Source organism: Rhinatrema bivittatum, chromosome 19, assembly GCF_901001135.1.
Source record: "Rhinatrema bivittatum chromosome 19, aRhiBiv1.1, whole genome shotgun sequence".
Classification (NCBI taxonomy): Eukaryota; Metazoa; Chordata; class Amphibia; order Gymnophiona; family Rhinatrematidae; genus Rhinatrema; species Rhinatrema bivittatum.
In genome coordinates this window covers 15,229,224-15,301,312 of record NC_042633.1, presented here as the reverse complement: position 1 = coordinate 15,301,312, position 72,089 = coordinate 15,229,224, and the positions used below count along the sequence as shown (strand labels likewise).

At 46.2% G+C, this 72,089-nt stretch overlaps 1 protein-coding gene across 1 annotated transcript; it reads right to left on the bottom strand.

Moving 5' to 3' along the window:
* Window positions 1–22,407: 22,407 nt before the first annotated feature.
* Window positions 22,408–63,397, bottom strand: LOC115080963 (extracellular calcium-sensing receptor-like). Its single transcript, XM_029585448.1, has 5 exons — window positions 63,144–63,397; window positions 52,473–53,312; window positions 47,495–47,722; window positions 29,269–29,392; window positions 22,408–23,439 (listed from the first exon to the last, which is right to left on the bottom strand). Exons 1-5 carry the CDS (start codon window positions 63,150–63,152, stop codon window positions 22,517–22,519), a joined length of 2,124 nt encoding a protein of 707 aa, XP_029441308.1. The 5' UTR covers window positions 63,153–63,397; the 3' UTR covers window positions 22,408–22,516.
* Between the last annotated feature and the right edge of the window lie 8,692 nt (window positions 63,398–72,089).

Genomic DNA, 72,089 nt, shown 5'->3' with positions numbered 1-72,089 from the left:
AAACCGGGGTGATATGTATTTTATACAGGAACCTCCGGTATATAAACCCTAAAAATAAATAAATAAATATTTTCTTTGATATATGTGCACTATTGTAAACCATTATGATGGTAAATAACTTAATGACGGTATATAAAAACTTTGAAATAAATAAATAAAATAAAATATCTTTCCATCATCAAATTAGAATGGTTATAAAAAATGTCTTTTTCAAGCTCTGGGTCTTTTGTGTCCTAAAGAATTTACTAGAAACTGATTGGTAGTACAGGTATCCATGTCACCTAGAATAAACTAACGCAATGCCAATTATGTAGGATTGCCCAGCCTTATCACCGAGACCACTACAGTTGCTTTTGAACTCTACAGCCCGTCTAAACTGTGGAAAAAAACGCACTGACTACGTTACATCGACGCTGTTGCAGCTTCATTGCTGCCGATCCAGTTTCAGATACAGTTTAAAGTACTACTTTTAACTCACAAACTGCTCAGTCCTAGTTCCTTCCCATGGATAAATGTTTTGCTACGAATTTACCAACCAACACAAACCCTTTGATCTCAGTAAAGAGGCCTCCTCGAGGTACCCTCAGCGACAACAGCACGATTGTACGTGACAAGAGACCGTGCATTCTCTCTGACTGTGCCTTCCATTTGGAATACAATACCTGAAGCTTTAAGACATATGGAGTACACAAAAACCATTAAAGCACTCCTGAAATCTTTTTTTGCAGGGACTGGCTTTTTTGCTTGATTATGTGTGGTTAGAACACTTCTGAACTTGCAGATCATTTGATTATGATCTTGGTGATGGTTGCTTTCGCTTTAAATTTAAACTTATCTTATTTCTTTGTTTAAGACTGTCTTTAATTTGAATTTTTGTATGTTATGTATGTTATTGATTATATTGCATAGGGCCTAGCATAATCGATTAATAAATATTAATAAATACAAATATAAATACAAATGTAAACCTTGTTTCACAAGGAGCCACATTCCAAATGCAGAGCAATCTCCAACTCATTGCATCTGCGGAAAATGAATTCTGTTGTAGGCACAGACTAACCTGTTCAATCCAAGGGGACCTATCTATTTATGTATTCTTAGGCTTTTATCCTGCCTTTTTTCCTAGAGAATTCAAAGCAGCATACAAAATTTCAGTACCATTTACAATTAAAAAATACAATAACACAGTAACTCCAAAAAGGTAGTCACACAAGGAGTTGTGTTCCAAACCCAGAAAGTAAAATTTTTTAAGGTAGCTGTGCAGTGTTCCTTCCTTCCACCTTTCTTAATGCGTGGAATACATATGGACTGGGCCTCTATGATTGTATTTTTAAACAATGTCCAAGCCTGTTGAACACTTTTAACCTTTGCAGCTGCACCTTTCAGTTTTTTTCTAACTATTTTCCTCATTTTATCAAAGTTTCCCTTTTGAAAGTTTAGTGTTAGAGCTGCAGATTTACTTATTGTCCCCCTTCCAGTTATTAGTTTAAATTTGATCATGTTATGATCACTATTGCCAAGTGGCCCCACCACCGTTACCTCTCTCACCAAATCCTGCATTCCACTAAGAATTAAATCTAAAATAGCTCCCTCTCTTGTTGGTTCCTGAACCAATTGCTCCATGAAGCAGTCATTTATTACATCCAGGAACTTTATGTCTCTAACAAGTCCTGATGTTATATTTACACACACACAACCCCCCATTACAGACAGCTTTCCATTCATATACATACACACATTCGCACTCACACACACACAATCACAGGCAGCCTCCCATTCACACAACACACTTGCCCCAGGCAGCCTTCCATACACACACACACACCCCATCAGAGGCAGCCTCCCATTAACTCACACATACATGCAGACCAGGCAGTAGGGAGTCCATGAGTCATACCTCCTCCACTGCTGCTGCACCCAGCCTGTACCTTCTTCTTTGGGAAAGCAGCCATTCTACAGGTCCTTCTGCATACAGGCCTTGCAGTAATTCAACACTCGCGATGCTAGCACTTCCTGTTTTTTTTATCTCCTACATTGTGAGATTACAATACAGGAAGTGCTAGCACAGTGAGAGTTGCACTACCGTGGGGCCAGCACATAAGGATGAGCTGAAGGATGGGCTTCATCTTCTTCTCTGGCCTCCTGCTTCTTCTGCCACCAGTGGGATGGAGTCCACCGGCGGTCGCATAGGCCTCCTGCTTCTTCCACTGCCGGTAGGATCAGATCCACCAGCGGCAGCACGCGCCTCTTCCTGCTCCCGACGCTGCCCTCCCGGGTGTGCTGCCCTGTGCAATTGCACGGTTTCCACACCTGGTGGCGCCAGGCCTGATGACCAGATTTGTTTTTGGGCAAAAAAAAAAAAAAAAAAAAAATTTCCTGCCTGCACCTGAGTTTGCTGTGTGCTGCTTCTGCTCCCTGGTCCTTGTTGCTTCTGTAAGGGCATAGAAAAATGTTTTTGTAAACAAAACCCAGAAGCTCGAAATTCAAAATGGCACTTAACTGGCTAAGTTGCGTTGCTGAATATTCAGCTATGGTCAGTGGGCAGGCACCACTTAGCCAGATAAGTGGCTTAACTGGCAACGACAGGGGCAAGGAATGGGCAGATTGGGGAGGAGTCGAGTTAGGCAGATAAATTAACTGGCGAACTTGATATACAGTTTTCTGGTCTCTGTTACCTTTCAGCTTAGTGACAGGAACACAAACATTTCCTCATTTTAAAAGCATCGCACTTCCATCTGTCATCCTTCAAAAGTGAAGCTGGAGCTCACATGCGGGGTCTGATGCTTATAACTTTTCACTTACTCCCCTATCACAAGGACCAATTTGCATGATGGAATAATTACTAATTGTTTTGTGATTTTCACAAAGCCACGGGGAGAAGATGTGACAGTTAAACAAAGGAATGAGTAGACTAAATGAAAATGACTTTTTATGACTCTACAAATAGGACAGATGGTAAACGGGAGACCTGCCTTCTCCTCATGCAGGTGTCAGCATGTTCACTGCAGAAAGGAGACTTGACCCTTCCATAGTATGGAACAGAATGAAAGCAACAGCGATGCTGGGCTTAAGTGATAAGGAGGAGGCACTGTGGGTTAATCTGCAAAGCAGGACAATACATTTTTAGATATATTAGAGATAGAAGGAAGTACAAAAATGGGATTGTGAGACGCAAAGGTGAAGGGGAGGAATATGTAGAGGCTGATGAGGGAAAAGCAAAATTGCTTAACAAATATTTCTGTTCCGTGTTCACCATGGAAGGGCCTGGAGCAGGATCACATAAAAACCTCAATCGATTTTCAGAACAGTTTGTTCATGAGGAGCTAACTAAACTTAAGGTGATGGGGCCGGATGGGATACGTCCGAGGGTACAAAGGGAACGTAGAGATGTCCTGGCAGCTCCCCTGCCTGACTTCTCAATGCTTCTTTAGTGTCTGGAATAGTTCCTTAGGACTGGAAAAGAGTGAATGCGGTACTTATTTATAAAAGTGGAACTAAGGAGCAGGTTGGGAACTACAGGACAGTTAGTCTGACCTCTGTGGTGAGCAAACTAATGGAACTGCTGCTAAAACAGAGGAGAGTGCACTTTTTGGAAACCAATGGATTGCAAGATCAAAGGCAGCAGGGTTTTACCAGAGGTAAATCTCATCAGACGAATCTGATCAATTTCTTTGACTGGGTGACCAGAGAGGTGCATCAAGGGAGATCGCTAGACATAGTGAACATAAGAACATAAGATATGTCATACTGGGTCAGATCAAGGGTCCATCAAGCCCTGTATCCTGTGTCCAACAGTGGCCAACTAAGTCACAAGTACCTGGCAAGTACCCAAACTTTAAATGAATACATCGCAAGGTAGTAATCCTTAATGATTAATAGCAGTTTATGGACTTCTGCTCTAGGAACTTATCCAAAGCTTTTTTTAAATCCAGGTACACTAACTGCCGTAACCACATCCTCTGGCAATGAATTCCAGAGCTTAACCATGCATTGATTTGCTTTAAATGAGCTAACTTCATGGAGTGCACCCTAGTCTTTGTATTATCTGAAAGAGTAAATGATCAATTCATATTTACCTATTCAAGTCCTTTCATGATTTTGTAAACCTCTATCATATCCCACCTCAGCCTTCTCTTTTTCAAGCTGAACAGCCCTAACCTCTTTAGCCCTTTCTCATAGGGCAGCCGTTCCATCCCCTTTGTCTTTTTGGTTGCCCTTCTCTGAACTTTCTCCAGTGCAGCTATATCATTTTTGAGATGCGGCAACCAGAACTGCACACAGTATTGAAGATGTGGTCTCATCACTGAGTGAAACAAAGGCATTATGATATCCATCATTTATATTTTCCATTCCCTTCTTAATAATTCCTAACATTCTGTTTGCTTTTTGATTGCTATATCACACTGGGCCAACGATTTCAATGTATTATCCACTATGATGCCTAGATCTCTTTCCTGGATGGTAACTCCTAAGATAGAACCTAATATTTTGCAACTATAGGAAGGGTTATTTTTAGGGATGTGAATCGTATTTCGGATGATTGAAAATATCGTACGATATTTTCAAAATCGTCAGAAATCGGATGCTCCCCAAAACCGATAGGAATACCCCATGATATTGTTCGTGGGGTTCTCTTATCGTTTTGGGGGAGGGCGGGAAAAACGGCACACAAAAATAATCCCTAAACCCACCCCGACCCTTTGAAACTAATCCCTCTGCGAGCAAAATTTGTACTGCCTGCCATGTGTTTAGGGCTGCTTCTGTCCTCTTGCCACTTCAATCCACCCTGCCCACCCCGTGACCTCTTTCTGGTATGATAATCTGGATGTCCATCTGCCTGCGTGACGAATACCGGGGCTGGATCTTCATTCTTGTTCCGTTCCCCATGGACTCTGTGATGGTTATTCTGTCCTGAAAACTTTTTTTTTTTTTTTTAAAGTAGTAACTACCATTCTAACTCATTTCGCTACCCCATTACCTGCTAAGAAGTTGTCTACTAACGTATGGAGTTATCAGCCCTGAAACATTGGACCCATGTCTGATGCCGAAAAGCGATGAACCCTACCATGCTACCGAGATACCCGGTGGACCCTAGGAAATTCTACCGCTCTGCAGCAACTCATCTCCTCGGCACCTTTCCGGATTAAAGTCCATGCTACATCTACTTTCTCACCCCAACTCGTTCCTTACAAGAGCATGAAATTAAACAGTCCTTCAAATTCATTGTATCACGTACACACTGATGTTGTGATGTGAATGTCGCTGCCTGGCATCTCCACCCCTATTTGGCGACTCCCTCTTTGCTTGTTGGAAGATTGGCTGCCGCGGCGTAATTCTGCCGACCTCCTCTGGCGTCCCCGGACCGACTAGACGCTGCAGTCCGCCATGTTTCCCAGAAGCCTAACGGCGCGCGCGCGGTGCAGCCCCGACTCAAATGCCAGCAGTGGTGCGAACCTCCGGGGCGTCCCCTTGAGATGACGTCATCAGCACCGGATATTTAAGATCTCTGAATTCTCTAACTAATCGAGTTAGCAAGGACTTGGAAAGGGTTTCACTACCTCCAAGTATCGCAGCGGATGGGATTCGCTCTCCGCATACCTAGCTACTCTGCCTCCTCGGACTTTACCATGAGTACCTGCTCCTAAGGGGCCTCGCTCTCTCTTTTGCTTTTCAGGGAGCAGTCTGGAACCGGTAATCGCTCCTCGAGGGCCCACGTTCGCGGACTTGCTACTGAATACCACTTCTGCCAGGGAGTCATCGCTGCCTGCAACATCAGTGAGGTACCATCTGTCTCTCAGAGCTTTCCCTGGAACCCAGTACTCGCTCCTCGTTGGCCTAATTATTTCCAGCTCCTGGGCTGCTTCTAAGAGACTATTGTGTGAGTGTTACCATCAAGGTTCTGTTCCTGAACGGCATACCCTGCCTACTCATTATATTCAGTTTCTCTATAGCTCAGCCTCCAGGGATTGCTGTTCCAGTATCTGAGGGACTACAGCCCAGCTGGGCGCTTCCAGCTCGCTACTGCCATCTCTGGTGGTTCAGTATACTGTTTAATAAACGAACTAGTGTGTGTTTGTCTACAAACTCTGAGCCTGACTGGTGGTCCCTCTCGGGATCTTCCCTTGGGGGCGTGGTCATCTGCCACCGACCCAAGGATCCACTCACTACTATCCCAAACAATAACAGATTGCTAACTCCATGGATCCGGCACAACTCAATGCCATACCGGACCTGGCCCTGCACATTGCGGAGATCCCTTGGAAGCATGCCCCAGTCCGGGAGCCAGCCTTCCGGGGTATCCTTAGCCACTGAAGTATCTGAGAGACAGTGGGCACACGCAGCGGTGAAGGAACCGCTCTCCCCCTGCCGCTGTAGAATATCCAGGAACTCGCTTGTAAACATAAGAACATAAGAAATTGCAATGCTGGGTCAGACCAAGGGTCCATCAAGCCCAGCATCCTGTTTTCAACAGAGGCCAAAACCAGGCCACAAGAACCTGGCAATTACCCAAACACTAAGAAGACCCCATGCTACTGATGCAATTAATAGCAGTGGCTATTCCCTAAGTATAATTTATTAATAGCCATTAATGGACTTCTCCTCCAAGAACTTATCCAAACCTTTTTTGAACCCAGCTACACTAACTGCACTAACCACATCCTCTGGCAACAAATTCCAGAGTTTTATTGTGCGTTGAGTGAAAAAACATTTTCTCTGATTAGTCTTAAATGTGCTACTTGCTAACTTCATGGACTGTCCCCTAGTCCTTCTATTATTCGAAAGTGTAAATAATCGAGTCACATCTACTCGTTCAAGACCTCTCATGATCTTAAAGACCTCTATCATATCCCCCCTCAGCCACCTCTTCTCCAAGCTGAACAGCCCTAACCTCTTCAGCCTTTCCTCATAGGGAAGCTGTTCCATCCCCTTTATCATTTTGGTTGCCCTTCTCTGTACCTTCTCCATCGCAACTATATCTTTTTTGAGATGCAGTGACCAGAATTGTACATAGTATTCAAGGTGCGGTCTCACCATGGAGCGATACAGAGGCATTATGACATTTTCCGTTCTATTAACCATTCCCTTCCTAATAATTCCTAACATTCTATTTGCTTTTTTGACTGCTGCAACACACTGAGCCGACGATTTTAAAGTATTATCCACTATGATGCCTAGATCTTTTTCCTGGGTGGTAGCTCCTAATATGGAACCTAACATCGTGTATCTACAGCAAGGGTTATTTTTCCCTATATGCAACACCTTGCACTTGTCCACATTAAATTTCATCTGCCATTTGGATGCCCAATCTTCCAGTCTTGCAAGGTCCTCCTGTAATGTATCACAGTCTGCTTGTGATTTAACTACTCTGAATAATTTTGTATCATCCGCAAATTTGATAACCTCACTCGTTGTATTCCTTTCCAGATCATTTATATATATATTGAAAAGCACCAGTCCAAGAACAGATCCCTGAGGCACTCCACTGTTTACCCTCTTCCACTGAGAAAATTGACCATTTAATCCTACTCTCTGTTTCCTGTCTTTTAACCAGTTTGTAATCCACGAAAGGACATCGCCTCCTATCCCATGACTTTTTAGTTTTTGTAGAAGCCTCTCATGAGGGACTTTGTCAAACACCTTCTGAAAATCCAAATACACTACATCTACAGGTTCAGCTTTATCCACATGTTTATTAACCCCTTCAAAAAAATGAAGCAGATTTGTTAGGTAAGACTTCCCTTGGGCAAATCCATGCTGACTGTTTCCCATTAAATCATGTCTTTCTATATGCTCTACGATTTTGATCTTGAAAATAGTTTCCACTATTTTTCCCGGCACTGAAGTCAGGCTCACTGGTCTAGAGTTACCCGGATCGCCCATGGAGCCTTTTTTAAATATTGGGGTTACATTGGCCACCCTCCAGTCTTCAGGTACGATGGATGATTTTAATCATAGGTTACAAATTTTAACTAATAGATCAGAAATTTCATTTTTTAGTTCCTTCAGAACCCTAGGATGCATACCATCTGGTCCAGGTGATTTGCTGCTCTTTAGTTTGTCAATCTGGCCTACTACATCTTCCAGGTTCACAGTGAGTTCGTTCATCTTCGTTCGTCTGACTCATCACCCCTGAAAACCATTTCTGGAACTGGTATCTCCCCAACATCCTCATTAGTAAACACGGAGGCAAAGAATTCATTTAGTCTTTCTGCAATGGCCTTATCTTCCCTAAGAGCCCCTTTAACCCCTCTGTCATCTAATGGTCCAACTGACTCCCTCACAGGTTTCTTGCTTTGGATACATTTAAGAAAGTTTTTATTATGAGTTTTTGCCTCTATGGCCAATTTCATTTCAAATTCTCTCTTCGCCTGTCTTATCAATGTTTTACACTTACTTTGACAATGCTTATGTTTTATCCTATTTTCTTCAGATGGATCCTTCTTCCAATTTTTGAAGGATTTTGTTTTGGCCTTTTAACCATGACGGTAATCGTTTTGCCTTCCTTCCACCTTTCTTAATGCGCGGAATACATATGGACTGCGCCTCTAGGATTGTATTTTTAACAATATCCAAGCCTGTTGAAAACTTTTAACCTTTGCAACTGCACCTTTCAGTTTTTTTCTAACAATTTTCCTCATTTTATCAAAGTTTCCCTTTTTAAAATTTAGTGTTAGAGCTGCAGATTTACTTATTGTCCCCCTTCCAGTTATTAGTTTAAATTTGATCATGTTATGATCACTGTTGCCAAGTGGCCCCACCACCGTTACTTCTCTTACCAAATCTTGCATTCCACTAAGAATTAAATCTTTAAGTACCGAATCACTTCTCATATCCCTAACAGATTACCTCATCATGGGCCTCGATAAAGGTCATGCCTACCTGCTGATACTCCTCGACCTATCGGCCGCCTTTGATACTGTTAATCACTCCCTCCTCCTAAATCAACTAGCGAACATCGGAATAACAGGCTCTGCACTTGCCTGGTTCAAATCATTCTTGGGAAACAGAGGATACAAAGTCAAAATACATAACAAAGAATCTCAGTTTTATCCTTCCACGCTAGGAGTTCCGCAGGGCTCCTCCCTTTCTCCCACGCTCTTTAACAATTACCTCCTCCCCCTATGTCAACTAGTAACCAAACTGAACCTCAAATACTTTCTATACGCGGATGACGTCCAGATTGTCATCCCTATCAAGGAATCCCTCACAAAAACTATTAAAATCTGGGAAAATTGCCTTCAAAAAATTGACAACATCCTCTCCAGTCTAAATCTAATCCTAAATTCTTCAAAAATCGAACTACTCATAATTTCCCCCGAAAACAGTAACCTCGCCTCAAATCCACTAACCGGCTTTCAAACATCACAAGTAAGAGACCTAGGAGCTATCATTGATAATCGGCTAAATCTAAAATCTTTTATTAATCAAACCACTAAGAACTGCTTTCATAAACTGCACGTCTTAAAAAGAATTAAACCACTTTTCCACTCCCATGACTACAGAACAGTCTTGTAATCAATAATCTTCTCTAAGTTAGATTATTGCAATTCCATTCTATTAGGTCTCCCGTCTTCTCACACTAAACCCCTTCAGATGGTTCAGAACACGGCGGCCAGAATATTGACAAACACAAGACGAAGAGACCACATATCTCCGATTCTCAAAGACTTGCATTGGCTGCCAGTTCACTATAGAATCTTATATAAGTCCATTACCACCATCTACAAAGCTTTCCATCAACTCTCTCCGCTTAACCTCCAAATCCCATTTAAAAAACATACCTCCGCCAGACCAATCAGAGAGTCCTACAGAGATTCACTACAGGTTCCTCCTTCCAAAACCTTTCACCATATGACTCTTAGAGACAGGGCATTCTCCACAGCAGGACCTACTTTGTGGAACTCCATCCCACCAGAACTGAGACAGGAACCCTGTCTTCCAACATTTAGAAAAATACTTAAAACCTGGTTATTTATGAAAGCCTTTCCAGACACCAATTGAACCTAAATTCAACTTAATTAACTCTGACCACCCAACAGGGTAATCAACAACTTTGACAATTCCTTAATTTTACAATCTCTTTTAAATTGGCAGGTTTATTCTTTTATCTTTCTCTGTTAAATTACTATCGCCTTTCACCGTTCCAAGTTGTATTATGTCTCTGTTTTATTGTAACTGCTACTTTTTCTTTTAGCACTTGTTAATGTTCTTATTCTTATTCTTATTTTTCCTTTTGTCACACCTTGTTAATTGTAAACCTGCATGATGCGATTCCCATCGCGAATGCCGGTATAGAAAAAACTCAAATAAATAAATAAATAAATAAATAAATCTAAAATAGCTCCCTCTCTTGTTGGTTCCTGAACCAATTGCACCATGAAGCAATCATTTATTACATTGAGGAACTTTATGTCTCTAGCAAGTCCTGATGTTACATTTACCCAGACAATATTGGGGTAATTGAAATCTAATAATCCAAAGAAGCATAACCATGCACATATACATCTCTGCTCTCTCTTTTCTAGTGCTAGAAGTTGTCCCGCGCCCTGTTCAGGGAGGGGACTTCCCTGGCATACTGGGTCGGAGGGAGCAGCGATGGATTTTCACCCTCGATACTGTCTTTCCCAAAGGTCTTAATAAAGACATAGAGTGGCACCTGTTCTATTGAGAGAATAGCTCCGCCAGCAGTCACATCCCGCGAGAAGTTACCCTTCGCGCCTTTTTTTGTGTTTTAAATGGCTGTCAAGCTTGAGTGCGCTTGCACTCCGGACATTAACTTTAAAGGTATGTGATAGTCTGTGTAATGTTTTCACCGTAGTCTTTTGTTTCCACTATTTACTCACCTTGTTACTATGTTATATTGTAGACTGTTACTGCATAGTGGTCCCTCCCGATGCAGCAAGTGCGAAACACGGGACCGTGTCGGGGGACTTCAAGAGATTTTGTGTTATCACTGATGGAGTTGCCATAATGAACTTTTGCTATTTCGTGATTTTTGAATAAATACAATTTTTTCATCTACTTTGTGGAAGTGAGAACTTTTTCCTGCACCATTGTTCCTGTGGTAATTGAAATCTCCCATTATTATTGCACTGCGAAATTGGTTTGCTTCCCTGATTTCTCTTAGCATTTCATCATCCCTCTGACCATTTTGTCCAGGTGGACGGTAGTATACTCCTATCTCTATACTCTTACCCAACACACATGGGATTTCTACCCATATAGATTCTACTGAGCATTTAGTCTCTTGTTTGATCTTTATCCTGTTGGACTCTATACCCTCCCGGACATAAAGTGCCACATCCCCACCAAGTTGATCCTCCCTATCATTGCGATATAATTTGTACCCTAATATAGCACTGTCCCATTGGTTATCCTCCTTCCACCAAGTCTCTGTGATGCCAATTATGTCAACCTCTTCTTACTTTGTGGATCTGTTACATCCCCTCTCACACGCAGGCATCAGTCCGCAGTATTCCTATCCAGTGGGGCAACAAACCCACAGCCTCAATGTTACTAACCCGACTGCCAACCCTTGGGTCGGCGAGGCTTTGACGTAAGCGCCGAGATCATGATAAGCTGTTTTTTTTTTTGGTCTCCACCTCTGGCCCTGGCATGGACTCAGGATTCCTCCCAAAATCTCCGCCGATCTTAAGTGAATTTCTGCCACATGGGCATCATTTCGAACAAGGATTCATTGCCTCCAACTTGCTGGCTATTCCGCACTGCCACTTCTTAGACTGCTTTATGTTTACTCCCTGTCACCGGTACCTTGTGGCAGCGTGACAGTGGGTGCGGGGCAGCCGCTGTATCCAGAGGGCAAATTCCCTCTGTCCCGAATGGACTTCTCTTCCCTCTTGTCCAGAAATATCCCTTCACCGTAGAGCCATTCCCACCTTCATGCCTCTAGAACATTTGCTGCATGACTCAACACACCGCCGCACTGGGATGGGTTGCAATGTCCAGAATTTGTCAAGCCCCAAAAATCCACCGAAGCTCCATTCAGACACACCCCTTTTGCTAACACATTTTGATAACTGCAGGTCTAAGTTTGTAGTTGCGGCAATGGGTAAAGTGAGCGGGAGCAAGACTCAAACCTTGGTCTCCTGTTATGTAGTCCACTGCTCTAACCACTAGGCTACTCCTCCACTCCAGTAAACTGTCTTGCCCAGGTTGTCCCCCCACATCACACCTGCAGAAGAACGAGACGGCTCACCATGCCCACAGGCCGCTGATACTTACTCCTGCTGGCCTATGGCTGTGTATATGCGAGCGGGCTGTGGTGCCATGTGTAACATTCACCGCTGCAGCTGCAACTCCATGGCATCTCATGCACACCTCTCCATGTTGCGACCAATCCCTGCCTTTGCGTTACTTACGCCACTTCGACCCACACGGCCTCGAACCTTACCAACCACGACCATGTCCTGGAATACTTGCCTCCTGTACTGAAAGTCACCTGTCCTGTTGGTGGCGTGCTCTCCGTGCTTGGCCCCCCCTCCCTTTTCCCCCTTTGTAGTTATCACAAGTGCCAAATGCCACTCGCCTCCCGGCAGCTGTGGTGCAGAAAGGTTAAACACCACATTTATTAATTTATTTGTTCATTTTGCCATAGGGAGAAGTAATTTGCCTTTCGCAATCACTGAATGGGAATAGAACACTGGCTTCCTTGCCTTTTTTGGGCCCATTACTCTGACCCCCTATGCTACCACTCCACTTCGACACCGGCAGCAACCTGCATCCCCTCGAATAGAATGGAGCAGCAGTCCTGCGCCCCATAGACTAGAGTCGCAATCCCGCGCCCCAGCCGCTACCCCCACCCACAAGTAATCAACATGGAAACCTTACACCATGGACCCCTTCCCCCTTGCTTATACTCCACTGGCCATTCCTCCCTTCCGTTGCGCCCACCAGGAGGTTATTGGCCGGATCATAAGGCATTCCGTGTTCACCATTGCAAGGAAAATATCCTGCTTTCTTAACTCACCCCTCTCGCCACGCAACTGCTCTGCATCCTATCGCTGTTTTTTGTTTTTTTGGTTTATCAAAACCCTGTTCTTTCTTTTTCTCTCCCAGCGGGCACTGGACCTGCAATGACAAAGGGAAAGCACCAAATCTCATGGGAAAAAAATCCCACAGGCATACCCCCCCCCCCCCCCCGATTTGAGTCCGTAATTACTTTCATTCCATGAAGTTAACAAATAGCACATTTAAGACTAATTGGAGAAAGTTCTTTTTCACTCAACACACAATTAAGCTCTGGAATTTGTTGCCAGAGGATGTGGTTATTATTTTATTTATTATGGCTTTATTTATTATGGCCTTATGGTTAGTGCAGTTAGTGTAGCTGGGTTCAAAAAGGTTTGGATAAGTTCTTGGAGGGGAAGTCCATTAACTTCTATTAATCAAGTTTAGTGGGAATAGCCACTGCTATTAATTGTATCAGTAGCATGGGTAATTGACATGTCCTCGTGGCTTGGCTTGGCCTCTGCCGGAAATAGGACGCTGGATCCACGGTCTGACCCAGCATGGCAATTTATGTTCTTATTATAATTCTGGTGATCTAGGCCCTCTCCTCATCTATTTGGTCCCATCCCTCAGCAACATGTTCGCCCATCTGCCTACTTACGCGATCTAGCGATTCCATCCCGCCGGGCCCAACCTTCCTTTTTTTAAAAATTGGGTACTCCCTTGGTGCTCCTAGTTGAGTGGACCCACACTCTGATGTGGGGCCCCCTCCCTTGTTAGGCCCACACCAACTGCCCATGTGCAGGGGAAAAACCACCTTCATGTAGGCCTCTTGAAAAACACATTCCCAAACCAGCCCCCTCCTTAACGAACGGGGGGAGGGCTGATCTTACTCCAGCACCGAGCAACGGTGAAAACAGCTTAGCACAAAAGATTCACTCTGTTCCCAACGCTGCCTCTCCGATGTTCCTCCTCCCGGCCAACTCCCAGCAATCGGCTGCCTCCCTGCACCTCCCTTCCCAGAACTTAAAAGATGGTTACACAAGTGTAGAGAAAACAACAAACCCCATTTCCCCTCTGGCCTGCGACTAGTGAAGAACACGTGACCGATCATACCTGGGACAGTGAACCAGTTCAGGAAGACGTGAGAGGTCAAACCACAACATACCTGCAGAAAGGAAATCCTCGAATGCTGTGCCTGTCAGTAAAGGCCTTCTGTCCCTAGGTGGGATTTACCACTGTCCTCAATTGCTGTGCCTGTCCGTCCAGGCCTTATGTCCCTACAAGGGTTTGACCTCGACTGCTTTGCCTGCTCGTCCAGACCTTCTGTCCCTAGGTGGGCGTCACCTCTGTCCTCGATTGCTGTGCCTGTTCATCCAGGCTTATGTCCATACATGGGGTTGACCTCTGTCCTCGATTGCTGCGCCTGTTCGTCTAGGCCTTATGACCCTACAAGGGTTTGACCTCAATTGCTGTGCCTGCTCATCCAGGTCTTATGTCCCTAGGTGGGCTTGACTTCTGTCCTCAATTGCTGTGCCAGTTCGTCCAGGCCTTATGTCCCTACAAGGGTTTGATCTCGAATGCTGTGCCTGTTCGTACAGGCCTTATGTCCAAATGTGGGCTTGATCGCTGTCCTCGATTGCTGTGCCTGTCCGTCCAGGCCTTATGTCCCTACAAGTGTTTGACCTCAATTGCTGTGCCTGTTCATTCAGGCCTTATGTCCCTAGGTGGGATTGACCTCTGTCCTTGATTGCTGTGTCTGTCCGTCCAGGCATTATGTCCCTAAGAGTGTTTGACCTGTATCCTCGAATGCTGTGCCTGTCCGTCCAGGCCTTATATCCCTATAAGGTTTTGACCTCGATTGCTGTGCCTGTTCTTCCAGGCCTTATGTCCTAGGTGGACTTAACCACTGTCCTCGATTGCTGTGCCTGTACTTCTAGTTTTTATGTCCCTACAAGGGTTTCACCTCGATTGCTGTGCCTGTTCGCCCAGGCCTTATGTCCCTAGGCGGGCTTGACCTCTGTGCTCGATTGCTGTGCCTGTCCATCCAGGCCTTATGTCCCTACAAGGGTTTGACCTCGATTGCTATGACTGTTCGTCCAGGCCTTATGTCCCTAGGTGGGCTTAACCTCTGTCCTCGATTGCGGTGCCTGTCCGTCCAGGCCTTATGTCCCTACGTGGGCTTGATCTCTGTCTTCGATTGCTGTGCTTGTTCATCCAGGCCTTATGTTCCTACAAGGGTTTGACCTCGATTGCTATGCCTGTTCGTCCAGGCCTTATGTCCCTTGGAGGGCTTGACCTCTGTCCTCGATTGCTGTGCCTGTTTCTCCAGGCCTTATGTCCCTTGGTGGGCTTGACCTCTGTCCTCGATTGCTGTGCCTGTGCCTGTTCATCCAGGCCTTATGTCCCTACATGGGTTTGACCTCAATTGCTGTGCCTGTTCATCCAGGCCGCATGTCGCTAGGTGGGATTGACCTCTGTCCTCGATTGCTGTGCCTGTTCGGCCAGGCCGTATGTCCCTAAGAGTGTTTCACATGTGTCCTTGATTGTTCTGCCTGTCCGTCCAGTCCTAATGTCCCTACAAGGGTTTGACCTCGATTGCTATGCATGTTCGTCCAGGCCTTATGTCCCTTCTTGGACTTAAACTCTGTCCTCGATTACTCTGCCTGCCCGTCCCAGCCTTATGCCCCTGTTTGACCTGTTTCCTCGAATGCAGTGCCTTTCTGTCCAGGCCTAATGTCCCTACAAGGGTTTGACCTCGATTGCTATGCATGTTCGTCCAGGCCTTATGTCCCTAGTTGGGCTTGACCTCGGTTCTCGATTGCTGTGCCTGCCAATCCAGGCCTTATGTCCCTAGGTGGGATTGACCTCTGTCCTCAATTGCTGTGACTGATCGTCCAGGCCGTATGTCCCAACAAGCATTTGACCTCGATTGCTGTGCTTGTTCATCCAGGCCTTATATTCCTACAAGGGTTTGACCACGATTGCTGTGCTTGTTCATCCAGGCCTTATATTCCTACAAGAGTTTGACCTCGATTGCTGTGCCTGTTCGTCCAGGCCTCATGTCCCTAAGAGTGTTTGACCTTTGCCCTCGAATGCAGTGCCTGTCCGTCCAGGCCTTATTTCCCTACAAGCGTTTGACCTCGATTGCTGTGCCTGTTCGTCCAGGCCTTATGTCCCTACGTGGGATTGACCTCTGTCCTTGATTGCTGTGCCTGTCCGTCCAGGCATTATGTCCCTAAGAGTGTTTGACCTGTTTCCTCGAATGCAGTGCCTGGCCGTCCAGACCTTATGTCCCTAGGTGGGCTTGACTTCTATGCTCGATTGCTGTGCCTGTCCATCCAGGCCTTATGTCCCTAGGTGGGCTTGACCTCTGTCCTTGATTGCTGTGCCTGTCCGTCCAGGCGTTATGTCACTAAGAGTGTTTGACCTGTTTCCTCGAATGCAGTGCCTGTCCATCCAGGAACTATGTCCCTAGGTGGGCTTGACCTCTGTGCTCGATTGCTGTGCCTGTCTGTCCAGGCCTTATATCCCTACAAGGTTTTGACCTCGATTGCTGTGCCTGTTCATCCAGGCCTTATGTCCCTAGGTGGACTTGACCACTGTCCTCGATTGCTGTGCCTGTTCTTCTAGTCCTTATGTCCTTACAAGTGTTTGACCTCGATTGCTGTGCCTGTTCACCCAGGCCTTATGTCCCTAGGTGGGCTTGACCTCTGTGCTCGATTGCTGTGCCTGTCCATCCAGGCCTTATGTCCCTACAAGGGTTTGACCTCGATTGCTGTGCCTGTTCGTCCAGGCCTTATGTCCCAAGTGGGTTTGATCTCTGTCCTCGATTGCTGTGCCTGTTCATCCAGGCCTTATGTTCCTACAAGGGTTTGACCTTGATTTCTGTGCCTGTTTGTCCAGGCCTTAAGACCCTAGGAGGGCTTGACCTCTGTCCTCGATTTCTGTGCCTGTTTGTCCAGGCCTTATGTCCCTTGGTGGGCTTGACCTCTGTCCTCGATTGCTGTGCCTGTTCATCTAGGCAATATGTCCCTAGGTGGGCTTGACCTCTGTCCTCGATTGCTGTGCCTGTCCATCCAGGCCTTATGTCCCTACGTGGCCTTGATCTCTGTCCTCAATTGCTGTGCCTGTTCATCCAGGCCTTATGTCCCTACATGGGTTTGACCTCGATTGCTGTGCCTGTTCATCCAGGTCGCATGTCCCTAGGTGTGATTGACCTCTGTCCTCGATTGCTGTGCCTGTTCATCCAGGCCTTATGTCTCTACAAGGGTTTGACCTTGATTGCTATGCATGTTCGTCCAGGCCTTATGTTTCTAGGTGGGCTTGACCTCTGTTCTTGATTGCTGTGCCTGCCAATCCAGGCCTTATGTCCCTAGGTGGGATTGACCTCTGTCCTCGATTGCTGTGACTGATCGTCCAGGCCGTATGTCTATGAGGGTTTGACCTCTGTCTTCGATTGCTGTGCCTGTCTGTCCAGGCCTTATGCCCCTACAATCGTTTGACCTCGATTGCTGTTCTTGTTCGTCCAGGCCTTATGTCCCTACAAGTGTTTGACTTCGATTGCTGTGCCTGTCTGTCCAAGGCTTATGTCCCTACAAGCGTTTGACCTCGATTGCTGTGCTTGTTCATCCAGGCCTTATGTCCCTAAGAGTGTTTGACCTGTGTCCTCAAATGCAGTGCCTGTCCGTCCAGACCTTATTTCCCTACAAGCGTTTGACCTTGATTGCTGTGCCTGTTCGTCCAGGCCTTATGTCCCTACGTGGGATTGAACTCTGTCCTCGATTGCTGTGCCTGTCCGTCCAGGCCTTACGTCCCTAAGAGTGTTTGACCTGTTTCCTCGAATGCAGTGCCTGTCCGTCCAGGCCTTATGTCCCTACAAGGGTTTGACCACGATTGCTGTGCCTGTTCGCCCAGGCCTTATGTCCCTAGGTGGGCTTGACCTCTGTCCTCGATTGCTGTGCCTGTCAATCCAGGCCTTATGTCCCTAGGTGGGATTGACCTCTGTCCTCGATTGCTGTGCCTGATCATCCAGGCCGTATGTCTCTATGAGGGTTTGACCTCTGTCTTCGATTGCTATGCCTGTCTTTCCAGGCTTTATGTCCCTACAAGCGTTTGACCTCGATTGCTGTGCTTGTTCATCTAGGCCTTATATCCCTACAAGGGTTGACCTCGATTGCTGTGCCTGTTCGTCCAGGCCTTATGTCCCTACATGGGATTGACCTCTGTCCTCGATTGCTGTGCCTGTCCGTCCAGGCCTTATGTCCCTACAAGGGTTTGACCTCGATTGCTGTGCATGTTCGTCCAGGCCTTAATTCCCTAGGTGGGATTGACCTCTGTCCTCGATTGCTGTGCCTGTCCATCCAGGCATTATGTCCCTACAAGGGTTTGACCTCGATTGCTGTGCCTGTCCGTCCAGGTCTTATGTCCCTAGGTGGGATTGACCTCTGTCCTCGATTGCTGTCCCTGTCTGTCCAGGCATTATTTCCCTAAGAGTGTTTGACCTGTGTCTTCGAATGCTGTGCCTGTCCATCCAGGCCTTATGTCCCTAGAAGGGTTTGACCTTTATTGCTGTGCCTGTCCATCCAGGCCTTATGTCCAGTCCTAATGGCTGAACCCTCATTGCAAAGGGAAACCTCAGTCTCTTGCAATTGAAACTAGTAATCCTTCACAGCATGGATCCTTAAATATAAACAAATAGTTTTCTTTAGTTTCAGGGCAGAGAAGAGAACTTGCTCCGTATTGCTTATGAAGTAATGATCTGTTTGCAAATGCTTAAATCCTAACAATTTGTACCATTATACACTCTAGCGAACAACCCATTCCAGGGAGCCCTTTCCTGCTTAAAGGAATGGGAACTCTCCCCGGTGTAGTAGTCTATATCTTAGCACCTGTTGACCCATGTTCAGAACGAGAAAAGAGCTCCAAGGTAATTAGACTGTGGCAAACACAGTGAGACCATGCTCACAGTGAGACCCTGCTCCAGGTCGCCACGCTTTGAAGGCTCGTGCTCCACTCTAGGGGACAACCCATTCCAAGGAAGCCCTTTCCTGCTCAAAGAAAGTGAACTCTCCCCGGTGTTGAAGCCTAACTCTTAGTACCTTTTGACCCATGTTGAACCGCTGTTCACATGGCACCCTGTTCCAGGTTGCCACACTTTGAAGGCTCGTGCTACACTCTAGGGGCAAACCCATTCCGGGGAGCCCTTCCTGGCTCAAAAGAAAGGGATCTCTCCCCGGGTGTCGCCAGCCTGTATCTACTCTCTAACCCATGTTGAACCACTGTTCACATGCACCTTCCTCCGTCTCAGCCTTGAAAACTCTCGTTTGTATATCAGCTACGTCCACCAGATTTTAAAAGACCAGCGAGAGCTCACTAGATGGCAACGGAAACACCCCACTCTAGGGGCGAACCCATTCTAGGGAGCCCATTCCTGCGTGAAGGAAAGGGAACTCTCCCCGGTGTAGCCAGCCTGTATCTACCCTCCGACCCATGTTGAACCACTGTTCATATGCACCTTCCTCTGCCTCGGCCTTGAAAATTCTCATTTGTATATCTGCTAACTCCATCAGATTTTAAAAGACCAGCGAGAGCTCACTAGATGCCAACGGAAACACGCCACTCTAGGGGCGAACCCATTCTAGGGAGCCCATTCCTGCACAAAGGAAAGGGAACTCTCCCCGGATATATCTACCCTCTGCCTCTGTGCCTTGCTGCCTTATACCAGACGACTCACTCAGCTCCTTGTGGTGTCCTTGCCACTATCATGGTTCCTCAGTGTGTTGGTGCTGGTCTTTCTGCTTGCTATGTTCCCCCTTCATTGTGCTGTAGGATGTTGATGCCACTTGTCTTCCCACTTTGCCTGTCATGCTGCCTTCGAGGGTTCATGCATCTGTTATCGGTGCTCTCTTTTGAAGCTGTGGTGTGTTTTTGACACTCTTGCTGCTGCTTTGCACCTCTATTAAAGCAATCTTCTTGCCACTCCTGGTACCCCTTTGCCCCTTTAAAGTACCTTAGGCTATTCATGCCACATTGGTACCACTTTGCCACAGTCTAAGAACCTTGGAGCTCTTTTGTTGTTCTGATGATTGCTCCCCTGAAGTTTCATCAAAATTGATAATAAAACCCCAATTCTGCAGCCAAAAATAGGCTGCAAATACTTCCCCCATTGACTTTAATGGGAACTGGAAAACAAATGCAACGTATCAACGGATTGGGGGTGCCATTGAACAAATACAACGTATTTACCCGCTGACGAATATGAATACCGAATTGGACAAATTTGTACCCTTTGCACATCCCTACTAAAATGTTGCAAAGCAGCTCCAAATTCTCCTTAGAAATAGGAGGATCCAGAGAGGCCTTCTCATTTTAATTCAGATCTTCAACTACTTCTGTGCATAAAACGTCTATCGTAATTAGTGAAGTTGCCCGAAATTTCCTTTTGGTTATCATACTCAACCCCATTCTCATCCTTAATTTGAGTAATTATATTTTGATCTAACTTTACTGTGCCCAGGGAGGGATAATTTGTGTTGAGCTTAGCGCTCCCTTTTGTTTTGAAAAGTTGACTCCTATGTGTGTGCTTGAGTAATTTGCTTTCCTGTTTAGTTGGGAGGTGAGCGCTGTTGATTGCTCTTCTTAACCAAATATGTTTTCTTTTCCCGTCTCAGGAGGTAGAAGTTGGCAGAAAAGCTGCATATTGCACATCTGGAATACCCAGAGAAAAGGTGCCAGTACTGATATCAGCACCTGCTGGACGGTTACCTTCAGTACCTGAATGTAATCCACTTTGAAGTGCCGAAACGTGGAATAAGAAAAAACAGGAGACATTGGGGATTACTCCTTTCTGAAGAAGAAATTTTCAACAAGAGATTAAGAGGATCCAGGGGTGAGGGAGAGGAACAGGGGAGGGTATGGGAGTGTTTTGCTTTTCATTTTTGGTGGCAGACTCCAAAAGCTTTCGTTTTCTTTTGTAATGGACAAAGTTATGTTGTTGGTATTATTATTTACTTGACTTGGCTGATTGCCATAAAGTTTATAAACTAACATAACAGTTAACAAGATGTACCTGCATAGCACTTTCAGTCTTTGAAGTCAATTTCTGTATCTTATGTTTCAATGTAGAGGACCCTAGCGATGTGGAGGAGTAGCCTAGTGGTTAGAGCAGTGGGCTATAACTCTGGAAAACCAATGTTCAAATCCCACTGTTGTTCCTTGTGACTTTGGGCAAGTCACTTTACCCTCCATTGCCTCCAGTACAATGTAAGATTATAAGCCCTGTGGGGACAGAAAAATACCTATACAAATTGAATGTAATCCCATTTGAAGTGCCAAAAAACAGGATACAAAAATCTAAATAAAAATAAAATAAGTGTTTGAAAAATAAAGTTGGAAAATGTCCCCCATAATTCCCCAAGGCATGGACGCAAGCTCTAGAGGCTGATCTAGAGAGTATGCCATAGTAATTTTCCACTGCACATGGCAGTTCCATCCGTTGTTTCAGGTGCTTCGATGCAATTCTGCTGCATCCTTGGAGCAATTATGTTTGAAAGTAAGGCACTGACATCACTCACATGCATACTGGTATTGTATTTTTATTTATTTATTAAAAATATTTATATTCCGCATATTATGGGCTACATTACTAACCAGATTACAAATTTTAAAGCAATAAACATAATACACAAAATTCAAATAAAAATAAAATTAACAGTAAAACTCACAGTGCTCCTCTGACTATTCTACTTTTGCTTTAGTCATCACCTCTTCCTAGCTTCTACTACTGCCTTCTGATTAAAGGAGTTATCTGAGTTTTCAGCTCTAGAAACTTAACTACCCAAAGGAGGTTACAATTCCTTGAGTTTTTCTGCTTGCTGGGAAGTGACCCAATCATCCCTTCGCCCATGGTAGGCAGCCTGTCATCTCCCCCTAGTTATACCTGGAAGCATGCGGGTTGACCTTGTTACCATTCCCTGGGTGCTTGACGCAGCCGTAAGGCCGTTCTGTGCGCGTTGAGTTCCTTGTCTCCCCTTTTCAGCCTGCCATCGTTCCAGGATTTAGGCGCATGCATATCCATAGTGAAACAAACTCAGGCCCATTTTCCATTTATTCTGCCTCTCCCCTTCCACTCTTTGCTTGTCTCATGCATATTCATTTTGGATATCCTGGAAACCCAACAGGCTGTGGAGTCACCAGAACAGCTTTGGGAAATCCTGGCTGTGAGGATGGATGAAGTGAACATTAGGATGTAATCTAGATCTATCAGACTTTGGTCAGTAATTGATCTTTCAGTTCAGAGATGCCACCATGCTTTATAACTTTTAAGTGACGTGTTTATAATCTCTGGTCATGTGATGAGTAAGTCATGTTACTTCCAAGATCTAATGTTCACATTCTCAGGGGGTTCATTTTTTTGTTTAGCTGCCAACCAGATTCAGTTTTTTTTTTAATTTACTAGGCCTGCTGCTGAAAGAAAAGTATTTGCAGAAAACAAGATTACATCACACAAACTCAGATATTTTTTGATCAATAAGGTACAATGAATTTATCTTTCCTTTTTTAGGCTCCCTGTGGCTTTCCCCATTAGGAATTCCTTGGTGTTCATGTCTGGTCTGATTAGGATGATATAACATTTGGGGAAGAATATACAACCCAACAACCCAGCACTTGAGGACAAAATTGCAAATATTTCCACAGACACCGTGTATTTTCCTGTTGTGCTTTGATAAGCAGGAATGAAAGAGAGCCAGACAGCAATGAATATAAGCATGCTAAAGGTGATGAACTTAGCCTCATTAAAGCTGTCAGGCAACTTTCTAGCTAAAAACGCTACAATGAAGCTGATAGTAGCCAAAATCCCCATGTATCCCAGCATGCACCACAATGCAACCAATGACCCTTCATTGCATTCAAGGACTATCTTTCCCATTTTGGATTTTATGTTCATTTGGGAAAATGGGGGAGCCACAATCAGCCAAGTGATACAGATAAGGACTTGGACCAGGCTGCAGGAGAGCACCAGGGCGTTGGGAAGTCCTGGTCTCATCCATGACCTCAGGTTGCTGTTTGGATTGGTGGCCTTGAAGGCTATGACCACCATGATGGTCTTAGCCAGCAGGCAAGAAATGCAGATGGTGAATACAGTACCAAATGCCATCTGACGCACCATGCAGGTCAGTGTCATGGGGTGGCCTATGAACACTAATGAGCATCCAAAGCACAAGATAAGGGCTAATAACAGGAGGTAGCTGAGTTCACGGTTGTTTGCTTTCACAACAGGTGTGTTACGGTTCTGGATGAAGACAACAAGGATAGTGGCTGGCATCAGGGCACCAAGCACAGAGATAATTGCCAGGACTATGCCCAAGGGTTCTAGATAGGACAGAAATTCGATGGTCTTCTTCTGGCATCCATCTTGTCTCATGGTCGGCCATTGGTCATCAGGGCACATCATGCACTCAGTGGTATCTGTAGGAAGAAGTGATTTTATATGTGGCTTTAACCAGGGAAAATCATTACATTTAAGAAATTATCTAGATACTTTGTTATGTCTGTTTTTTGTTGTTGAATGAAACAATAACTTTGATGGCAAAATTAAGGAGACATGGAGTGCATATTCATATAGGGGCAGATTTTAAAATGATTACCCCTCCTGCGCGTGCCGAGCCTATTTTGCATAGGCCCGGCAACGCGCGCAAGACCCGGGATGCGCGTATATCCTGGGGCTTGAAAAAAGGGGCAGGGCATGGGCGGGACCGAGGCCTCTGGCACAGTGGCTGTGCCAGGCGATTGCGTGCCGGCACTTGGCCAGCGCACGCAACCTACGCCTGCCCAGAAGCAGGCGTAAATTACAAAATAAAGGTAGGGAGGGATTTAGGTAGGGCTGGGGGGCGGGTTAGATAGGGGAAGGGAGGGGAAAGTGGGGGGGGGGGGGGGGGGGACCAAAGGAAAGTTCCCTCCAAGGATGCTTTGATTTCAGAGTAGCCTCGGAGGGAACGGGGAAAGCCATCGGGGCTCCCCTAGGGCTCGGCGCGCACAAGTTGCACAAGCGTGCACAGCCTTGCGCGCGCCGACCACGGATTTTATAACATGCGCGAGGCTGCGTGCGCATGTTATAAAATCGGGTGTAGTTTTTAAAATCTGGCCCGTACTGTCCAAATAGCAAAATTTAGCCAGGATTCATCAAAATATCCTACCTACCAGCTAATTTTCACTCCATTCAGAGGCGTTCCACTCTGAGTTCTCGCTCCTATCTACTCTCCGGGGTAACGCTGATTCTACTAGGACGCTCTTGGTACCCGCTTCTCGGGGGCCTTGCTCGCTCCTACCTACCCTCCGGGGTTACACTGTTCCAGCAAGGATGCTCAAGGCACTAGGGGTGTTCATTCGTTTTCGCCGTATTGGCGATCCGCAACGTATATTGCACTATTCGTAGTATTCGTGGGGAAGTGAAACGTATCGCGATTTCCCACGAATACACGAATCTTCGCCGACCGTCGGTACCTGTGACATAGTGAGGGCAAAGGCGATCGGCACCATTTTGAGTACTGGCATCGGATGGCCTGCGTGCAGAAGGTCGCTCCCGGACCCCCGCTGGACTTTTGGCAAGTCTTGAGGGAGTCAGGAGGCCCCCCCAAGCTGGCCAAAAGTCCCTGGGGGTCCAACGGGGGTCCCGGAGAGACCTCCTGCACTCCAGCCATCCAATGCCAGTACTCAAAATGGCGCCGATAGCCTTTGCCCATATTATGTCACAGGGGCTACCGGTGCCATTGGTCAGCCCCTGTCACATGGTAGGAGCACAAGATGGCGCCGATGGCCATGTGACAGGGGCTGACCAATGGTACCGGTAGCCCCTGTGACAAAGGCTATCGGCGCCATGATGAAACCGGCACCGAGGGTGTGAGTGCAGGGGATGGTTCCCGGACCCCCCGCTGGACCACCAGGGAGTTTTGGTAAGTCTTGGGGGGGTCAGGAGGGTGGGGGGTTGTAGTTAATTTTAATTTTAGCTGGGACACGAATAGAAATTGCCGTATTAACGCATCGGGGCGCCATACGGCAGAATGCAACGTATCTGCTCCCCGACGAATCCGAATCACAAATGCAACGTATGGCGTCCCTCTGCACATCCCTACAAGGCACTTGCTCCTCGGGGTTCTTCTTCCGCTCCTGTCTACTTTCCAGGTTACCCTGTCTCTACAAGGACACCTAAGGTACCCACTCCCCGGGGGCCTTGCTTCGCTCCTACTTCCTGGGTTGACCTGCTCCCGTCCAGACATCTTGGCACCGGTGCTCTGGACCTTGCCTTATCTCTACCTTCTCACTGCGGAGGTCATCTCTACAACAGCTTACCAGCCTTAGTGAGTACTCATACTCTTCAGTCTCTCTCTGCCTTGTCTCACCAGAATAGATTCTCGGCATACTCCGCTCCGCGGACCACTACCTGATCTACCACCGCTGGCTACATCATTTGTGATTGGGTTCTTGGCCTTCCCCGCTCCGTGGACCACTACTGGACCCCTCACTCACCAGCATTTTGTGAGATTTCATCTGCACTTACGACATCACAGTGCCTGGACTGAATACCGCTACCTGAGACTATTCCTTTGGCTGAAGAGGGCTGCTCGCTCCTCGGGCATTGCTCTATTGCTGTATAATAGGGATGTGAATCGGGCTTCGGACGATTGAAAATATCGTCGATATTTTCAAAATCGTCAGAAATCAGGGGCTCCCCCGAAACGATAGGAAAACCCCACGATATTGATCATGGGGGTTCTCTTATTGTTTTGGGGGAGGGCGGGAAAAACGGCACAGAAAAATAACCCCTAAACCCACCCCGACCCTTTAAAACTAAACCCTGGGCTTCCTCCACCCTCCCGACCCCCCCCAAATACTTTTTACAGGTACCTGGCGATCCAGTGGGGGTCCCGGGAGAGATCTCCTGCTCCCGGGCCCGATCTCCTGCTCCCGGGCCGTTGGCTGCCACTAATCAAAATGGCACCGATGGCCCTTTGCCCTTACCATGTGACAGGGTATCCGTGCCATTGGCCGGCCCCTGTCACATGGTAGGAGCACTGAATGGCCCGCACCATTTTTAAAGATGGCGCCGGCCAGCTAGTGCTCCCTCCATGTGACAGAGGCCGGCCAATGGCACGGATACCTTGTCACATGGTAAGGGCAAAGGGCCATCAGTACCATTTTGATTAGTGGCAGCCGATGGCCCGGGAGCGGGAGATCGGGCCCGGGAGCGGGAGATCGCTCCCGGGACCCCCACTGGACCGCCAGGTACCTGTATAAAGTTTGTTGGGGGGTCGGGAGGGTGGGGGAAGCAAAGGGTTTAGTTTTAAAGGGTCGGGGTGGATTTTTTGTTTATCGGCTCAGGCGCAGCCGATAAACAAAACCGCGATCGGGCCCGATGGAAAAAACCCCACATGTGAATCGGAACCGGAATCCGAACCGATTCCGGTTCTGATTCACATCTCTACTGTATAATAAAGCTTCCTTTCTCTCTGTATTCATTACTGTTGAGCCAGCCTATTGCTGTATTTTCCCCATGGGGCTACGCCCTGTGGGAGGAGCCATCAATATAGCAACCAAGGGCTCACAACTATGTCAAAACCACAACAACATCAAGCTAGGTTGAGAGAACATTGTACAAATCTCATCTTTGTGTGAGTTTCCTCACTCCGAAGGACATAAAATCTTCACAAGAGTGCCATATTCTGTTCGTATGTCTCGCTCTGAATGTCAAAGTGGCCCCTAACCCCTACACTACTACCTAAACCTCACCTCGAGTGACTAGGTGGGCCTCATATAGAGGTATAAATACCTAACTACTATAAGAGCCTCACAGCTTATCTTTTTCTCTCTCTGATATGGCTTAGCAAATTATGAAACCAGCCCATTTGGAGAGAATTCCAGGCCCTTTTACAAATTAGCATTTGCACCATGTGTTATAGTGCTTTTTACATGCAAAAAGCCCATAAGGTGGCTTGGAAAATAACCCTCTTAGTCGGATAAACTTATCCAGCTAACTTTGGAGGTGCATTCTATAGTGCAGCCAGAATATTGAATATAGCCAGCTAACTCAACTCCTCCCAGTTCCACCCCCCCCCCCCAGAACGCCCCTAACTTAGTACCTGATTCACTAAGGGTTTTTCCCATAGACACAAAATGGGAGAAAAGCCTTAATGAACCTGGCCCTTAGCTGGCTAGCTTCTGAGTTAGCTGGTGAAATGCTTCTGAATATGAACCTCATGTCCAGCCACATGAACGTCTATCTAAATGGATATATTCCGATGTAAATGTGAGGCCATTCCCAATATTACCTCACTTAAATATGGATTACGATATTTGTTCTATCACTGGAAATACAGATATACTTCTACTGGAGCATTAAAAGAAAATCAGACCTAATGTTCAATACCGAAGATGTTTCACTAAAAGCACCATTGGGGAATGCATTTGCCAATGTCATTCTCCCTCTGAGGTTTGCATTTTCCCCTAGTCCAGGGGAAGGGGACTATCACCCTACAAGAAACAGACAGATATGCCTTCAGGTTCACAGAGTGGGGGGTCAAGCCAGTGTCCCCAAACCCTGATACCATACCCAGAGGCATTTTCAGGTCACTCCTTATTGGTTGCATCATTTACCAGAGGCAATTAACTCACCAAGGAAAACCAGTTGATAATTTGCCTAGCAAACTGTAAGGAAACCCATGCATATTTGGCAAAGAAAATGCAATTGCATTAACAGCTACAAGACAACAGTTAGACGCTGCTATTAGAAGGCAAAGTCTGGCAGTTTGTAATTAACACAAGTAGAGTTGGAACAACACAGAATTACTGATGGTTAAAGCTGCTGCTAAGGTCCCTCCCTATATAGGCTGAAGATTTAATGTAAATATTAAGTATGCAAGCAACCTCCCCCCCCCAAATACCCCAGAATGGTTTACCCCCGGGCACCCAGGAATCTTCTTCCCCCCTTCTTATTGTCTGCCCCGAGTCACTATATATATATATATATATATATATCTATATATCTATCTATCTATCTATCTATATATATCTATCTATATATATATATATATATAGATAGATATATCTATCTATATATATATATAGATATATCTATCTATCTATCTATATATATATATCTATATATAGATATAGATATATATATATATATATATATATATATATATAGCAACCCAATTTTTAGGCAATATTGCAATTCCCTTTGTGCTTATTTAATGCCAACACAGACAAAAAACACTCCCTGCGGAGTGGAGTACAAGCACAATTATTGTGTTCAAAGTTATTTTTTTTATTAAGTTCATAGAAAAATATCAAAAGATAAACAGTTCTCTATATATTAGACTTTCATAAAATCTACAATAGACGTTCATGTCTATATCTCACCAAAACACATTACTGGCTTTCTTATAATGCAAAATCAACACCTATTCATACCGATCCATACTCAAACATACCCATTCATATTCAAACTCTCTTTTTTACCAATCGTAAAGAATTATTTGTACAAAGCAATATATACACATATTTTTTAAAACAACCACTGCAGAACATGTTTCAAATGCTTACATATTTACATTACTGGCTCCAAAACAAACATCAGACCTGAGGCTACGGATACAGCGGAAGTCAGAAGCAAACCTTTTCATAAACGACAAAATAGAAGATTAATGAGAGTGGATACAGAAATTGACTGTGCACTACAAGCAATTGGAACTTTAAAGAAGATCATTGGTGTTTCTTTCACAGTGGCAAGGATTCGTGTAGTTGATGTGACTAAGAGAAAATCTATGGTCTAACCATTTCATATTACCCTGATGAAGCCGCTAGGCGAAACAAGGGCCCGGTTGGGATCAACAAAACTATAAGTTCTAATGAGTAAGACTACATGAAGGCTTTGGTGTGGTAAAATAACAGCACTTGAATGATTTAAAATGGACATTATGTGATGTTTGTTTTGGAGCCAGTAATGTAAAAATAAGTTGCTACCAGTCCAGAACTTATCCAATGTCCCTGATTCCATTGCTTAGCTTAGAACCAGGTAAGCTCATGGAGATGGGGACACCCATTTTTAGGGGATCCTGCCACACTAAGATGGTAATACGTTCATTGGAAGAAGTCACTTTATACACATCGGCTCCGATTTAAACAGCAGTGCCTGTAATGTTCTTGCCAGGTGAACTAATTTAGACAGAACCCGTTAGACCTTGCCTTTTAACATAAATATACCCCCATGCCCATTACAGTGAAATTCATGGCACTCACCTGTTTGGTTGCTAAACTCTTCTTCAGAGCATGGGATGCAGTCAAAGCAGCAGGCAGGTTGCCCTTCCAGAATGGCCTTCCGGAACCCAGGACCACAGCTCTCGCTGCAGACAGAGACGGGAGCCTTCATGGAGAGAAGTGTGAAGGGAGACTCAGTACATTTATCTGTGAATAATTAACTATGGTTTAGACAAATGGTATTGCTTGAACTCTTTGAGCATAGACTTGTGACCCTGAGCTGAGACTCACATTCAGGTGAGGGGCGAAGTTCGTGATTAATACTCTGGATGTAGAGGACTTCCCTTGGGAAAACACAATTATTTTAAATAAGACAAAGCCACTAACTGTTATTGCAAACATTTTAAAAAGATTTCCGAGGGATCTGCTTGATTGAAATCCCCAGGGCTGGATTTCCAATGAGGTAGAGTAGACGTGTGTCTAGGGATGGAGTACCAGGATCAAGCTGCTTTCCATTTCTGAACGGACATTGATCCCTGCCAACCCGTGCCTTTTCTCAGTGACATCTCCTTTTCCAGCCCCAGCGTTCCACCTTTCTGCAGCTTGTCCAGCCAAATTCACCTGGTGATGACAGCCAGACCCAATGCAGCAATGGGTACGATTGGCTGCTGCCTTCCCAGATCCCAGGCCCTGATCATAGTTATGTAGTTGACGTGTGCTGAGAACAGTTTGTGAGCAGTTTTGGTGGGTGATGGGCAGTAGGCAGAACCCTGGAAAGAAAATGTCCTTTTGGTTTGATGGATAGGACAAGGTGTGAGTGCAGTTGAGCTCAGGGTGGGAACAGACCTCCTCTTCTTCCTTCTCTGATTCACTTATTTCAAAGGGGCCCCATCTTCCTGCATCTGATTTCTTTTTTATATTTCACTTATCAGCACTTCAAAGTAGATTACATTCAGATACTAGAGGAATTTTCCTATCCTCACAGGTCTTATAATCTAATTTTGCACTTGAGGAAAGGAAGGTAAAGTGACTTGCACAAGGTCACAAGAAGCAACAGGGGGATTTAAACCCTGGTTTCCCTGGGTCATAGCCCCAATGCTCTAACCACTAGAGATGTGAATTGGAACCGGAATCGGTTCGGATTCCGGTTCTGATTCACATCCTGTTTTTTTTCGTCTGCCCCGATCGCGGTTTTGTTTATCGGCTGCGCCCGAGCCGATAAACAAAAAACCCACCCCGACCCTTTAAAACTAATCCCTTAGCTTCTCCCACCCTCCCGACCCCCCAAAAAACATTTTACAGGTACCTGGTGGTCCAGTGGGGGTCCCTGGAGCGATCTCCTGCTCTCGGGCCGTCGGCTGCCACTAATCAAAATGGCGCCGATGGCCTTTCCCCTTACCATGTGACAGGGTATCTGTGCCATTGGCTGGCCCCTGTCACATGGAGGGAGAACCGGATGGCTGGCGCCATCTTTAAAAATGGCACAGGCCATCCAGTGCTCCTACCATGTGACAGGGTCTGGCCAATGGCAAGGATACCCTGTCACATGGTAAGGGCAAAGGGCCATTGGCGCCATTTTGATTAGTGGCAGCCGACGGCCCGGGAGCGGGAGATCACTCCAGGGACCCCCACTGACCACCAGGTACCTGTAAAAGGTTTTTGAGGGGGTCGGGAGTGTGGGGGAAGCTAAGGGATTAGTTTTAAAGGGTCGGGTGGGTTTAGGGGTTATTTTTGTGTGCTGTTTTTCCCGCCCTTCCCCAAAACGATAAGAGAACCCCCACAATCAATATCGTGGAGTTTTCCTATCGTTTTGGGGGAGCCCCCGATTTCTGACGATTTTGAAAATATCGTCCGATATTTTCAATCGTCCGAAGCCCGATTCACATCCCTACTAACCACTAGGCTACTCCTCCACTCCATAATGTAGAGGGGACTGCCTCCTCTTGGCCCTGCAAATCACCATCATTCCCTGGTTTGGATGTGACTAGTCACAGATCTGTGCTTGTTTTGAAAAATTTCAAGATTGTCGCATTCAGGATAAAAAATCAGACTCGGGTTCAAAGTCAAGTGAAGCTGGCTCAACCAAATTCATTACAGTCACATATTCATATATCAGGAGCTGGATTTCAGCTAGGTGAGAGAAGGCTCCTTCCATAATATTTCTAGAAGGATGTAGCCGGGCTGGAATTATCCAGAGAAAGCCTTCCAAAATGATGAATGGTTTGCAACAAAAGCTTTATGACATAGACTTAGGAACCTAAATATATACACCTGGAAGTGAAGGAAAGATGGCGGGTGGGATTTTGAAGAGACATTTAAATACTTAAAAGGTATGAGGCACAAGAAGCAAATCTTTTCCAGGGGAAAGAATGTGCTAAAAAAGTAGGTCACTGTGAGTCTCAAGAGGGTAGATTCAGGAGCAACATCTGAAAATATTTAATCATAGCAAAGGTGATGGATGCTTGGAATGGACTCAGAGAGATGGTGGAGATAAAAATAGTAATGGAATTAAAAAAAAACATGCGATAAGCACAAAGGATCCCCAATGGCAATGAAGATATTAATTCATTGGGGTAACCTGCATGGAGTTGTAGTTCATCCAAAATAGCAGCAGTATGACTGTTGTGGGGTAACCTGGACAAAGTAACTGGGAATTATTATGTAAGGAACGTATGGTTCCCTTACCAAAAGGAATGTACTATCTACCTGGGCAAGTTCAGAGAGATTTAGTGGTTTGGGTTTTGACTCCCCCAGTTGGTGTTTTGTTGTGTTCTCCTGAATTACCCTCTTTGGGGTCAACCATCTGACTCATTTTTGATGTGTTGTGTTTTTTTTAATCTATTTTGGGAAACCTTCCCTGTGAAAGCCTTGATCCCCCTTCACAGAGGATTTGTGTAAGATTAGACTAAGGGGTAGGAGAGATTCTGCTGCTCTCTATCTCATGTCAAGTGGACAGATCAATCAGTGACCCCCTTGCAGAAAAGATTCAATTTTGAGTTGTTTTCCTCAGCGACTATCTTCTCATTTGGAGACAGGAAAGTGTTCTCACTCTTCCTGACTCTTGTTTGTTTTTCCCCTTTTTGATCAAAGTCCACTTTTGTTCTTTTGGGACCAAGTGCCTTTGGTACCAGGGACCACATTTCTAATCATTATGAAGAAGATGTGTCTTTCAACTAGGAAGAGCCTGAAGAGTGGAGGGTCCCCCGGCAGGGGAGAAGAAAAACTGATACTTCACGCATATCCAGCATGGCTCTCTGCTTCAACGGCAGGGGAGAAGAAAAACAACCAATTAGGGCTGAATAACATAGTCTGGGTAAAACAAATAAGCATGGGTGTAGCTTGCTTATCGCGGCGGTTACTGCCCCTACAACCCCTAACTAATCAAGCTTGATATTTCACTTGGATGCAGCTCCATCACTGCTCTCTACATTAATGGTGGGGGTGGAAGGGAAATAGAACCAAAGAGCTAAGAGAAACAGATAAGTATGAGAGAAAAAATGTGTGGGGCTTGCTGGGCAGAGTGGATGGGCCGTTTGGTCTTCTTCTGCCGTCATTTCTATGTTTCAATGTTTCTATGAATGGATTCCTGTCTATTGCCAGAGGGAAGGAGTTGAAGGTATTTTTCAAAAGTTTTTTTATTGATCCAAGTGTTCTACATTTTAGAGGAGAATGCCACTCTGGTGCTTCCAGAAGAAGATCTAAGATATTCAAGAAAGACTGCAAGAAAATATTGGGACTTGTGTTCTGACCATTCTAGACTGAGATATTTGGCAGTTGGAAGAAGGATTTCACTTTCTTCAATCTGAGTAACTGAAAGGAGGAGGAGATAAATTGTTCAGGAATTGGCTTCCATAAATTTACTTTATTAGAAGCGTGAGGTCACAAATTTATTAATCTTTATTCATTATTGTTCATCATCTTTATTTAAAACCTAAGGGGCGGATTTTAAAAGCGAGCAGGGCCTTGCGTGCCGGTGTGCCTATGTTCCATAGGCCTACCGGCGCGTGCAGAGCCCCGGGACTCGCGTAAGTCCCGGGATTTTTCGAGGGGGGCGTGTCGGGGGCGTGGCCGATCGGCGCGGCGTTTTGGGGGCGGGACATGGCGTTTCGGGGGCGGGCCCGGGGGCTTGGTTTTGGCCCGGGGCGGTCCGGGGGCGTGGCCGCGCCCTCCGGAACCGCCCCCAGGTCGCGTCTCGGCGCGCTAGCGGCCTGCTGGCGCGCGGGGATTTACTTCTCCCTCCGGGAGGCGTAAATCCCCCGACAAAGGTAGGGGGGGGGTTTAGACAGGGCCGGGGGGGTGGGTTAGGTAGAGGAAGGGAGGGGAAGGTGAGGGGAGGGCAAAAGAGAATTCCCTTCAAGGCTGCTCCGATTTCGGAGCAGCCTCGGAGGGAACGGAGGTAGGCTGCGCGGCTCAGCGCGCGCCGGCTACACGAAATCGGCAGCCTTGCGCGCGCCGATCCAGGATTTTAGCGGATACGCGCGGCTACGCGCGTATCTACTAAAATCCAGCGTACTTTTGTTTGCGCCTGATGCGCCAACAAAAGTATGCAAAGGCGCACTTTTTAAAAATCTACCCCTAAGTGTTGCAGTTGTACACTGCTGGAGAGATAGTGGACCCTTGGGCCAACCTACCTAGGGAGGCAGGGTAGGTCGGGAGGCGGAGCCACAAGCTGGAGGAGTTCACCCAGGAGCCAGGGACCCCCCGGGAGGAGCCCGTAGGGTCCCGGGTCCTCGGGACTTGGAACTGAGACAGAAAGTCCAGAGGCTGAGATAGGCGTAGACCGGGACCAGATTAAGGAGGAAGGAAAGGAAGTCCAAGGTACCCGGAAGGCAGGGAAACGGCTGCACAGGGCCGAGGGCCGGCTGAAGGCTGGGCAGCGGGCGGCTGCAGAGTCTGTAGCAAACCGGAGTCTGAAGCAGGCTGTAGGCTGAAGCGGAGTCTGTAGCAAACCGGAGTCTGAAGCAGGCTGTAGGCTGAAGCGGAGTCTGTAGCAAACCGGAGTCTGAAGCAGGCTGTAGGCTGAAGCGGAGTCGGAAGCAGGCCGGAGTCAGAGGCTGGCTGCAGGCTGAAGCGGAGTCAGAAGCAAACCGGAGTCGGAGGCTGGCTGTGGGCTGAAGTGGAGTCAGGAGCAAACCGGAGTCGGAGGCAGGCAGCAGGCTGAAGCGGAGTCAGAGGCAAACCGGAGTCGGAGGCAGGCAGCAGGCTGAAGCGGAGTCAGAGGCAAACCGGAGTCAGAAGCAGGCAACGTGAAGATCACCAGGAACGCAACTAAGAACAACTACGGAGTTGTGAACCTCGTTGCAAGGCGATGAGAGAGAGTTTGAGCGCCGGTTATATCGGGACTTGGGCGTGACATCAGCAGCGCGGGCGGGGCCAGGCTTCCGGGAGCTGGGCGCTCAAGACGGACGTCCTCGCGCGCGCACGAGACTGACGGGAAACAGGCACGTAATGGCGGCCGCCACGTGGAGTGAGAGAAGCCCCCGGGGTCCGGAGCGGGCGGAATGCGGTGATCCCTGAAGGGGAGGTAGGCGGGCTTGGACCGTAACAGAAGGGAAGCGGTCGGGACCGCAACAGTACCCCCCCTTTACGGCCCCTCTTGAGAGGACCGGGTTTCTCTGGGTGGTCACGGTGGAACTGTTGCAACAAGGATTTGTCCAGGATGTTGCGGCTGGGCTCCCAGGTGTTGTCCTCATCGCAGCAATCCTCCCATGCGAGCAGGTACTCCCACCTCCGGTTGTAGAAGCGAACATCCAGGATCTCGCGTACCTGGTAAGTGGGATCATCGTCGATGGAAGTAGGTGCAGGATCCGGAGGTCTTCGGTGATAGCGAGAGAGGACTACGGGCTTTAGCAGGGATAAGTGGAAAACATTGTGGACTCGAAGAGAGGACGGCAACCTCAGTCGATATGAAACTGAGCCCACTCTCTTGGCGATCCGGAATGGCCCACAGAACCTGGGCGCAAATCTTCGTGAGGGGTGGCGGAGACGAATGTTTTTGGTGCTAAGCCAAACTCGGTCTCCTGGCTGATAAGTAGGGTCATCGGTGGCGATCAGCCGCCTGTTTGGCGGAAGAGGCTGAGTGGATCCGTTTGTTCTGGGTTTTTCGCCACAAGATCTGTAGCTGACGAGCCGTTAACTGGGCGGCTGGAGAGGCACTGGGAGTGGCGATGGGAAGCGGAGGTCTCAGCTGTTTCCCGTAGACTAGCTGGAACGGTGAGAGTCCGGTGGCAGCATGAGCTTGATTGTTATAGGCAAACTCGGCCCAGGGCAGTAGTTCTGACCAGTTGTCCTGCTTTTCATTGGTGAAGGCTCGAAGGTAGGTTTTCAGAGACCGTTCATCCTTTCGGACTGTCCATTACTCTGCGGGTGGAAAGCCGTAGAAAAGCTGAGCTTCATCTTGAAGCATTTACAAAGGGCCCTCCAGTAACGTGCGACAAACTGGGGCCCTCGGTCGGAAACTATGTCTTGCGGGAGGCCGTGTAACCTGAAAATATGCTGGGCAAAGAGGAGAGCTAGTTCGGGTGCAGAGGGTAACTTAGTCAATGGAACAAGGTGCACCATCTTCGAGAAGCGGTCGACGGTAACCAGATAACCGTTTGACCGCGAGATGGAGGCAAGTGCACCATAAAGTCTGTAGCGAGATGGGTCCAGGGCTCTGTGGGAACTGGCAGAGGCTGTAGGAGACCGCACGGGGGTCCAGGACTGGGCTTTTGACGAGCGCAGGTGGAGCAGGAACTAACATAGATGCGAACATCCTGTCGCATGTTGGGCCACCAGTAAAAGCGGTTAAGGAATTCCAAGGTTCTCTCGCGTCCTGCGTGCCCTCCAGTGAGGGAGTCATGAGCCCAGCGTAGTGTCTTTAAACGGTCTCGTCGGGGAACCACGGACCTATCTTGGGAGAGGACCGTCAGGGCGGACAGGCGAACTTTACTAGGATCCAGAATGTACTGTGGAGGTTCTTGGTCTTCTTCGGATAAGGAATGAGATGAGAGATGGAGATGAGAGAGCATCAGCTCGGAGATTCTTAGCCGCCGGCCGGTACTGTAAGACAAAATCAAAGCGGCTAAAGAACAGGGCCCAGCGGGCTTGGAGAGGGTTTAATCATTGAGCCTGGGACAAAATCTCTAAGTTCTTGTGATCCGTATATACGGTGGTCGTGTGTCTGGCCCCTTCGAGCCACTGTCTCCATTCTTCAAACGCGAGTTTGATTGCCAACAGCTCTTTGTCGCCGATGGCATAATTTGTCACGGCGGGGGAGAACTTCCTGGAGAAGTAAGAGCATGGCAAGAGTTGTCCGGACTCAGAGTGTTGACTGAGGACTGCCCCGACGGCTATGCTGGAGGCGTCGACCTCGACGATGAAAGGTCTGGCTGATCGGGATGACGGAGACAGGTGTCCGTGAGAAACGCCTCTTTCAAGTCAGTGAAAGCTGCGACCTCAGCGTCAGGCCAGTTCTTGGCGTTGGCTCCCTTGCGGGTCAGGGCAGTGAGGGGAGCGACCCGATGCGAGTACTGTGGAATAAAATGTCTATAAAAGTTAGCGAAGCCCAAGAATCTCTGAAGGGCCTTGAGACCCTTGGGTTGAGGCCATCTAGTTATGGCAGATACTTTTTCGGGGTCCATCCGGAAGCCTGTGGAGGAGATGATGTACCCCAGGAAGGGCAGCGCCTCAGCTTCGAAAACACACGTCATCAAGATAGACAATCACATGAGAGTGAAGCATGTCGCGTAGGACCTCGTTCATGAGATTCTGGAAGACGGTGGGGGCGTTGCAGAGTACAAAGGGCATTACTAGGTACTCGTAATGCCCATCCCTGGTATTAAAGGCCGTCTTCCACTCATCCCCAGGGTGAATACGGATGAGGTTATAGGCCCCTCGGAGGTCGAGCTTGGTGAAGATGCGTGCTCCCTGAAGGCGATCCAAAAGCTCAGGAATCAGGGGAAGCGGATAGCGGTCTCGCTTGGTGATGGCATTCAAGCCACGATAGTCTATACATGGACAGAGGGAGCCGTCCTTCTTGGCCACAAAGAAGAAGCCGGCTCCGGCAGGTGAACGAGAGGGACGCATGAAGCCTTTGGCAAGGTTCTCAGTCACATACTGGGACATGGCAGCAGTCTCTGGCAAGGACAAAGGATACACCCGACCACGGGGAGGCGTGGTGCCCGGTAGCAAGTCAATCGGGCAATCAAAAGGCCGGTGTTGAGGAAGTATTTCAGCCATTTCTTTGGAGAAGACGTCGGCGAAGTCTCGATATGGCTCGGGCAGCAGGAGAGAGGAGCAGAGGTGCAAGGTTTTCAGTGGACGTGGGAGGCGTAAACAATGTTCAAAACAAAAGGGACTCCATTGGGTTAGCTAAAAGTTATCCCATTGAATAACGGGTGAATGCTGTCGCAACCACGGTAGTCCAAGAACCAGGGGGTGCACAGCTCGCTCCAAGACTAGCAGGGAGAATTCTTCCGAATGGAACAAGCCTGTCTGGAGAGTCAAAGGGGCTGTGGAGCAGGTGATGATACCCGGGAGCAGCGTGCTCCGGATAGAGGAAATCCGTAGCGGAGGAACCTTCCGTTGCGTGGGGAGAGACAGCTGATTCACCAGATCGACCACAATGAAATTCCCCTCAGCACCAGAGTCGATGAAAGCCCGGATCTGGAGTTCCCCACCCGGGTATCTAAGAGTCACTGGCAAGGTACATAGAGGAGCTGATCCTGTAGAGCCTAGGTGTAGCTCCTCGGTATAACCTAGGCACGGTCGTTTCCCGGACGTTCTGGGCAATTGGCGAGGAAATGCCCCTTGCCTCCGCAGTAGAGACAGAGGCCCTGCGAGCGGCGCCTCCTCCTTTCTTCGGGAGTTAGTGGAGATCTACCCAATTGCATGGGTTCTCCACTGTTGGCAGAGGCTGGAAGAGCCTTAGGAGCCGGGGTTCTGGTGGCAGTGGACGATTGCGGTGATGTCTTACGATAGGAGCGGGTCTCCTTATCCCGCTGCTGAAGACGGCGATCTACCCTGCCGGCGATGTCAATTAAGTCATTTAAGTCCTCCGGGAGGTCCCGGCCTGCTAACTCATCTTTGATGCAGCTGGCAAGCCCCTCCAGGAAGATTCCCCTAAGGCAATCATCCCGCCAGCCAACTTCCATGGCCAGCGTGCAAAAGTCTATGGTGTAATATTTATTTATTTTATTTATTTGTATTTTTCTATACCGGCATTCACGGAGTTCGTATCATGTCGGTTTACATAAAACAAGGGGTGAGAAATACATTATAACGTAAATAACTAATAACATAAGAGTATACATTAAAAGGTAAAACAAGTGCATGGAAGAAAAAAAGTTACAATAAAACGGGGTCATTCTAACTGGGATTAGAGTTAGAGGAAAGATAAACAGTTTAACGAGAAGTAAAACATTGTAATGATTGGTAGATAGAGACTGTTTCAGTTTAATAGGAAATGATCAGTAATGCTGCATTTGATGGTAGAGAATCTTTAAGGGTCCGGAAATGCTTTCAAGAACAGCCATGTTTTCAGTCTTTTCCTGAAGGTTTGAAGACATGGTTCCTGTCTTAGTTCTAGGGGGATGGAGTTCCACAGTGGGGGACCTGCTGTGGAGAAGGCCCGATCTCTCAATGTTATATGTTGGGTGGTATTGTTGTGTGGTACCTGTAGATATTCTCTATATGCTTCCCTGATGGGTCTGTTGGAGGAGTGTTTTTTAAGAGCTATTTGTAAATGGAGTGGAGCCAGTCCATGAATATTCTTGTAGATTGTGGTGAGGGATTTATGAATTATTCTGTAGTGGATTGGTAACCAGTGTAGGTCTTTAAGGACTGGTGTAATGTGATCTCTTCTTCTTTTGTTTGTTAGAATTCTTGCTGCGGTGTTCTGTATCATTTGGAGCGGTTTAGTATGAGATGATGGGATGCCTAGTAGGATGGAGTTGCAGTAATCAATTTTCGCAAATATTATTGCTTGGAGCACTGTTCTATAATCATGGAAGTGAAATAGGGGTTTTATTCTTTTTAATACGTGCAGTTTGTGGAAGCAGTCTTTGGTTGTTTGGTTGATAAACGATTTCAAATTTAGTCTGTTGTCTATGGAGACTCCTAAATCTCTTACTTTTGAGGTTTGCAAGTTGGGTGGCGGATTTGTAGTGATTTTGCAGTTATCTGGAGAGATTAGAATGAATTCACTTTTTGATTGGTTTAGGATTAGATTTAAGCTGGATAAGAGCTCGTTAATTTCTTGAAAGCAATTTTCCCAAAGTTCTAGCGCTTTAGTGATGGATTCTTTGATAGGGATCACAACCTGGACGTCGTCGGCAAATATGAAGTGTTTTAGGTTCAATTTGTTTAGCAGTTGGCAAAGCGGGAGAAGGTATAAGTTGAAAAGTGTTGGTGAGAGAGAGGAACCCTGAGGAACTCCTTGTGATGATGGGTATCTGGGGGATTCTTTGTTGTGAATTTTAACTTTGAAACCTCTGTTTTCTAGGAATGTTTTGAACCATGTTAGTGCTGATCCTGCAATACCGATGTTCGCTAGTTGATTTAGTAATATGGCATGGTTCACAGTATCGAACGCTGCCGATAGATCCAATAAGATCAGTAGGAAGGCCTGTCCTTTATCGAGGCCCAAAATAATGTAGTCAGTCAGTGAGATGAGAAGGGATTCGGTGCTTGAGGCTTTTCTAAAACCGAATTGAGTGGGGAAGAGAATTTTGTGTTCTTCTATGTAATCTGCTAGTTGTGTGTTAACTAGTTTCTCCATCACCTTGGCAATGAAAGGCAGATTTGAGATTGGACGGAAGTTGTTAGGATCTTTGGGGTCCAAGTTAGGCTTCTTAAGTAGCGGTTTGATGGATGCTATTTTGAGGTCGTCTGGGTAGAAACCCTGGATGAATGAGCAGTTTATAATGTCTGCTAGGGTTTTGGTTATGGTGTCCGGGATTAGCAGTAGTAATTTAGACGGAATCTGGTCTAGTGGATGCGATGAGGGTTTCATTTTCTTAAGAAGTGTTTGGATCTCTGAGGAGGAGGTGAGTTCAAGAGATTGGAGGGAGATGTCTTTATTATGCAGAATGTAATTGCTGGTTGGTGTGCCGGTATTATGCTTTATTTGTGTTAGTAGGTTGGTGATTTTATTACTGAAGAAGAGTGCCAGCTCATCAGCTTTTGTTTGAGCTTGGTTAGGTGGTATGTCAGGAGGGTTTGCCTGAGTTAGATTGGAGACAAATGTGAATAGCGCTTTGGAATCGAATATAATGTTATGAATCTTGTGTGCATAGAAGTCCCTTTTTGTTTTTAAACTCCTGGATGGGATAAGACCCAAATGAACATAGAAATAAAATAGACCCTATTTTCATTTGTTTTCACAGATAGCTTTTTATTTCTGATGTGCAGGGCTCCCTGTGGGGGAAAGCACAGCTTCAAGTTCCTTTAGCATTAATAAGCATTAATAAGCCACCGAGCTTGTCCCTTGCCTGAGGTGCAAGAGCTCCGAGGCCGCAGTGGTCTGGCGTGCAGGATCATCAAAAGCAAGGCGAAAGTTGAGGACAAATTCCTGCAGATTCTGTAACAAGGGGTCCTGACGCTCCCACATGGGTGAAGCCCAGTCAAGAGCCTTACCATCCAGTAGCGAGAATATATATGCTACTTTAACTGCGTCTGAGGGAAACTGTGCAGGCAGAAGGGCAAAACGCACGTAGCACTGATTCAAGAAGCCACGGCATGTCTTGATATCCCCGGCATACCGGGTCGGCGTGGGTAGCTGAGTCACTGAAGTCGAACTGGGTGCTGGAACCGAAGGAAGGGCTGGAGGCGGTTCCGGAGGAGAAGCCTCCAGGCGGGAGACCAGCTGTTCCACGGTAGCAGCAAGCGTGTCAATACAGTGCTGTTGCTGCTGGAGGCGGTGTGCCATCCCCGGGATGGCCTGCAGGCCTGGGGCCTCCGCCGAGTCCATGGCCTTGCAAACTGTTGCAGTTGGACACTGCTGGAGAGATAGTGGACCCTTGGGCCGACCTACCTAGGGAGGCAGGGTAGGTCGGGAGGCGGAACCACAAGCTGGAGGAGTTCACCCAGGAGCCAGGGACCCCCCGGGAGGAGCCCGTAGGGTCCCGGGTCCTCGGGACTTGGAACTGAGACAGAAAGTCCAGAGGCTGAGATAGGCGTAGACCGGGAACAGAGTAAGGAGGAAGGAAAGGAAGTCCAAGGTACCCGGAAGGCAGGGGACCGGCTGCACAGGGCCGAGGGCCGGCTGAAGGCAGGGCAGCGGGCGGCTGCGGAGTCTGTAGCAAACCGGAGTCTGAAGCAGGCTGTAGGCTGAAGCGGAGTCGGAAGCAGGCCGGAGTCAGAGGCTGGCTGCAGGCTGAAGTGGAGTCAGAAGCAAACCGGAGTCGGAGTCGGAGGCTGGCTGCGGGCTGAAGCGGAGTCAGGAGCAAACCGGAGTCAGAGACTGGCTGCGGGCTGAAGCGGAGTCAGGAGCAAACCGGAGTCGGAGGCAGGCTGCGGGCTGAAGCGGAGTCAGAGGCAAACCGGAGTCGGAGGCAGGCAGCAGGCTGAAGCGGAGTCAGAGGCAAACCGGAGTCGGAGGCAGGCAGCAGGCTGAAGCGGAGTCAGAGGCAAACCGGAGTCAGAAGCAGGCAACGTGAAGATCACCAGGAACGCAACTAAGAACAACTACGGAGTTGTGAACCTCGTTGCAAGGCGATGAGAGAGAGTTTGAGCGCCGGTTATATCGGGACTTGGGCGTGACGTCAGCAGCGCGGGCAGGGCCAGGCTTCCGGGAGCTGGGCGCTCAAGACGGACGTCCTCGCGCGCGCGCGAGACTGACGGGAAGCAGGCACGTAATGGCGACCGCCACGTGGAGTGAGAGAAGCCCCCGGGGCCCGGAGCCGGCGGAATGTGGTGATCCCTGAAGCGGAGGTAGGCGGGCTTGGGCCCTAACAGAAGGGAAGCGGTCGGGACCGCAACAGTAAGTGCTGAAAAGAATTTCAGCCAATTTTTTCAAATATCAGTAAACGAGTAGGAAACCACATTACATCTTAGTGTGATTATCGCTGCTATAGACTGTGGAAATTATCAGTCTGAATATACTTTTGGAAACTGCTAAGAGATTTTCATTGGCGGTATATAAATGTTGAAATAAATAAATAAATAGTGCTCTTTACAGGGACTGGAAAAGGGCCATGCACTTTGGTTAATGCGAAAGGAACTTGAAGCTGTGCTTTCCCCCACAGGGAGCCCTGCACATCAGAAATAAAAAGCTATCTGTGAAAACAAATGAAAATAGGGTCTATTTTATTTCTATGTTCATTTGGGTCTTATCCCATCCAGGAGTTACAATTTCCAAACTTTGTAATAAGGCATAGAAGGGATGGTATTGTTGGCGAAGTGGACCCTTGAGCCGAGGCGGGATTGACGCTACTTGCAGGGAGGCCTTGCAGGGAGGCCTTGCAGGTCCCCACCATTGGTAGGCGGAGTTGACTGAGGCAGAGACCCAGCTGGAGCTTTGCCAATACTAGCCCACGTTCCCCTTTGATTGAGCCCTTGGGTGCCGGGGCCAGGCCTCTGTGATGAGTCTTGAAGTGGTAGATGTTGCAGGCTGGACTACAGGAAGATGCAGGGTCCAGATAGGAGCATGGAGTAGATGGGCCAGCTGAGCGGCAGGAACCAGACAGGAGTGGAAGACACTCAGCTGGGGGCAAACTAGATGAGAGCGACAGCCAGAGAAGTTAGAGACAATGTCCAGGCTTGTGGTCAGAGGCAGGTGGCAGTACTCAATGTCAATGTCCAGTCAGTGGCCAAAGGTAGGTGGAAAGCAAGCAGTGTCAGGTTCATGCCGGGGTTCAAAGCCGGAGGTGCAACCATGAAGTAGATAAGGCGGGAGACCAAGAGGGGGACACTAACAAGGAGGATATCACAGGGCAAGACTAACCACAGAGATGAGACCGGGCTGCCAGTGATGAACACACAGGAAACAGGGACACAGTGACTACAGACAGGAACGGAGGATGATGCTGAAGGAAACTGAAACGCAGGAACCACACTATGGCAAGTCACTCTACCCGAACGGTCGTCAATCTATTGCCAAGGCCCTGAGGCATAGGGAAAGAGCTCTTATATACAGACAAGACTGTGATATCATTAGAGAGCACCCAGTCCCCTTTTCCACTGTAGGGCCTCTAAACAGCAGGAAGAGGCATGTAAGCGCCTAAGGCATTTCCTGGAAAGCAACGTCAGTGGCAGCAGGGGAGGCATTGGGCCATGTTGTCTGAGCACACTGAGGCTGCACAGAGGTGAGCAGTATGGGAGGAGCAGGCAGGTATGGGAGATGTCCAGGCCATGAAAGCACATGGCCTAGGGAAGCCCGGAGGCAAGGGTGAGTGCGGTGGTCTGTGGCTGTTACGCCCGTCGGTTGCAGACGTCTGTGACTGCTCTTGCTCACCTCATGCCTCATGGCACCAACTGCTTTGGGAAGACTCGCGGCCTCCGGCAGCCTTCACTGGCCTGTCTACCCTTGTTCCCGGGCCTTCCGGGACGGCCCGGACGCTGCTGACCACCATCTTGCCTTCAGAACTCCTTAGGCGCACGCGAGCTTGGACCAGTTTATGCATGGCATGGAGGGAAACTCGGGGGCATCCCCCTTGGATGACGTCAATCTATTGGGACATTTAAGCCGGCTGGCCCTCTCTGCCTAGAACTTGGCGAGTTTCCTCTTGCTGAATCCGCTTCGCTAGGACGTGTTTCCAATTCCAGTTCCTGCTTCCTCGGTGTGAGATGCCTTGGGTACCCGCTCCTCAGGGGCTCTTACCTCATCTCTGACTATCTGCTCCTCAGAGGGCCCTGCGCCTAGGATGGCTACCTGCCCCATTCCCGGGGCTTCCTCTGGAACCAACGCTACTTTCAGTGAGTACCCCGCTCTGAGGACCACTGCTGTACTGTCTAGTGAGGACTCCTCATCGGTGTACCCTGCGCCGCAGACCATTGCTGTACCATCTACAGTAGAAAATGTGTGGGTAGAACTAAAGAACCTGAAAGTGGACAAAGCCATGGGGCCTGATGGGATTCATCCAAGGATATTGAGGGAGCTCAGAGATGTTCTGGCGGGTCCGCTGTGTGACCTGTTCAATAGATCCCTAGAAACGGGAGTGGTGCCGAGTGATTGAAGAAGAGCGGTGGTGGTCCCGCTTCACAAGAGTGGGAACAGGGAGGAGGCAGGCAACTACAGACCGGTTAGCCTCACTTCGGTGGTGGGAAAAGTAATGGAGTCACTGCTGAAAGAGAGAATAGTGAACTATCTACAGTCTGGAGAATTGATGGACCAGAGGCAGCATGGATTCACCAGGGGAAGATCCTGTCAGACTAATCTGATTGACTTTTTTGACTGGGTAACCAAGGAATTGGATCAAGGAAGAGCGCTCGATATCATATACTTGGATTTCAGCAAAGCTTTTGATACGGTTCCGCACAGGAGACTGGTGAATAAAACGAGAAGCTTGGGAGTGAGTGCCGAGGTGGTGACCTGGATTGCAAATTGGTTGACGGACAGAAGACAATGTGTGATGGTAAATGGAACCTTCTCTGAAGAGAGAGCGGTTTTAAGTGGTGTACCGCAAGGATCGGTGTTGGGACCGGTCCTGTTCAATATCTTTGTGAGCGACATTGCGGACGGGATAGAAGGTAAGGTTTGTCTTTTTGCGGACGACACTAAGATCTGCAACAGAGTGGACACTCCGGAAGGAGTGGAGAGAATGAGACGGGATCTAAGGAAACTGGAAGAGTGGTCGAAGATATGGCAGCTGAGATTCAATGCCAAGAAGTGCAAAGTCATGCATATGGGGAGTGGAAATCCGAATGAACTGTATTCGATGGGGGGGGGGAAAGGCTGATGTGCACGGAGCAGGAGAGGGACCTTGGGGTGATAGTGTCTAATGATGTGAAGACAGCGAAACAATGCGACAAGGCGATAGCAAAAGCCAGAAGAATGCTGGGCTGCATAGAGAGAGGAATATCGAGTAAGAAAAGGGAAGTGATTATTCCCTTGTACAGGTCCTTGGTGAGGCCTCACCTGGAGTACTGTGTTCAGTTCTGGAGACCGTATCTACAAAAAGACAAAGACAAGATGGAAGCGGTACAGAGAAGGGCGACCAGGAAGGTGGAGGATCTTCATCGGATGACGTACGAGGAGAGATTGAAGAATCTAAATATGTACACCCTGGAGGAAAGGAGGAGCAGAGGTGATATGATACAGACTTTCAGATACTTGAAAGGTTTTAATGATCCAAAAACGACAAACCTTTTCCGTAGGAAAAAAATCAGCAGAACCAGGGGTCACGATTTGAGGCTCCAGGGAGGAAGATTCAGAACCAATGTCAGGAAGTATTTCTTCACGGAGAGGGTGGTAGATGCCTGGAATGCCCTTCCGGAGGAAGTGGTGAAGACCAGAACTGTGAAAGACTTCAAAGGGGCGTGGGATAAACACTGTGGATCCATAAAGTCAAGAGGCCGCCAATGAAGAGTGGGTGACTCGCCAGAATGATGGCTACTGCCTGGACACAATACCCTTATTCAATAAACATACACATGCTTACTGTGACTCCAACATCGCTCTAAGCTTCAACAGCAAGAGGAAATGGAAAAAAGGATTTGCACTCACAAAGAGGGGAGTAGCTGGCTTGTTACGGCGGTTACTACCCCAAACCAAATATGCCTGATACTTCACTTTCAATGCATATACAGCATAGCTCTCTGCTTCAACGACAGGGGAGAAGAATAACTGATACTTCACACATCCAGCAGAGCTCTCTGCTTCAACGGCAAGGGAGAAGAAAAAGGGTTCGCACTCACAAAGCGGGGAGTAGCTGGCTTGTTACAGCGGTTACTACCCCAAATCAAATGTGCCTGATACTTCACTTTCCATGCATATCCAGCATGGCTCTCTGCTTCAACGGCATGGGAGAATGACTGATACATCACGCATTTCCAGCATAGCTCTCTGCTTCAACAGCAGGGGGAAAAAAAACCCAAACAAACAAAAAAAAAACCTGATGCTTCACCCATATCCTGCATAGCTTCAACGACAGGGGTGAAGAAAAAAAGGATTCGCAATCACAAAGCGAGGAGTAGCTGGCTTGTTACGGCGGTTACTACCCCAAACCAAATGTGCCTGATACTTCACTTTCAATGCATATCCAGCATGGCTCTCTGCTTCAACGGCAGGGGAGAAAAAAACTGATACTTCACGCATATCCAGCATAGCTCCCTGCTTCAACGGCAGGGGAGAAGAAAAAACAACCAACAAGGGCTGTACAACATAGTTTAGGTAAAACAAATAAGCATGGGTGTAGCTTGCTTATCGCGGCGGTTACTACCCCTACTACCCCTAACTAATCAAGCTAGATATTTCACTTGGATGCAGCTCCATCACTGCTCTCTACATTAATGGTGGGGGTGGAAGGGGAATAGAACAAAGAGCTAAGAGAAACAGATAAGTATGAGAGAAAAAATGTGTGAAGCTTGCTGGGCAGACTGGATGGGCCATTCGGTCTTCTTCTGCCGTCATTTCTATGTTTCTATGTTTCTATGTTTACTGAGGACCCCTCATCGTGTACCCCGCTCTGCGGACCATTGCCTTACCATCTACTGAGGACCCCTCTTCGGTGTACCCTATCTCTGCAGACCATTGCTATACCATCTACTGAGGAATATCAACGGTGCCTCTTGCTTCACAGACCACAGGGCACCTCTAGGTCTGTGCGACCTTCTACTACACTCCCCGTTCCCTGTGGAGTGCTGTACCACTTCTTGACAGAGACTCGAGGACTCCCGAGCTGTACCCGGGAGTCCTCCATCAGCTCCCTATGCTGACGCTCCCTGGCTCCAACCCCTGGGACCATCCTCTCCAGCTCTCTCTGTTCTCTCTGTCTACACTCTCTCTCTCTCTCCAACCTCTGTTGTGCTACGCATCTCACAGCTGAGATCTCGCCTCCCGACGGTGAGGTTCACGACGCTTCTCCTCGTGGGTGGTGCCATCTCTCACCTCGGCCCAGGGGCCCACACACACACAAATCCTAACAGTGGCATTGACGCGGTTACTGGCAAATGTAACAGGCATTGGCATAACTTGCATAGGGCAGTTTATATATGCATCTACTCAAAGTGGATAAAATTCAATTGGACAGACTGGATACTTAGGAGGGAGCTTTATGTGCCATCACATACTCAGTTACTATGTTAATATGTATGAGAATTTTCAATGAAGGTACAGGGGTCATCTAACCTGTGTATAGCCTTCACTCCACATGATAGTGCTGATGTTGATTTTGATGTCTCGATCTCTAGAAGCTCCGGAGTCATAGTGGCCGATGTTTATATAAGAGAAGGAGCCATCTGAAGATAGGTGCCAGTTCAGAATGTTGAAAGAAGCTGGTGGATTGCCCCTTTCATCAAAGAAAATCTCCCGGCCCATGGTGTTCTGGAAACGCACCTTCCGTATATAATGCAAGAGCTGTGCCGAGAAAAGGAAACATGCTTGCATTGGTTTTCCAGCACTGGCCTGAATTTATGGGGGTACCTCAACCCTCCATTATTTGACAATATTATCCAAAGTTTGCAATGTATATCCAGATGGAAAACTGATGCATTATCCAAATACAAGATTCCCCAATATGTTCTGGTCTAGACATCTACTGTGTGTTTTTTTTTTAATTCTTTATTTATCAGTATTTAAATCAATTTAACAAGTTAATACAAACTTAACTAGAAATGGAGTACAGAGAAGACATAATCAAGGAAAATATCTTATGAATGCATTTATAAATCTCAATACATCCCTGTCAGACCACAATTTAGGGAAGAGCCTATTAAAATATGTGAGGCAATCTTTATATAATAAGAAAAAAAAGGTGTGTGGTTTTAAATGTTATGTCAGTGCCATTGCTTGACTCAAAATGTCAGAAGATTTCCTGCCGTTGTATTGTATTGAACACCTTTAGGAGAAAAGGTATTTTTTTTTAAATAAAAAGTTATTTTCTTCATAAAATCAAGACATTTTGAATTCTTCTCCAACCCCCTTCTGAGCCAACCAGTGAAATGAGTGTATCAGGCTCCTTGATAGTCTAGGGAAGGTGTTGGAACAGGTCCAGAGAGAGTATTAAGTTCTCAGATGTGTGCTAATCTCCATCTTGGATGGAAAAGGTCTTTCTAGCAAAGAGATATGTTTCCTCTGCTGCAGCATGGCCTTCTAAATAGGATTACTGACTGGCTTCATTTCTGCTGACCCACTCTTGTTTTATCCCATTGCACGCATGGACCTGTGATCCAGCTCTTCCTATGGAAATGAGAACTGGAATTCCATTTATGGAATAGGTTAGGGCTATACTTTAGACAGTTATTTATTTATTTATTTATTTATTTATTTATTTATTTATAAGCTTTTCTTTGCCGACATTCGTAAGGCACATCATGCCGGCTTACATTGAACTAAAGGAGGAAAATTACAAAGAACAGCATAACATATCATAATTAAAGCAAATGGCGTAAAATATATGCATGGTGAAACATTATAATGGATGTATAAGTACCTAAAGGCAAACTGATAGGAAAGGTAGAAAGGTAGACAGAAAATAACTTTGTGCAATTTATACAACTTATACAAAATTGTGTACGTGTGCCAGGGGTTACAAAGGTGCCAAGTTTCCAGGGGGAAAGGGCATGGATGGCACTGGTGGAATGGAAGGGGGGGGGGGGGGGGGCTGGCAGTGTAAAGTCATATGAAGGTCCATTTAGGCTAAGGTCTACATAGTATTTGTGTCAGGGTAAGCCTGCTTAAAGAGCCAAGTTTTGACTCCTTTTTTGAATTTGGTGAGAGATGGCTCTATACAGAGGGGGGGGGGGGGGGGGGAGGGAGTTCCAGAGGTAGGTACTAGCTATGGAGAAAGCCTTTTCTCTGTTGAGGGACAGATGCGTAGACTTAAGGGAAGGAATGTGTAGTGTACCTGCATGAGCACTTCTTGTGGGGCGGTTGGCAGTGCGGAGCAAGGCATTTCTTCCAGCCAGGTGTGATTGAATTTGTATAATGAGCAATGAAGAATGGCAAGGGTTTTGTATTGTGAGCGGAAGGAGATAGGCAGCCAGTGCAGGTCTTTAAGGATTGGGGTAATGTGTTCTGTTTTGCGTGTGTTTGTTATGATTCTGGCCATGGAATTTTGGAGGATCTGGAGTGGTTTGATTGTGGTAGCGGGAAGGCCGAGTAGGAGGGCGTTGCAATAGTCCAGTGTCACAAGCATAGTAGTCTGGACTACATTTCGGAAGTTGTTGGTGTGGAACAGGGGTTTGAGTTTCCTGAGGACATTTAATTTGTGGAAGCCTCCCTTTATGAGGGATTTGATGTAGGGTTTAAAGTTTAGTTGATGGTCGATAAGGACGCCCAGGTCTCTTACAAAATGTAATTTGTGTTGTTGAGTAATTGTGTTCTGAGGTGTGTCAGGATGAATGGAAATGATGAGTAGTTCTGTTTTTGATGTGTTTAGAGCTAAGTGGAGGATGGATAGCATGGCTGTTATCGAGGTGAGGCAAGATTCCCAGAGAAGCAAGGATTCATTAATTGAATTTTGGATTGGGATAAGAATCTGCACATCGTCTGCATAAAGGAAAAATTTCAGGCCTAAGTCAGATAAGAAATGACAGAGTGGTAAGAGGTATATGTTGAATAGGGTTGATGATAAAGATGAAACTTGGGGTACACCCTGTGTGATTGGGATGTGTGAGGATTGGTGTCTGTCAATTTTTACTATGTATTCTCTGTTGTTAAGATAAGAGGAGAACCATGAAAGTGCAGTGTCAGCAATGCCTATTTCTGCCAGGCGGGTCATTAGGATTTGATGATTGACAGTGTCGAAAGCTGCCGAGATATCTAGGAGGGCGAGCAAGTATGAGGTTCCATGGTCCATACCTTTGAGTATGGTGTCTGTCATTGATAGTAATAGGGTTTCTGTATTGCGGGCTTTACGGAATCCAAACTGTGAGGGGTGGAGGATGTTATAGTCTTCTAGGAAATCGGAGAGTTGTTTGTTAACCACTCTTTCCAAAATTTTAGAAATGAAAAGTAGGTTGGAAATGGAGCCAGTTGGTGATTTATCATTAGATCCAATGGGTGACTTTCATTCTGACTGACTTTTAAGCCAACTGATATAAAATACTGTTCGAAGAAAGATAACTTCTGAAATCCCAAGGGAGCTGACTTGTTTTTTTTCCAAACCTTTGGTTCATGGGCCACAATAACACATCCTAGGGACAAACAGGTGATTGGAAGTTAAATGTGTGCAAGATGGTTGCTTAGACCCTAGCTCAGATGATCCTGCCATGATGGGGATAGAGCCAAAAGCGGAAGGGATAAAAGATCTGTAGATATTTTTTTCATTAAATGCTCACTATAATAGTTCTTGTTTCTTTGAAATATAATATAGGCCACTAAAATACTCTTGGTTTCAGCATAAATGTTTGGACAGCTCTGAAAAGCAATGGATTATGCTGTGGCTTGTTTGCAGACACCTAGGAGCACAAAGTCATGTTGATATCATAGGACCTTCAAAAATTGGGTTCTTTGCAGGCTGGCATGCCTTTTATTGGACTTTCAGGTGACCCCTGTGTGTGATCTCAAATGCTCAAGCATAAGAACTTATCTGGGTAATTGTTATTTTATCCTAACAGAGGGTAGTACAGCCTGCAAAGAAAAACAGAAGCCTAGAATTGCCCTATGCATTTGCATATTTAGCACTGCAAAGAAAGAAAAGCTGTGTCAGTAGAATACAACATACAGTAGGGTCAATGGTTACTTAAAAACACATACCCCCTGAGCCCAGAACTAAGAACAGTGCCCAAACAAGGAACTGGGCTGGTGTTCCAACCCGACGCGTTGAAAGTAGGAACTCCTTCCGGGTCGCAGGCAGAGTCGCCAACACTGACCACAGCTTTTCAAGCTTTTTCAACTAATTTTGTCGCACCAGGAGAAGTGAGTCTTAACGCGGAAACATTTAAGTGCGGACAGGGAGAAGGGGCTGTTGGGGTAAGTCCTGTGGATATTTTCCTGCCTTTACCTCAAGAAGCTACCCCAACTATATAAAACCCCTGAAAATCCCAGACCGTCCCGAGACTGTGACCATGGATGCTTTGTGGGAATTGATGGTGGGGGTGGCTGCTGCAGTTAACCAACTGAGTGAAAAAGTGGAGTTGTTGGCCTCTCAAGGCTCAAATAATTCATCTGAATTGCAAGAAAAATTTGATCAAGTTTCAAAGAAAGTTGTGAAACTGGAGGAAAAGGAGCAAGAAAATCTTAAGTTTAAGGCTGCAGTGGTTAAAGACAACTTATTGCAAGAAGAGTGGAAACATTAGAAAATGCCTCTAGACATTTAAACATCAGAATATTAAATTTTCCTCGAGTTCTGGGTGAAAACCCATATATTTCTTTAAAGAGATTTATGAAGGAAGTTCTTTGTTTTGAGGAAGAAAATTTACCTGCTATAAATAAATGTTTCTTTTTGCTTAAAGTAATCTCGACAGTAAACAGAGCAAATATTCAAGAGAATTTAACTGAATTTTTGGAAAACTCAGCAACAGAAGTAATTGATAGGGCTACGTTGTTAGTCTCATTGATATCATTGTTGGATGTGCAATTAATAATGAAAAATTACTTTAGGAAGTTTCCTACTGTTTTCTATAATGAAAATGTTAAAATATTTCCTGATTTGTCTCCTATCACCCAGGGAAGGCGTAGGGAATTTTTTAACCCTTCGCCAACAAGCTATTACTTTAGGGTATACTTTTAAATTAAAGTTTCCCTGTAAATGTATTTTAAAAAAGGGAGCTGAGGTCAATATATTTTTCACTTTTCAGCAATTAAAAAGTTTTCTTACAAATAAAACCCCTCCCACATCTACTCCCACTAATATGTAAAGAGAAGTGGTTGTTAGATGCCGACCTTATTGTTAGAAATGTATTTCTTAGTTAATAATCTCTCTAAGATATCGGATCTCAGAAACTTGTGTAAAGTTTATTGTATATTGATTTACAAATAAGATGGATGGAACCTAAATATTATTTCTTGTATGTTTTTCGAATATATATAAGATTATGGGTCTTTTTCCTTTCCATACTATCTGGCTTTTTCTGTATTTGCAAAATTGATGGTTTTGTAAAATTAAAAATTGATAAAGAATTAAAAAACAAAACACATACCTGAAACAAATATTGGCCCATACCTGCCAAGGCTCAAAGTGCTTGATGTCCCCGCATGAGCCATTGAAGAAAGGTCCTGCTCCAGGTTCACAGGAATCCATGGCATGCAGGGCATGGGCCACCACATACAATGCATTGTACACATTATAGACGAACCCCAGTTTTTTCATGTCAAAGAAACGAATATCAAGAGTTCTCAAGTCTTCCTTTCCTGTACAGAGCTTCCTTTCTCTGCTTAGTTCTGAAAGAATGGCTTGGCTTGTGTTGGAGTCAGCCCACATGCAGCCAAAAGCTTCTTCCCAAAACTGCCCAACAAAGATGTCTTCTGTAGTTCTGAAAGGGTGAAGGTCATAGAGATATTCTTTAAACCCTGGAATATTGCCTGTAGGAACAGAGAGTGCAATGGATCCCTTAAGAGTTTTTGAGAACTCTTTTTTATTCAATATTGGAGACATAGCCCAGCCTTCTGTAGCAATCCAGACTTTCCCCGATATCTCACTCCTTGCAATTGCCAGCATCACTGGATAGAGATTGTTGGAGGTGGAAAAGACCACAATGACTCTAGTGGTCATCCTTTTCACTACCTCCACAATGTGCTTGATCTTCTCTTCAGAGTAAAACAGGGGGATGGTTTCATAGAAGGCTACACAGATCCCATTCTTGATTAGCTCTTGTTTCAGCATCTGAGTCCCTATCTGTCCATAGTCATTGTCCTCAGCAAGGATTCCGACCCAGGTCCAACCGAAGAAGGTGATCAACCGGGCGATGCCCAGAGACTGATACTCATCACTTGGAGTAGTGCGGAGGAAAGAGGGAAATCGATTCTTATCACTAAGAGCGGCTACGGAAGAGGCATAGCTGATCTAGAAGAATTTCATAAACAACATTAGTTAGCTCCTCTTCCCCTTGATATATATTTAGGAGAGTAATAACATGCATTTTTTTTTGTTTCCCCATAAAGGGTGTCTCAATTTTCCCTATATTTTTTCCAGCCCTCACAGTTTCTCTTAGACTGTAGGTGAACAGCCTCTTGACCACCACCCATTCATCCTCTTTGCTGATGATGAGCACTTCCCATAAAATCAATAAATTACATCTCCAATGTGGCTTTTGTAGGATCCCCATAAAAAGCATTGAAAAGTTCTTTAGAACCAATCAGAGCAGCAGGATATTCCTGACTTTGGTTTGATTGATCCATACCTGTGCCTGTTTATAGACGCTCAGGAGTTGAGCCATGGTTATGGACATTCGAGATTTGTCATCTCCAATCACTGCAGCCATAGGAGATTTTCCCCGGCAGGTGTAATTTGGGATGGGGTCTTTGTACCCGGTGAGTTGCCACATTGTGCCTTGCAGAGATCTGAACTGTGTATCACAGGAGTCGTATATCCAGAACCCCAAGGTGATGTTGGGCAATAGGGAGTTGTTTCTGTTAATTTCTTCTATGGCAAACACCATTGCTTGCATATACTGGTAATAATTTAATTGTAGGCTAAAAATACAATGAAACAGTCTAAGGTATGTGGAAGATAAACAAATGTATACATACTGTAGACTGAAAGAGAGATAAAGTGATAGAGATATAGTTGGATAAACAGTGAAATAAAGATAGAGAAATGGATAGGAAAGTAGGTAGATAAACAGAGAGACATACAGAGAAATACATAGATGGATGGATAGCTAGATGGATATATACATAGATAGTTAAGGACAGATGAATACGTTGATAGAGAGATATAGAGATAGATGAATAGGATAATAATGATTGACAGGTAGCTGGATAGGGAGCATGGTAGATATATACTTTGGCAAATAAAGACAGAGAGATGGATAGGAAAGTAGGTAGATAAACAGAGAGACATATAGAGAAATACATAAATAGATGACTGGATAGCTGGATAACAGACTAATGGATAGCTAGCTAGATGGATATATACATAGATAGTTAAGGACAGATGAATAAGTTGATAGTTAGACCGAGAGATATAGAGATAGATGAATAGGATAATAATGATTGACAGGTAGCTGGATAGGGAGACTGGTGGATATATACTTTGGCAAATAAAGACAGAGAGATGGATAGATAGATGATTACATAAATGGATGCTAGAAATATGGATAAACTGATAGATGCATAAATGGATAGATATATTTAATTTAATTTAATGTAATAAATGTATATACTGCCTCTTCAGCTTAATTAAATCATCTGACATTGTGTACAGACATAAAAAGGCCCCCCATGCACTGGATGGAAAGCTATTTTCCCTTTGCACAATTCTACTCACTTTCCATTCTAAAACATATGGGGATAGACTTTAAGATCTAAACATGTGTATTCTAGAATAAAGGTGAGATAGGAGTGGTAAAATAGAGAGATTCAAATATCTCAAAGGTTTCCATGCACTGGAGGTGAGCCTTTTTCAATGGAAAGGAAGATCTGGAATGAGGGGTCAGCGGAGGTCCTGGGAGCATTCTCCCATGCTCGGGCTGTCGGCTGCCAGTAAAAAAAATGGCGCCGATAGCCCTTTGCCCTTAGCATGTGACAGGGTATCCGTGCCATTGGCCGGTCCCTGTCACATGGTAGGAGCAATGGACGGCCGGCGCCATCTTTAAAAATGGCGCGGGCCATCCAGTGCACCTACTATGTGACAGGGGCCGACCAATGGCACCGATAGCCCCTGTCACATGGTAAGAGCAAAGGGCCATCGGCGCCATTTTGATTAGTGGCAGCCGACAGCCCAAGCGCGGGAGAATGCTCCCGGGACCCCCGCTGGACCACCAGGTATTTAAAAATTTTTTGGGGGGTCCGGAGGGTGGGGGGATACTAACAAATTCATTTTAAAGGGTCAGGTTATGTTTTTAGGTTGTGTCCTTTCTTTTTTTTTTGTCAGAATAATTTTTATTGGCAAAACACAACCAACCAGCCAAGGAAAACCATAAGGTAATAACAATCAACCCCTCACAAGGAGGGAAATACAGCAAAGAAGCAAGACAAACCGTAAGAACAGTAGCCGTCCAGGCCAGTAGATGCGCTCTGGCCTTTTCTTAGGTCTAAATATACCACCTCGCCCCCTCCCCCTTCCACCCACCCACATACCCCCCACCCAACCCATTCACACTACATTCATACCGGGCCACCCTTCCCCCTTCCCAACCCCGTCCCCCCAGAGACCATATTAGCAATCCAATCATTAGTATACCCACTCTCCCGCAGGCCGACCTGGACTGAGGTCGGCAACAATGAAACACACTGAGTCCAACACGCCCCATACAGTTTATCAGTCGTACGGTGGCCTTTCAAAAAATCCAATCGTTCCATCTGCAAAACCAAGGCCATGCGCTGAAACCACTCTGCTGAAGTAGGGGCCGTCACAGGTGTCGCCCATCCAGACAATATGGTGCGGCATGCCAGCATAGCCGCAATACGTCCAAAGCGGTCCTTGGATCGGCTGACAACAGCAGTACAGGCTTGAGGACTGGAAAGAAGAAACTTCCCCGTTTGGGCGGCGGTGCTCCAGTGCACTGGGAAATCACGCCCATCACCGTGGCCCAGAAAGAGTGAAGAGTGGGACAAGAATACAGTCTATGTACCAAAGTGCCCTCCTCTTGGCCACATTTAATACAGAGAGGAGAGTCAGTACTCCCCATCCTAAAGCGTCGCACATCATCACAGTAAATCCGCTGAAGGATGCGAAACTGCACCTCCCGCAGTCCAATGTCAGGTAGCTGGCGATGCACCGCTTCGAAACATTTCGCCAAGTATTGCTCAGTAATGGGTTCTCCAAAAGTAACAGTCCATTTGTCCGCCAACACAGCAAGACGCGGGTTTGAGCGCCACGATCTGCCAAGCGTAGCCCACTTCGCGATGGTATTAGTTAGGTAGGCCGTGTCAAAAACCTTGTTAGCATAGGAGCACTCGAGTCCCACCCTGTCTGGCGTCCAGCGGAAAGAGGTTAAGTAGTGCCTGGTTTGCAGATATGCGAAAAACTGATGAGTCTGTAATCGATAAGTGCGAGCCAAGGTAGCAAAGTCCAGCAATGTATGAGTGTCGGTGTCATAAAAGTGAAAGGCAAACATCGCCCCTTTAGACGCCCACTTATGAAACAGAGCCCCACAGTCCCGTCCCGGCAAAAAGCCCACATTGCCAGTCAGGGGCACTAGGAGGGAAATCACCCCGTCCAATCCCCGCTGCCCCCGTAACCATCGCCATGCCGCAATGCACGGAGACAGCAGAACCCTAGGGTATGTAAGCCCACGCCGCTCCCCAGCACTAGATTGAATAAGACTCAGGGGCGACCAAGGGGCAGCCATGCCGGAAATCAGCCCCCTCACGCAGAATTTATAGTCCCCCGTAAGCCACTCCCCTATGAAGCGCAGCTGGCATGCCGCGTTGTACAAGCGGAAGTCAGGCAGGCCACATCCCCCTTGATCCCGAGAGTAAGTCATAGCCTGATAACTAAGACGGGCTTTCCGTCCCCGCCATATAAAGTGCTGAAGGGCCGCGTACAGCCGTTTTAAGTCCCTATCCCGTATCCAACAAGGAACCATGGACAAGACATACAAGATCTTGGGAGCAATGATCATTTTAATAAGAGCGCAGCGACCAAAATGAGATAAGGGAAGCGAGGCCCAAGCCTCCAGCTGTGAGCGGATCCGCTCCAATAGGCTAGTAACATTCAATTCATATAAGTGCCGTAGGTCCCTCGGAATCCAAATACCTAAGTATTTCAGCTTAGCTGGCGCCCACCTAAGTGGAAAAGTGCCCACCCATGAAGATTGCAGCTGAGGATTCAAGGCCAGCGCCTCCGACTTCCCAAAATTAATACATAGTCCCGCCACCTCCCGAAATTGGTCAAAAAGATTAATAATAACGGGAACGCTGGCTTGCGGTTTGCCAACAAAAAGCAAAATATCATCCGCAAAAAGAGCAGTACGAAGGGACTGTTGGCCCACCCGCAATCCCCGTATCAGTGGCTCCTCCCGCAACCGAATAGCCAGTGGTTCCAGCGCTAAAACAAAAAGTAAGGGAGAAAGGGGGCAACCCTGACGGACTCCACAATGTAAGTCAAACGGCGGGGTCACTGTCCCATTCAATAAAATACTAGCACTAGGGTTGCTATATAGAACCTCCGCCCACTTCACAAAAGCCCCCTCAAAGCCATACTGCCGCAACACCCAAAAAAGAAAATCCCAAGACAATGAGTCGAAGGCCTTCTCTGCGTCAAGACTCAGAACAGCCGCGTCCGCACCAGCAGAATAACTAAGAGAGGCCATCAGGCGGCGCACATTCCGAACCCCATGTCTGCCCCGTACAAAACCAGTTTGATCGTCGTGAACGAGTGTGGGAAGAAGACCACTAAGTCTGGCAGCCAAAATAGCCGCGAATAACTTAACATCCACATTTATCAGGGAGATAGGTCTGTAAGCCCCCACCTCCTCCGGGTCCTTTCCCGGCTTAGGGAGAACCACAATAACCGAGTGATTAAGCGCAGGAGAGAGGCCCCCCTCCTCCAACAATGTATTATAGAAAGCCCCAAGTGGGGAAAGCAAATGAAATTTTAAAATTTTATAGAACTCGGAGCCGAGTCCGTCCGACCCCGCAGCCTTGCCCAACTGGAGAGCATGAATGGCCCGATGCACCTCCTGATCAGTAATGGGAGTGTTAAGAGCTGCCAACTGAGCTGGAGTCACCCTCGGCCATTCAGTCGATTGGAATAACGCCTCCCGAACCAGCGGATCGCTACGACGTTCCGCATACAGTTGGCGATAATATTCAAGAAACCTAGCCTCAATATCTCCAGGGGACGTTCGACGTTCGCCCCGACTATCTTTAATACTAACTATAACCTGCCTCTGACCCCGAGGGCGAACCAAGTGGGCCAGGAGTCGGCCGGCCCTATTACCATATTTATAAAGTTGATATTGAAAATATTTGAGTGATTTGGACGCCCGTTGATGGAGCAAAGAATTCAGCGTAGCTCGCGCCTGGTCAACCTGTCCCTTACCTTCCGGGGTCATATCAACCACGTGTCTCTGTTGGGCACTTTTAAGGACCTGGGTAAGGCGGATTATTTCAGCATTCCGTTGACGATTCGTCTTAGCCACATACGCAATGATTTCCCCGCGCATCACCGCTTTCCCGGCCTCCCACAAGGTCGCCGCAGAGATATCTGGGGTAGAATTATGCTTGACATACTCCTTCCAGCACCCTTGTAAATACTCACGAAACTGCTCATCGTGGTACAAGTCCGGGCGCATACGCCACGAAAACGGGGACCGCTCTCCCGTACCACTCCGCAACAAGACGGACACCGGGGCATGATCGGAGACCGATCGAACGCCTATAGACGCCTCCTCCACCCTGGCAAACCACTTCTCAGACACCAGCAGGTAGTCCAAACGGGAGTAGACCTGATGGGGATGAGAATAGAATGTAAAATCAAGTTCACCAGGGTGAAGAACCCTCCACACATCTAGCAGTTGAAGTTCATCACATAAAAAGTGAACTCCCAAAGAACGGCCCCGGGCGGCGTCTGGCCTGGGCGGTTTTCGATCCAAAAGGTTGTCCGCTACTACATTAAGGTCTCCCCCAACCACCAACACATAATCCAAAAACTCTGTGAGCAAGCCCACCAGGGACGAAAAAAAATCCTGAGAAAAAACATTGGGCCCGTAAACATTACAAAAAGCTATCTTTTGGTGACCTAGGACCCCAGCTGCAATCACATACCGACCCTCTGTATCATGACAAGTTCTAGTGAGGCGGAAGGGCAGGTTTTTATGAAAGAGGATAGCCACTCCCCTCTTGCGAGAGGTGTAAGAAGAATATATGCATTGACCCACCCACTCCCGCTTAAGTTTACGATGTTCCGCATCGTTCAAGTGTGTCTCCTGGAGAAAAACAACTTGGGAATGCATGCGACTAAACATAGTTAATAGTTTTTTCCGCTTAACAGGGGAGTGTATCCCATCTACATTCATGGTAGTTACTCTAACCTTCGCCATGGCGCACGGTACCCCGCACAAATTGTATGGGAGCCCAACCAGTGGGCTCTAGGAGCGTACGCCACCTTCCCTCATGGCCCCCCAGCCTAGACCACAAGGGGTTATGAAAAACAACAGAAGAGTTGTAGCACCACTGTCCCTGGACCCAACCCCCCCATCCCCCAACTATCCCAACCCTCCCATCCTTCCCCCCACACAATGCCTCCCCCTGGCCCCACAAGCACACCCACACACACACCCCCACCCATACCCAAAACCGCTCAAGGAGGTACAGAGGCATCTCACCCACCGACTGTTCCCGTAGGTCAAGCATACCCCCCTCCGTCCCGCTCCCACCCCGTGAACCCCCAGCCAACATAGTTAGTGAAACATGGTCCATACAACAGAACACACACCCTAACATCAACCCAATGTAACCAGAGACAAGAATCAAATAACATCCTTAGGCTCTCAAGTCTTTTTAGCAATAAGAAAGGGAGAAAAATAAGGATGCGTTATGTCCTTCGTAAGAAAACACCAGACTGTCAGCCGGCAAAATGGAGCCAATGATAAAAGTCACACCATCCTGAAAAAGCAACCAAAGAATCTTCACCCCCCCCCCCTCCATGGAGAGGGGTCGGCCAGCTCACAAAACCACAACGGTGGTAAAAAGAAGAAATCGTGAATCCTATGGGCGCCCTAGCTTGTTCAGTCCCCGGCTGCCCCAGGTAGACTAGCAAGGAATCCATCAGCTTCCTCCTTAGTATTAAAGAAGAGAACTTTGTTGTTATGATACACACGGAGCTTAGCAGGGTACAGCAAACCAAATTTGATACCCCTCCTGTAGAGCTCCGAGCAAGCTGGCGTCATCAGCTTCCTTTTTGCAGCAGTAGAGGCGGAAAAAATCATTAAATACTAAAATCTTGTGACTGTTGTATTCCACAAGATCCTTTTGCTTAAAGGCTCGCAAGAGTTTAGTCTTGTGCTCCCAATTCAAGATCCGCGCCATCACCGGTCGGGGTCTGGGCGCCCCGTCTCGCACGGGCCCAACCCGGTGGACCCTCTCACATTTTAGCTCCCCGGGGGACAAGGCCAAACCTATGTGGGCAGGGAGCCAATTCTCAATCCAGTCCAGAAGCTCAGTGTCTTTTACTGCCTCAGGTAGCCCCACTATCTTGAGGTTATTTCGGCGCCCACGATCCTCCAAATCTTCTACCTTGTCTAACAGCTCCTTTTGCTGTGATCGCAGCTCAGCCACGTGGCGCTCGGCCGCCGCCATCCGATCCCCGTAATCAGAGAGAACTTGTTCCGCCTCATCTAGGCGCTTAGACTGACCCTCCACAGCCGCCTTAAGATCCTCCATTGTAGATTGTATGCGGATAAGCCGGGCATCCAGAGCCGCAGTCACACTTTGGGAAATCTGCAGCAGCGCGTCCTCCGACACCGCTTCCAAAATTTTCGCGCCCGCTGGAGAAGATGGGGCCGCCGCCATCTTGGAGCAGCAAGGTCGTCGCACCGCAGTCTTGCGAAGATTCCTCTGCCGCATCCCCCACACCGCCCACGCAGATCGGAACCGCTGTAGCCCGTCCCCCGAAAGTTGGCAAGTAAATTGGGGAGCATTTCGCCGCGAATTTATGGGGGTTTTCCGCAGAGGCAGGGAGCGGGACTCCGGAGCTCTAAAGCCGTGCTGCCGGCGCCTCTACGTCATCGCCGGAAGTCAGGTTGTGTCCTTTCTTCCCGCCCCCCCACCATAACGATAAGAAAACCCACTAAATTAATCATGGGGTTTCCTATCGCTATCGGGGACCCCCCGATATCTGATGATATTGACGATATCGGATGATATTTTCAATCGTCAGATAAATGATTCACATTCCTACAGTTTATGAATTCAATAAAGCATGGGATAAACACAGGGAATCTCTAAGGAAGTGATGAGAATTATAATGCTAAATTAATTGGACAGTTGGGCAGACTGGATGGGCTATACAGTCTTTTTCTGCCATCAGGTTTCTATAGAAGAGGAGCCTATGGAATTTTGTGACCCCCTAAATTCAATGGAGCCTATAAAGGTGGTGGTGTTGGGGGGTTATATACAATTTGCCTGGGAAAATTCTATCACAAATTTAACTTCTTTTCTGCAGGAAATGAATGCCATCCACCTCAAAATAATACAAGGCAGCACTTTGCAAACAGCCAGACAGTGTGTGGAAATTCATAGAAACATATAGAGAAACATAGAAATGACGGCATCCCTTCCACACCCACCATTAATGTAGAGAGCAGTGTTGGAACTGCATCTAAGTGAAATATCTAGCTTCATTAGTTAGGGATATTAACCCCCACAATAAGCATGCTTATTTGTTTACACCCATGCTTATTTGTTTACCCAGACTATGTAATTCAGTCCTTGTTGGCTGTTGTCTGTATATAGATCCACTTTTATTCATTCCCCCTGCTGTTGAAGCAGAGAGCTATGCTAGATATGCATTGAAAGTGAAGTATCAGGCTTATTTGGTTTGGGGTATTAACTGCCGTAACAAGCAAGCTACTCCCTGCTTTTTTGTGAATGCAAATCCTTTTTTCCACATTCATTCACGTCCTATAGACTTTATGGATCCACAGTGTTTATCCCACGCCCCTTTGAAGTCCTTCACAGCTCTGGTCTTCACCACTTCCTCCGGAAGGGCATTCCAGGCATCCACCACCCTCTCCATGAAGAAATACTTCCTGACATTGGTTCTGAGTCTTCCTCCCTGGAGCTTCAAATCGTGACCCCTGGTTCTGCTGATTTTTTTCCTACGGAAAAGTTTGTCGTTGTCTTTGGATCATTAAAACCTTTCAAGTATCTGAAAGTCTGTATCATATCACCTCTGCTCCTCCTTTCCTCCAGGGTGTACATATTTAGATTCTTCAATCTCTCCTCATAAGTCATTCGATGAAGAACTTCCACCTTTTTGGTCGCCCTTCTCTGGACCACCTCCACCCTGTCTCTGTCTCTTTGGAGATACGGTCTCCAGAACTGAACACAATACTCCAGGTGAGGCCTCACCAAGGACCTGTACAAGGGGATAATCACTTCCCTTTTCTTACTCGATATTCCTCTCTATGCAGCCCAGCATTATTCTGGCTTTAGCTATCGCCTTGTCACATTGTTTTGCCGACTTCAGATCATTAGACACTATCACCCCAAGTTCTTTACTATGGTCAGTCCTGCACATTTGCCCACCAGAGGCTCTATTGGCTTTAGATTCTGAGAAGAGCAACAAATTTATGTCAGCATGTCAAGCCTCAAACCAGCCTCCCAATATAGCACTGCTAGACATGCAGCGCTGAACAAATACACAAACGAGGCAGTCCCTGTTCCGTGGAGTTTATAATCAATTCAAGACAGACAAACAGACAAACAGAACAAATAAGATAATTAGGGAGCTTTATTTATTATGGTATCACTCCGTTAAGAATCCATTTCCTTTATCATTCACCCACATCATTCACTCACATAGAATTCACTACCATCACTCTTCCTTGATGCTTTAGAATGAACTTAGATGGACGGATGGATAGACAGATGAAGAAAGAGATAGTAACAATGGTAGAGTTATTGAGATGTAACCTTAAGACGTGCACAATGATTTTATAATAGAAAACAATGTATAACTTCAGTAAAATTAAAAAAAGCAAGGGGAAAATAACCTGCCACTTACGTATTGCATGATCGGATGCTGGGGGCCTCCACGAAGGGAATCGGGGGGTTAGTTTTAGCACTATGAAGTGGGAAAATCCCTCCTATAATGATGTCCCCTTGCTTTACGTATCCTGATACGTTCACACCGTACACTTGACAGCTGACTTGAGTGCCATTGTAGACAGGAATGGACAAGATCATGGAATATGCGATTGCCATCCACATCATTTTCGGAACTGAGCTGTGTAAGTCTAAACTTGTCTTTCCTTCAGTTTTTTCCTTGAGTAGAGTAGAAAAGCAATCTGGTTATCATACATCAATGAAAATGGTTATAGCTAGGGTTAAGGTTAGGCTTAGGGTGAAGGTTAGATTTAATGTTAGGGTAAGGTTTAGGGCTAGGGACAGGGTTAGTCCTGGGGCTGGTTTTCAGTAAAGTGCTCAATGTAAAGTTGGCAAGATTTAAGCAATGAGTCACCAACTGGCGTTGAATATTTGTGCTAGCCAATTAAGTTGCTCCCTCCACATCTCAGCCACACCCCAGGACTGCTCAGTGGCTGTAAATTTTCAAAGGAGTCAATCCAGCTTTCTACCTCCATAACTAGGAGGCTAGATAACTTTGAAAATCTACCCCATAGATACTGTGACGGGTTGCAGCTACTGAGGGCCCGATTTATAAAAGACATTTTCCAAATGTGAAAAGATGGATTAAAACTTATTGTAAATCAAATACAAATTCTAATAGGTGAATTAATTCTATTCCTATAACTTCTTTTGAAAAATAAAACATCCATCAAACATTATGTACAGAAAGCCAGAAGCAGTAAAGTTGGATGAAAAAATTAAAAATATTATACTTGTTGTGATATTGGTACTGTTTTTGCCCTTGAAATGTTTTTCTGTTGATGACTTTGCTCCATTTTATAAGAAGAGCGCTCTGTTTTTCATATTGGTCATGGAAGAAGCTGGAATCTTTGATGGTGGTGATACTTTTTACTTCAATCAACATAAGAGTTACCCAGTGGGGTGGTGGTGCATGAGTTTTTGAAACTAATTTAGCCCAGTTTCTACCTGAAGATGTCTAGAGGCTGATCTTCAGAAGATAAATAAGTGGTCTTGATGACTGATGTACAATACCCTCCTTGAATAATTCTTATGTTCTGTTCATTAAGGTGCCATTCAACTTAGCACGGTTGTTAGCGTGTATGCTAACTTGTTCATAGATCAGATTGCAACATATCTATTCATCCTTTCCTTTGATCCCTCCTAAAGAGTCAACCTGTAGGTGAAATGTGACAAGCTTATGCATATCTTTCAACTTATATATTGTATGTATTCCTTGGCGTACTACCTAAAGAGTTAACCTGACAGTACAGACCAGTCGGCTCATGTATATTTTAATTTATAAATTTGCTGGAATTTTTTAATAATCATATGGCCTGTTGGTGGCCATTTTCCAAAATGGTGATGTTCAGCATTTGCACCCATCATGTTATGGAGCAAAGACTAATAGTCAATGTTCAAGCAATAAAAAATGTATATAAAGATGATTCATAAGCATCAAACAGCAGGGATAAACAGCACAGGCAATACAAGTTCATGTCTTACATTTTCCAGTTTTTCTCTAGATCCTTTTTCTGTGTGTTGGACACACTTTGAACAAGTCTCAACAATATTCTGAACCTCTATTGGAGTTCTCCTTCACCATCAGCCCAATTCCATTCAGTAGTTGTTCACACGACTGATTGTTGTCCATGGGTCCTCCTAGGTACTAACAGGCAAAATGTAGGAGTCTAGCATTGGCCCTTATTTCCATACACAGCCTATTTCAATATAGGGAACACTCCCATTAGAGGTCCTCCTTCACATTTCTACTTAACAAGATCTCTGAACTTTCCTACACTCTTCAATACTAGAATCAATCACCATTTAACTAAAAGTAGACATTAAGTGAGCAAAACTGGATTCCCGGACTCCAGGAAATCCAGATAGCAGCATGGGACCTAACTAAGAGCCTGAGCCACAGATGCGGTGCCTTCCTTGCACATAGACACCTCATACTTAATGGATCCTATATGGTCAGCCTTCAATAATACATCTGTGAGTGAGAGGTCTCCAGCATTATTGCAAAGATGAATCTTTCATTCTGTCCTCTAAATATTTGTAGTGTGCCCATTTTAAAAGTTTATATAGAGACCTAATCACTCCTGCTCTTACCAATTTAGTGAATTTATCACTTTCAGAAGGAATTGTCCCTACTGCACTAAAAAGATCTTCCATAAGACCTCTTGTGAAGAAGCCTGGGTTGGACTCCTCCAATCCTGCTAACCACAGGCCAGTCTCTTCTCTATCTTTCACATCTAAGCTTTTAGAAGCAGTACCTGAAGACTGGAGGGTGGCTAATGTAACCCCAATATTTAAAAAAGGCTCCAGGGGCGATCCAGGTAACTATAGACCAGTGAGCCTGACTTCAGTGCCAGGAAAAATAGTGGAAACTATTCTCAAGATCAAAATCGTAGAGCATATAGAAAAACATGATTTAATGGGACACAGTCAACATGGATTTACCCAAGGGAAGTCTTGCCTAACAAATCTGCTTCATTTTTTTGAAGGGGTTAATAAACATGTGGATAAAGGTGAACCAGTAGATGTAGTGTATTTGGATTTTCAGAAGGCATTTGACAGTCCCTCATGAGAGGCTTCTACGAAAACTAAAAAGTCATGGGATAGGAGGCGATGTCCTTTCGTGGATTACAAACTGGTTAAAAGACAGGAAACAGAGAGTAGGATTAAATGTTCAATTTTCTCAGTGGAAAAGGGTAAACAGTGGAGTGCCTCAGGGATCTGTACTTGGACCGGTGCTTTTCAATATATATATAAATGATCTGGAAAGGAATATGACGAGTGAGGTTATCAAATTTGCGGATGATACAAAATTATTCAGAGTAGTTAAATCACAAGCAGACTGTGATACATTACAGGAGGACCTTGCAAGACTGGAAGATTGGGCATCCAAATGGCAGATGAAATTTAATGTGGACAAGTGCAAGGTGTTGCATATAGGGAAAAAATAACCCTTGCTGTAGTTACACGATGTTAGGTTCCATATTAGGAGCTCCACCCAGGAAAAAGATCTAGGCATCATAGTGGATAATACTTTAAAATCGTCAGCTCAGTGTGCTGCAGCAGTCAAAAAAGCGAATAGAATGTTAGGAATTATTAGGAAGGGAATGGTTAATAGAACGGAAAATGTCATAATGCCTCTGTATCGCTCCATGGTGAGACCGCACCTTGAATACTGTGTACAATTCTGGTCGCTGCATCTCAAAAAAGATATAGTTGCGATGGAGAAGGTATAGAGAAGGGCAACCAAAATGATAAAGGGGATGGAACAGCTCCCCTATGAGGAAAGGCTGAAGAGGTTAGGGCTGTTCAGCTTGGAGAAGAGATGGCTGAGGGGGGATATGATAGAGGTCTTTAAGATCATGAGAGGTCTTGAATGAGTAGATGTGACTCGGTTATTTACACTTTCGAATAATAGAAGGACTAGGGGGCATTCCATGAAGTTAGCAAGTAACACATTTAAGACTAATCGAAGAAAATTCTTTTTCACTAACGCACAATAAAGCTCTGGAATTTGTTGCCAGAGAAGGTAGTTAGTGCAGTTAGTGTAGCTGGGTTCAAAAAAGGTTTGGATAAGTTCTTGGAGGAGAAGTCCATTAATGGTTATTAATCAATTATACTTAGGTAATAGCCACTGCTATTAATTGCATCAGTAGCATGGGTTCTTCTTAGTGTTTGGGTAATTGCCAGGTTCTTGTGGCCTGGTTTTGGCCTCTGTTGGAAACAGGATGCTGGGCTTGATGGACCCTTGGTCTGACCCAGCATGGCAATTTCTTATGTTCTTATGTAGTTCTCAATCAATTGTTTGATTTCATGGAAGAACATCACATCCTCAATCCTTTCCAATTTGGTTTTAGGAAACTCCTAAATAGCGAAATTCTCATGGTCTCTTTGCTTGGCATCTTAAGAAGAGGTTTAGATTGCCATTGTTGCTTTGTTCTAGTAATGCTAGTATTATCTTCTACATTTGACACCTAGATCATGACATTGTGCTTTTCCATTTAAGGGAATGTGATATTGACAGTCACATGTTATCTTGGTTTACATCGTATCTGTTATCGATCTTCAGAAATAAGAATAGGAGGTAAGAGCTCTGCATGGTTTACCAACCCTACTGGCATACCCCAAGGCTATGCTATTTCTTCTCTATTATTTAACATTTCTCTTGTGCCCATTTGTAAGATCTTAGCAGGTTTATGTGAAGGTTATAGAATATTTGCTGATTACAGCCAGTGTTTTGTCAAAGTACTCCCTACATGGTCAGAAACAGTCAGCTTAATTTGAATTTGCCTGTCAGCTATTAAACAATGGCACCACTACAATAAATTGGGTTTGAATATTTCCAAAACTGAATTTAAGGAAAGTCAAAATTCAAATAGTGATTCCACTCCTTGTTCATTAAATTTGGATGATCACAGGTCAAGAGACTTGCGGTATGACTAGATATCTTTCCATCATCACATTAGAATGGTTACAAAAAATGTTTTTTTTTCAAGCTCTGGGTCTTTCGTGGCCCAAAGAATTTACTAGAAACTGATGACTTTGAATTGGTAGTACAGGTATCCATGTTACCAAGAATAAACTAACGCAATGCCATTTATATAGGATTGCCAGCCTTGTCACCAAGACCACAACAGTTGTTTTTGACTCTACAGCCCACCTAAACAGTGGAAAAAAACGCACTGACTACAGACCCTGTTCCAACTTCATTGGTGCTGATCCAGTTTCAGAAACAGTTTAAAGTACTACTTTTAACTCACAAACTGCTCAGTCCTAGTTCCTTCCCATGGATAAATGTTTTGCTACGAATTTACCAACCAACACAAACCCTTTGATCTCAGTAAAGAGGCCTCCTCGAGGTGTTGCGATCCCTCCTGTAGCTGCACCACAGGAGGCATCTTACCTTCTCCTCCGGAGGCTGCTCCGAAGCCAGGGCCTCGCCTGTGTACTATCCAGGATTTGCTCCAGGGCCTGGGAGGCCTAGCTGTTCTTGAGGCCTGCCTGTGGCTTGCTTGTGTTTGCTTGGACTTCCTGGTTCCGGCCACGCTCTTCTCCCTAGGGGCCGGCCCGCGGCACTCCACCTCAGTTATAGGGCCAGCGAGGGGCGGTCCAGGTGAACTCCTCCCAGGGAGTTGCCTGCATACAGCAGTATAAAAGGACTTTCACTTCAGTTCCTGTTTGCCTTCGGATTGGGTTCCACAGTTGCCTGTGTCTTCAGACCAATCCAGGTCCTCCGTGGTCTCGCTTGTCTTGATGGCTCCCTGTCCTATGTCTGCCTGTTTCCCTGATGTGGTTCCAGATGTTGCCTTGATGTTTGTACCTGATCCAGTTCCTGATCCAGTTCCAGATGTTCCTGCTTGCTTTAGGCTGCCAGGAGTGCAGCAACCTGCTTCGACTACCAGGAGTGCAGTATCCCGCCTCGACTGCGAGGAGTGCAGTACCCTGCTTCTTCCCTGCACTCTCCCGTTCTCAGCGTGGTCCGTGACCAGCCTTCCTGGGCTGTGTAGGGCGCGTTATGGGACAGGGTGGTCCGCGACCAGCCCATTGGGTCCGCCCGTGTCGGTGGGCTGAGTAGGGTGCCCTGAGGGTCAGTGCCAATGTCTTCCTTACCAGCCCTCATCTATGATGTCTTTGCTTCAGCCATCGTTTATGATGTCTTCGCTTCAGCCCTTGTCTATGATGTCTTCAGTGTTCTAAGGACTCGTCTGCCCTCGTCCTCTGCCCGGCCTGCTGCCCAATGCCATTACCCAGCGGCAGGTCCGAATGGGCTTGGAACAGTCGGAGGACCGTTCATCAATCAACATTGCGTTGTTGGTTGCCATGAGCATGCAGGTCCGGCTGAGGGTCAGACTCTGTTCCTTATTCCTGCTTCAGTACCTGCCTGGCTCTCCATGCTTGCATCGGCTCACCTCCCGCGGTGTGGCTTGGGGCTCCTCCCTGAGTCTTGCCGTGGCCCAAGGGCTCACTCCACCTGCTCTAGAGGCGACCGCGCTCCTCGCGCCTGCAACAGAACCCGAGGGCCTCCAAACCCTCGGTCCGTCAGTGGCGTGGTGGACGCGCTCGTAACACGAGGTACCCTCAGCGACAGCAGCATGATTGAACGTGACAAGAGACCGTGCATTCTCTCTGACTGTGCCTTCCATTTGGAATACAATACCTGAAGCTTTAAGACATATGGAGTACACAAAAACCATTAAAGCACTCCTGAAATCTTTTTTGCAAGGACTGACTTTTTTGCTTGATTATGTGTGGTTAGAACACTTCTGAACTTGCAGATCATTTGATTATGATCTTAGTGATGGTTGCTTTCACTTTAAATTGAAACATCTTATTTCTTTGTCTAAGACTGTCTTTAATTTGAATTTTTGTATCAGTTATGTATGTTATTAATTATATTGCATAGGGCCTAGGCATAATTGATTGACAAATATTAATAAATACAAATATAAATACAAATGTAAACCTCCTTTCACAAGGAGCCACATTCCAAATGCAGAGCAATCTCCAATTCATTGCATCTGCGGAAAATGAATTCTGTTGTAGGCACAGGCTAAGCTGTTCATTCCAAGGGGACCTATCTATTTATCAGGCCGATACAGAAAGAAATGCTTCCTGTTCCACGCGCAGGTCCCCAGAGGCAGGCAGAACTCTGGAGTTTCAATGCATGGATGAGACGATGGTGCAAAGAAGAGGGATTCAGTTTTGTAAGGAACTGGGAAAACTTTTGGGGAAGGGGGAGACTTTTCCAAAAGGATGGGCTCCACCTTAACCAGAGTGGAATCAAGCTGGCACTAACTTTCAAAAAAGGAGATAGAGCAGCTTTTAAACTAGAACAGGGGGGAAAGCCGACAGTCACTCAGTAGTGCATGGTTCGGAGAAATGTATCTTTGAAGGATACTAATGAAACAGGAGAGTTAGGGCATCCCAACAGAGAGGTCCATTAAAAGCAAACATAGTCCATATGCCTATATGTAAAAAATCACCAAAGCTAATGATTTTCGAATTATCCCAAACAACTGAAAAGCAGGTTGTTAAAACAAACAAAAAACACACTTTGAAATGTCTGTATGCCAATGCCAGAAGTCTAAGAAGTAAGATGGGAGAGTTAGAGTGTATAGCAGCAAATGATGAGATTGACATAATTTGCACCACAGAGACCTGGTGGAAGGAGGATAACCAATGGGACAGTGCTATATCAGGGTACAAATTATATCACAATGATAAGGAGGATCAACTTGGTGGGGGTGTGGCACTTTATGTCCGGGAGGGTATAGAGTCCGACAGGATAAAGATCATACAAGAGACTAAATGCTCAGTAGAATCTATATTGGTAGAAATCCCATGTGTGTTGAGTAAGAGTATAGTGATAGGAGTATACTACCGTCCACCTAGACAAAATGGTCAGACAGATGATGAAATGCTAAGAGAAATCAGGGAAGCAAACCAATTTGACAGTGCAATAATAATGGGAGATTTCAATTACCCCAATATTGACTGGGTAAATGTAACATCAGGACTTGCTAGAGACATAAAGTTCCTGGATGTAATAAATGATTGCTTCATGGAGCAATTGGTTCAGGAACCAACAAGAGAGGTAGCTATTTTAGATTTAATTCTTAGTGGAACGCAGGATTTGGTGAGAGAGGTAATGGTGATGGGCCACTTGGCAACAGTGATCATAACATGATCAAATTTAAACTAATAACTGGAAGGGGGACAATAAGTAAATCTGCAGCTCTAACACTAAATTTTCAAAAGGGAAACTTTGATAAAATGAGGAAAATAGAAAAAAACTGAAAGGTGCAGCTGCAAAGGTTAAAAGTGTTCAACAGGATTGGACATTGTTTAAAAATACAATCCTAGAGGCACAGTCCATATGTATTCCATGCATTAAGAAAGGTGGAAGGAAGGCAAAACGATTACCATCATGGTTAAAAGGTGAGGTAAAAGAGGCTATTTTAGCCAAAAAAAAATCCTTCAAAAATTGGAAGAAGGATCCATCTGAAGAAAATTGGATAAAACATAAGCATTGTCAATTTAAGTGTAAAACATTGATAAGACAGGCGAAGAGAGAATTTGAAATGAAGTTGGCCATAGAGGCAAAAACTCATAATAAAAACTTTTTAAAATATATCCAAAGCAAGAAACCTGTGAGGGGTTAAAGGGGCTCTTAGGGAAGATAAGGCCATTGCAGAAAGACTAAATGAATTCTTTGCCTCCGTGTTTACTAATGAGGATGTTGGGGAGATACCAGTTCCGGAGATGGTTTTCAGGGGTGATGAGTTAGACGAACTGAACGAAATCACTGTGAACCTGGAAGATGTAGTAGCCCAGATTGACAAACTAAAGAGTAGCAAATCACCTGGACTGGATGGTATGCATCCTAGGGGACTGAAGGAACTAAAAAATGAAATTTCTGATCTATTAGTTAAAATTTGCAACCTATCATTAAAATCATCCATTGTACCTGAAGACTGGAGGGTGGCCAATGTAACCCCAATATTTAAAAAAGGCTCCAGGGGCGATCCGGGTAACTATAGACCAGTAAGCCTGACTTCAGTGCCGGGAAAAATAATGGAAACTATTCTCAAGATCAAAATCGTAGAGCATATAGAAAGACATGATTTAATGGGACACAGTCAACATGGATTTACCCAAGGGAAGTCTTGCCTAACAAATCTGCTTCATTTTTTTGAAGGGGTTAATAAACATGTGGATAAAGGTGAACCGGTAGATGTAGTGTATTTGGATTTTCAGAAGGCGTTTGACAAATTCCCTCATGAGAGGCTTCTACGAAAACTAAAAAGTCATGGGATAGGAGGCGATGTCCTTTCGTGGATTACAA

Bases quoted from the DNA above. Each gene is read 5' to 3' on its own strand.
- LOC115080963 (XM_029585448.1), bottom strand. The intron at 29,393-47,494 runs GTTAGATGACCC...CTCTCCATGAAG, and splicing joins GGAGTGAAGGCTATACACAG to GCTCCCGTCTCTGTCTGCAG. The intron at 23,440-29,268 runs GTGAGTGCCATG...TTCTTCCTACAG, and splicing joins AGAGTTTAGCAACCAAACAG to ATACCACTGAGTGCATGATG.